Source organism: Capsicum annuum, chromosome 6 (assembly GCF_002878395.1).
Source record: "Capsicum annuum cultivar UCD-10X-F1 chromosome 6, UCD10Xv1.1, whole genome shotgun sequence".
NCBI classification, from domain to species: Eukaryota; Viridiplantae; Streptophyta; class Magnoliopsida; order Solanales; family Solanaceae; genus Capsicum; species Capsicum annuum.
Window position 1 is genome coordinate 2550175 of NC_061116.1, and position 72089 is coordinate 2622263.

General features: G+C 35.3%; 7 protein-coding genes across 11 annotated transcripts; 3 read left to right on the top strand and 4 right to left on the bottom strand.

Moving 5' to 3' along the window:
- The first annotated feature begins 6392 nt into the window (after nt 1-6392).
- LOC107873639 (pentatricopeptide repeat-containing protein At1g09900) lies at nt 6393-9153 on the top strand. The gene has a single exon (XM_016720564.2). It carries the CDS (start codon nt 6625-6627, stop codon nt 9019-9021), a length of 2397 nt encoding a protein of 798 aa, XP_016576050.2. The 5' UTR covers nt 6393-6624; the 3' UTR covers nt 9022-9153.
- Nucleotides 9154-11131: 1978 nt separating this feature from the next.
- On the bottom strand, nt 11132-16032 carry LOC107873638 (60S ribosomal protein L23). The gene is made up of 4 exons (XM_016720563.2): nt 15836-16032; nt 12887-13171; nt 12731-12772; nt 11132-11374 (listed from the first exon to the last, which is right to left on the bottom strand). The coding sequence occupies exons 1-4, from the start codon at nt 15846-15848 to the stop codon at nt 11292-11294; spliced, it is 423 nt and encodes a 140-aa protein (XP_016576049.1). The 5' UTR covers nt 15849-16032; the 3' UTR covers nt 11132-11291.
- Nucleotides 16033-21185: 5153 nt separating this feature from the next.
- LOC107873637 (protein FLUORESCENT IN BLUE LIGHT, chloroplastic) lies at nt 21186-27028 on the top strand. 2 transcript variants are annotated; one of them, XM_047413434.1, is made up of 5 exons: nt 21187-21479; nt 23669-23843; nt 24880-25200; nt 25292-25334; nt 26415-27028. In XM_047413434.1, exons 1-5 carry the CDS (start codon nt 21300-21302, stop codon nt 26455-26457), a joined length of 762 nt encoding a protein of 253 aa, XP_047269390.1. In that variant the 5' UTR covers nt 21187-21299; the 3' UTR covers nt 26458-27028. The 2 variants fall into 2 exon arrangements, with proteins under 2 accessions (XP_016576048.2, XP_047269390.1); XM_016720562.2 differs by lacking the exon at nt 25292-25334 and having other exon boundaries at nt 21186-21479.
- A 1102-nt stretch (nt 27029-28130) lies between these two features.
- Nucleotides 28131-34457, bottom strand: LOC107873636. Its single transcript, XM_016720561.2, has 5 exons — nt 33914-34457; nt 29827-30642; nt 29149-29418; nt 28954-29064; nt 28131-28835 (listed from the first exon to the last, which is right to left on the bottom strand). The coding sequence occupies exons 1-5, from the start codon at nt 34202-34204 to the stop codon at nt 28398-28400; spliced, it is 1926 nt and encodes a 641-aa protein (XP_016576047.2). The 5' UTR covers nt 34205-34457; the 3' UTR covers nt 28131-28397.
- A 4204-nt stretch (nt 34458-38661) lies between these two features.
- On the bottom strand, nt 38662-46406 carry LOC107873635 (probable inactive histone-lysine N-methyltransferase SUVR2). 4 transcript variants are annotated; one of them, XM_016720558.2, is made up of 6 exons: nt 46163-46406; nt 44260-44409; nt 42302-42530; nt 41971-42000; nt 41439-41847; nt 38662-39320 (listed from the first exon to the last, which is right to left on the bottom strand). In XM_016720558.2, the coding sequence occupies exons 3-6, from the start codon at nt 42482-42484 to the stop codon at nt 38899-38901; spliced, it is 1044 nt and encodes a 347-aa protein (XP_016576044.2). In that variant the 5' UTR covers nt 42485-42530; nt 44260-44409; nt 46163-46406; the 3' UTR covers nt 38662-38898. The 4 variants fall into 4 exon arrangements, with proteins under 4 accessions (XP_016576044.2, XP_016576042.2, XP_016576046.2 ...); XM_016720556.2 differs by having other exon boundaries at nt 41965-42000; nt 46163-46334; XM_016720560.2 differs by lacking the exon at nt 44260-44409 and having other exon boundaries at nt 46163-46371.
- A 13528-nt stretch (nt 46407-59934) lies between these two features.
- LOC107875174 (mitochondrial import receptor subunit TOM9-2) lies at nt 59935-60492 on the bottom strand. The gene has a single exon (XM_016721782.2). It carries the CDS (start codon nt 60400-60402, stop codon nt 60091-60093), a length of 312 nt encoding a protein of 103 aa, XP_016577268.1. The 5' UTR covers nt 60403-60492; the 3' UTR covers nt 59935-60090.
- Nucleotides 60493-61909: 1417 nt separating this feature from the next.
- On the top strand, nt 61910-68952 carry LOC107873634 (WD repeat-containing protein 70). Its single transcript, XM_016720555.2, has 8 exons — nt 61910-62817; nt 65009-65221; nt 65309-65509; nt 66135-66242; nt 66343-66480; nt 66570-66821; nt 67123-67443; nt 68580-68952. The coding sequence occupies exons 1-8, from the start codon at nt 62167-62169 to the stop codon at nt 68748-68750; spliced, it is 2055 nt and encodes a 684-aa protein (XP_016576041.1). The 5' UTR covers nt 61910-62166; the 3' UTR covers nt 68751-68952.
- Nucleotides 68953-72089: the final 3137 nt, after the last annotated feature.

A 72089-nucleotide genomic window follows, 5' to 3' on the forward strand; every position in this document is an offset into this window, starting at 1 on the left:
TAATTTATACAAAGTAAACTTCAATTTTTTCTTCACATTTACAAATGTCATGCAAAAGACTAATTTATAAATCAAGCAAAGAACAAAATAAAATCATGTACCCATTTTCTTAAACCAAGAAAACTAATATGCTGCCAATAACAAAGAAATGCCACCATGAAATTCAACATTTTGTTCGTTCGGATTTGATTGTGTCGTAGCTCTATAATTCGAATGTTGTTTATCGTTGGATGAACTGCTGATATTGAATTAAGGATGGCTTGGGCGCCTCTGGAATTATGAAATCCTCTTCTAGGCATGTTCCCGATACTATACTAGTGAAAGAAGTTCCTTGCCTTTTGTTTTGCTAGTGGGCTGGTGCAGGGTGCAGTGGATGGGACTGCTCCACCCTTAACCAGAGGTGCCCCATCTTTTGGGCCAATAACAAAACTCTTTTAGGCCGCTACCATCTTAATGTGTCCTGCAACACGCGACCCAGATTAGTCGGGGCTTCAATACGAACACCGAACAGGGAAAAAAAATTGTCATTAAGATTAGAAGTTGAGGATATATGAGTAAGATAAAGAGAAAAAAACAAAAATTCTGAGGTTTGGTGAGGAACTTTTTTTTTTCTTCCTTTTTTAATCTTTAAAATTAATTTTACTTGGAATGAATTATTAGAGTGAGGATATCTTTTAAACTAATGGGCAATGACCCTTTAATATTCTTAAATACTTGGGGTTTTTAATTGAGCAATAATGTGGATAATTAAAGAGTAACTGAAAAAGTAATTTTAATTTGTAGCAAAATATTTTGGGGAGACTATAAGAGAAAAAAATCTCAAAAAATTGATAAAAAGGATAAATAAATTTCCTTGCATTTAAGAGGTACCACATCAGCAGGTGTCTAATTCTCTTTTATATAGAGAGAGAGATTTTAAAACAAAACAAAAAATTCCTTTATTAAAGAATTGGACTATAATAACAAATTAAAAACTACGGGAGCTATTTACAAATATACTTAAAACATAAACCATAACTCATTTTTTCAATTTCAAATTACTTTTTCCCCTCTCTCTCCAACTTTTTTCTCCTCCATTCTTACTAAAAATTCATTGTTTCTTTCAGAGGCGGATCTAGAATTTTGAGGTTGCGGGTGCCATGTCACTTTTAACGTTAAAGCTACTACTCAAAAAGGATAATTTTTATGGGCTTCCCACTAAAATTTGGCTTGTTAATAAGAGATTTTTGAAGAAAAATTTCATTGAAACATTATCGAAGAACCTAATTTTTACGAATTCAGCTGGAAATCAGTTAATTTTTTACTTTATGTTTTGCTATTTACACTGCCCCAAATAAGATAAATATTTTGTCGATTTTGTAGACTTTGGGTTTTGATTTGATTATTTGTTTTTTCAATTTGTATAGACAAATAGATCAAATAATAAAAATGTGATTATTATTATAAATACTACCGAAAACAACCTTTCTACTTCTCCGGAGGTAGTGTATGGACTACATACATTTTACCCTCATCAGACCCCACTACGTGGGAATACACTGGGTTGGTTGTTGTTGTCGTTGTTGTTGTTATTACTATAAATTGTGTAAACAAGAGTTAAATTCAACTTATCAGTCAACGTGAAAGTACAAAATAATTGCCAACATACGATGGATATTTCCAATTCTATTGTTAAGAAATTATAACATCAAGCCAAGCATCATTATTATGTTCTACAAGTTAAAAATTCTTAAATAAAGATTACCCAAAAAAAAGGAGTCAAACAAAGATTAAGTCAAGAGAAAAAAAACCTTATAGAAAATAGAATAACAAACAAAAAGTAACCAAATACTACTGGCATCTAAACTTAACTCTAGTATACTACGTGAAATTTCAGCGTGTTTGCTACTGGCATGACTTCCTCAACTGCTGCACCGGGTGGCACTTAAATAATATACCAATTTTATTCAATATATATATTGATACGGGACAGCCCAAGAAACTCACGAAATGGGGTCAAAAACAGTCCAAACACACTCCAAAACAGTCCACTAATCTTAAGGATTCTAGGACCAAGATGGACACCACTCTCGGATTCGCTACTACAACACAATAATGAGATAAAGAGCTGTGTTTTCAACACCAAATTAGCAGCAACACAAAAAGAACAAGGTGAACACAATGACTACAAGGTTCAGATTCAACAACAAGAAAAAGAACACAAGATTACAGAACAAACTCTAAACAAGATTACAATGAAAGTAAAAGGATAGATAGATTGACCACATAAAGGAATAATCTTAAGAACCCAAGAATGGACAATCTTGGACCCTTAAGGCTACCCACAACAATAAACCTATCTCTTACAAAGATACAAGTTCGGATTCCACCTCCCAAGCATCAATGTTTCCAAGCAAATACAACATACAAGTGATTCCACCCTTATATAGTGCCCTAGTTTCGGTTTGGTCACTCCTCCATCTAGAGAAAGCTTGTTAAAAGTTTTGTATACTCACAAATATCATCAAAATTTGTTGAATGGAACCCTAACATGTTCCTTAAATAGCTATTACAAAATGGAAGTTAAATGACCAAAAGGCCCTTCAATGAATGGGCTCTCATCAAGTTTAAGTTATGGGCTGAATTTGGTGTTTTTAAGTCCTTCTTTATACTCATTTGTCACACCAAGTCTTGGGCCCAACTTACACACTCATAATTAAATATCCATAATTATTCTCGTATCATCCTCTTCATCTTGAGAGGAATTTGCCCACAAATTCACGGCTTCACCTCGTTCAATTGGTCACTTCAAAGAGTCCACTAAAAAATAGCCCGCAAAAACATAAAGAGCCCAAGAGCTCAATAACAACAAGGAACATATCAAAAATAATTCCAAAAATAGTCCACCAACAAGATGGACCCGAGAGCAACACAAACACAATTCGCGGCTAACATCTTCATTTTGAACCTCGGTTTCCTCTCCATCTTGAGTTTCAGCTTCAATCTTATCCGAATCAAGTTTTCCTCCATCATATAAGCATTGTCGTAGGCTCCATATACTTCATGTCTCTCTCTACCATGTTCCTCTTCTTGGATGTGTAGGCTTTGGTAAAGTGGAGTTTCGATTGAGAGGATTGATTTGGTAAAGTGGATTGTTTTGGTAATGTGGAGCTTCGGTTGTGGAGCTTGGATGGGAGGAAATTGGCTTACAAGTCCTTCTTGTTGGACTTGATCAATTAGCGGGGGAAGGGGTCTACCTTGTTCTCAGTTTTATGGGTAATTTGTAGCTTGGCTTATGGCATTTTGTGGTGAACTTGGAGGATTGGCTTTTGTAGGTAATGTTTCGGGAGTAAAAGCACGAGAGTTCCTTCGTCTCTCCATTCGATCCAACCTCTCACCCATAGTTACCACATCCGAGTAAATATTTTCAAGACCCACATTTGCCCTAGCAAGGTCTCTGGACATAGCATCTACGAGGGCCAAAATGGTGTTCATTATGGCAAAGAAGTTACCTATAAAAACAGAAAACACATTAGTTGTACAAAAACATCCCCACTCTCTCTTTTTATTTATTGACTCTTGGATCCTCACACTCAATCTCACAAGTGTTGCAAGTTTGCTTGTACTCCGAGTGGTGTTGAGAGTTGAATCTAACGTTGACAAGGACTCCAAGGAGTAAGGAAAACACAAAGACGTATTACAATGACTCAAAGAATTAAAACACACAAAGGAAAGTTAACACGAAGAACGGTTTCAAAACTAACTCACAATCTAGTACTAGCTTGTAAATTAGATTTGGAATCAAAAAACGAAACTAAAGACACAAAATGAAACTAAAAGATCAAAAATTGAGCTTAAATTTATTGGTGAACAGTAATTTGTGACGTGGCAGTCCGTGATTTTCCTCGGTTCTCAACAATTTTATTTTCCAAATTGTAAAGTCTTGATCAATTTTTACAATTTTGACTTTGGTGTAACTTGTTCAATAAAGGGAAACACAAACTAGTCTTTGGAGTTTCTTTTTCAATTCAAATTTCAAGACTCAAAAGTCTTGGACTAGACTTGTACTCCTCCTTAAAACATGGATCCTTGTTTTATGGGAAAGTGGTTGAAATGTGATTGATTAATTGGTGAGTGATGGCAAGTCTTTCAAGACTAACAAAGTTGTCACACTTTTCCTTCACCTTTTGGGATCTAACTTTCACTTTATTTTAACAAGTTATGAAGGTTTGGAAGAACATCAAGAACACTTCAAGAGTCACTAAGAAAATCAACAACAATATCCCAAGAACAACAACAATTCCACAACAACAAGGTCAACTATAAACTTCCAACAAACGGCCAAGTACTTTAGTGTGCTGTTTTGGTCTTAACAAGGGGTGAAGATTGTGATGAACAATAAGAATACAACAACTTTTCAAGAACAATAACAACACCAACAATGTCCTGCACAAGTCCACAAGAAAGGTCACCACACGGCCAAGAACAACAACATCAATACATGGCCAATAACTTGTTCACAACAACAACTTTCAACAAGTTTAAGCTCAAGTTTAGATCTAGACACAAAAGTGTTAGTGAACAAGAAGACTAACACTAGAAATAACAAAACACACAAGAACACTACTAGATCTAGACACACAACAAACAAATCTTGGCCAAGACAACAAGATCACAATTTTTGGCCAAGAAACAAAAATGGACAGATTTCAACTTTTCTGGAATTTTTTTTTCAGTTTTTGATTTTCTAAGTAACAAACTCAAGATTGACTTCGTAGGAACGAAATCAAACTCGGCTTTGATACCAAATGATACTAAACAGCCCAAGAAACTCATGAAATGGAAACAAAAATAGTCCAAACACACTCCAAAACAGTCCACTAATCTTAAGGATTCGAGGACCAAGATGGACACCACTCTCGGATTCGCTACTACAACACAATAATGAGATAAAGAGTTGTGTTTTCAACACCAAATTAGCAGCAACACAAAAAGAACAAGGTGAACACAATGACTACAAGATTCATATTCAACAACAAGAAGAAGGACACAAGATTACAACACAAACTCTAAACAAGATTACAATGAAAGTAAAAGGATAGATAGATTGACCACATAAAGGAATAATCTTAAGAACCCAAGAATGGACAATCTTGGACCCTTAAGGCTACCCACAACAATAAACCTATCTCTTATAAAGATACAAGTTTGGATTCCACCTTCCAAGCATCAATGTTTCCAAGCAAATACAACATACAAGTGATTCCACCCTTGTATAGTGCCCTAGTTTCGGTTTGGTCACTCCTCCATTTAGAGAGAGCTTGTTAAAAGTGTTCTACACTCACAAATATCATCAAAATCTGCTGAATGGAACCCTAACATGTTCCTTAAATAGCTATTACAAAATGGAAGTTAAATGACCAAAAGGCCCTTCAATGAATGGGCTCTCATCAAGTTTAAGTCATGGGCTGATTTTGGTGTTTTTAAGTCCTTCTTTATACTTCATTTGCCACACCAAGTCTTGGGCCCAACTTACACACTCATAAGTCCATATCCATAATTATTCTCTTATCATATATATATATATACATACACCGTTATCCGATCGAAGTTTGCCGGTGATATGCCACCCGTGAACCCCCTATAGATCCGCCCCTGATTTCTTCAAATTTCTTCTTTTTGAAGCTAGTATTTTATTCTTAAAATGTTCTATCTCCTCCTCAATTTGTAAGTTTTCTACTCTCCATTAATTTTAGTCCATTTTTTTCCAAAAAGAAAAAGGTTTGTGGGTATATATGTAATCAGTCGGATTAATAATCGATTTGTGCGTATATCGGTTGGATCCATAATCAATCCATCCATATGTCGTTCAGATCAATAATCGATCTGTCTATATATCGTTCGAATTGATAATAGATTTGTCTGATCAATAATCGATCTGTCCATTGTAAATCAGGTTTTGAATTAATTTGTAAAAAAAATTTAAAAAATTGATGGGGGGAGTTTTGTTTAAATTTTGTAAGTTCCTGATCTGTGGACTAATTTGAAACTTTTAAAACTTGTTACAACAACAACAAACCCAGTGTATTCACACAAAGTGCGTTTTGAGAGGGTAAAATGTAAGTGGTCCATACCACTACCTCTGAAAAAGTAGAGAGGTTGTTTCCGATAGTAAGTCATTTTAAATTATAAATTTAAATATAAAAAAGTGAGTTATTTCCCTAACAAAAAAAGGCTATAGTCTATTTAATTAAAAAAATAGACTTGAAAAGACCATTTATTAAAGAATCCCGAATTAGAGACAATCCTTGCAAAAACTTCAAAAAAATCATGAAAATCAATATGGGCCCAATGGCCCAAAAGAACTCCTAAGAGGATAAGAAAGAAAAAGATTTTTTAAAAAAAAATAAAATAAAATAAAATAGCAGCAGCTTTGTCACTTTCTTCTTCTTCTTAGCCATAAAGAAAAACTCTCCAAGTATCAGCTTCCTTTTTTTTCTGTTTAATCCTTTATTTCTAGCAAAATAAAACAACACCATAAAGAAAAAAAGAATTTTTGTTAACCCCATATAGTTGAAATATGAGCAATCTTTAGTGAATACTGATTCTTGATTGTGTTGTTGTTGTTGTTGTAAACTTGTTGTAATGGAGTTAATGGTCCCAACTAAGCAAACCCATGAAGGTTTTTGCTCATTTCAGTCTAGTTTTAAGGAAATCAGTGTTGGTGGTTGTAGTAATAATAGGAGGTTCAACAACAGTAGTTTACTTGTGTGTCAGTTGAGTAAACATAGACAAGATAAGGTTTTTGCTATTTCAAGAATTGAGAAAAGGGCAGATTTTGATGGATTTGTGAGTAGTAATAGGAAGTTTAAGAACAGTTTGCTTGAGGGGCAGTTGAGTAAACACAGACAAAATGAGGTTTTTGCTGTTTCAAGAATTGAGAAAAGGACAGATTTTGATGGATTTGGGAGTAGTAATAGGAGGTTTAAGAGTAGTTTGATTGAGGGGCAGTTGAGTAAACATAGACAAGATAAGGTTTTTGCTATTTCAAGAATTGAGAAAACGAGAAATCTTGATGGATTTGAGAGTTGTCATAGGAGTTTGAAGAGTAGTTTGCTTGAGGGGCAGTTGAGGAAAGACAGACAAAGTAAGGTTTTTGCTGTTTCAAGAGGTGTTGAGAAAAGGGGTTGTGTTAAAGGGAGCAATATATTTGAAAATCTTGAAGAATTTGAGGGTAATGATAGGTGGTTTAAGAGTGGTTTGGTTGTGGGGCAGTTGAGGAAGGACAGAGGTAATAAGGTTTTTGCTAGTTCAAGAAGTGAGATTTTAGGGGCGACGAATGGTAGGTTGTCGAGTGTGGAGAAAAGGGGGTTTGTTGAAGGGAACAATGTATCTGAAAATATTGAAGAATTTGAGAGTGATGATAGGAGGTCTAAGAGCAGTTTTGGTATTTCAAGAAGTGAGACTTTAGGGACGACGAATGGTAGGTTGTCGAGTGTTGAGAAAAGGGAGCATCTTGAAGGGAGCAACGTATCTCAAAGTCTTGAAGAATTTGAGAGTAATAATTATCTTCGTCGGTTGGTTAGAAATGGGGAATTGGAAGAAAGTTTTAAGCATCTTGAGAGTATGGTGTATCGGGGGGATACACCTGATATTATTCCGTGTACGAGTTTGATTCGTGGTTTTTGTAGATTTGGGCAAACGAAGAAGGCTACGAGGGTGTTGGAGATTCTTGAGGATTCTGGGGCTGTTCCTGATGTTATTACTTACAATGTGTTGATTAGTGGTTATTGTAAGTCGGGAGAAATTGATAATGCATTGAAGGTCTTGGATCGAATGAGTGTTGCACCTGATGTTGTCACGTACAATACTATTTTGCGTAGCTTATGTGATAGTGGGAAATTGAAACAAGCTATGCTTGTTCTTGACCGTATGTTGCAGAGAGAGTGTTACCCCGATGTGATTACCTACACGATTTTAATCGAAGCAACGTGTAAGGAAAGTGGCGTGGGGCAAGCAATGAAGCTGTTGGATGAAATGAAGAGTAAAGGATGTGTACCTGATGTGGTCACGTACAATGTTCTTATAAATGGGATTTGTAAAGAAGGGAGATTGAATGAAGCAATCAAGTTTCTGAATAATATGCCATCTTACGGTTGCCATCCTAATGTGATTACCCACAATATAATTTTGCGTAGTATGTGTAGTACAGGTAGGTGGATGGATGCCGAGAAACTGTTGGCTGATATGGTTAGAAAAGGATGTTCTCCTAGCGTTGTCACGTTTAACATCTTGATCAATTTTCTATGTCGGAAGGGACTGTTGGGACGGGCTATTGATTTATTGGACAAGATGCCTAAGTATGGTTGTACTCCAAACTCGTTGAGTTATAATCCATTGCTTCATGCATTCTGCAAAGAGAAGAAAATGGATAGAGCGATCGAGTATTTGGAAGTTATGGTGAGTAGAGGTTGTTACCCTGATATTGTGACGTATAACACATTGCTCACGGCTTTATGCAAAGATGGTAAGGTTGATGTTGCAGTTGAAATCCTCAATCAACTAAGCAACAAAGGTTGTTCTCCGGTTCTAATCACTTACAATACAGTGATCGACGGACTATCCAAAGTTGGGAAAACTGAACTTGCGATTGAACTGCTGAACGAAATGCGAGAGAAAGGTCTCCAACCTGATATAATTACCTATTCCTCGCTTGTATCAGGTCTAAGTAGGGAAGGAAAAGTCGACGAAGCCATTAAGTTCTTTCATGACTTAGAAGGATTGGATGTCAGACCCAATGCTATAACCTACAATGCCATTCTGTTGGGACTGTGTAAAGGTCGCCAAACAGATCGTGCAATTGACTTCTTGGCTTATATGATTTCAAAGGGATGTAAACCTACCGAGTCTACGTACACTATTCTAATCGAAGGCATTGCTTATGAAGGCTTCGCCGAGGAGGCTTTGGAGTTATTGAACGAGTTGTGCGCTAGAGGAGTCGTGAGGAAGAGTTCTGCTGCACAGGTGGTAGTTAAGATGTAGTTTTTAAGCATACTTTTTTTATGTTTACTGTTAATTTCGCATCGATATGTAAACAATTTTTTTCTCTGTTGGCTAGAAATATCAAGTGGAAGTTAATTTTGTTTGATATAATGATCATAATCCTTTGTTTCAGCTACTGTACTTCTTCTAGCTCATGCTGTTAATGCATATATCTTTAATTCATTCTTTAGGGGAAGCTTAGGTAATAATCACACACTTAATATCTTTATGCTTATTGATCATAAAGGTATAAAGTGTGTATAGGATGATAGTTTAAAAGACCTACAATTGAGTTTTCGTGTATGTTTCTTTGAGCCGTTTGAGTTTTCATCATACAATGTTCAGAGTTAGCTATGTCAATTGTTGGACCATTGCCTGGCCCCGCGCATATTACTGTTACAAATAGAGATTTTCCTCGGAAAAGTTGTTCTTGAAATGTCTGTCCACACCGCATCTGTTGTTGCAAATATCGGAGGAACTACCAAAACACGTGGTACGTCAAGAACTGTGCTGTTCGCTGATTGCTCCCTCCTTTACCAGCATGTGTTGGCACTGGAACTCCCAGCTTCTGCATTAGTTACCTGCACTCGAGGCATGTGGATAGCTTCAGTTGAGTCGATGTTAATTTCCAGCAGTAATAACTTGTGTTGTGCTGCTAGTTGGGGAGGCCCTGCTTAGGTGCATGGACCTCAGCGAAGATGTTTGTGATGTGATGAATGCACTTTATGTAGCGTAATACCCAGTCGCTGCCTCTATGGTTCCTAAAGACCCCTCCCAACCATCCTACTCCAGGGTTGCATTTTGCGGATCCTTAAGTGTTGAGTTTGTCCTGAGCTGAGGGTCTAGCGGAAACGACATCTCTACTTCATCTCAGGTAGTGGTATGGACTGCATACACTTTGCAGATCCATACGTGTTGGGAGTTTGTACTCATCTGTCTTTCAAGAAGATGTAATCCCTCTCTCGCTGATGCAACCACCTCGGATTTGGTTCCTTGATCAACAGAGATGGCATAACCACTCTTTAAGTTTGGAAAATTTGATCGGATTGAAACTAAGGATTCTTTTACCTGTATGTCTCGACATACATTTTCAGAATCCTTAGCTAGTTTGAAAAGGAAATGGGCTCCGTTAGTAGTTGCTAGCACGTGATTGCTACTAACGGTGTCCATTCTGAGTTCATGTAATCGAGCACTATGATTCTTAGCAGCCTTAGAGTTCAACTGAGCTCATGATGAATCTTGAAGGACTTACAAGAAGCAATGCAGCAATCAATCTCCAGGTAGTACTTTGCATTTCAATCTGCTTTCGTAGACCGGTTTTGAACTGTGAAAATAAATTACAATCAAATCTTTATATCACAAGGTGAATTGTGCCCCTTTTTCTCTGCTTACACTTTACGCTCTCCGGATCCCACCTTGTGGGAATATACTGGGTATGTTGTTGAATCGTGCCTCTTTTTCCCTTCATAGATCATATGTATGGATTACTTCTTTTTCTGGACCTTCTTTTGTCTCGACTAGAGGGTCCATCAGGAACAACCTCTCTACCTCAAGTCCTCCTTAACCTCTGAGGTAGAGATAAAGTCCGAATACAATCTACCTTAGACCCCATTTCGTGGGACTATATTAGGTATCCTGTCGTTGAGATGATATGTATGCAACCATAGGAAGAATTATGTATCCTTTCCTCTCAGTATCCAACTTTAGATGCTGTTCAAGTGTAGCAGTAGTCTATTCTACTTGAACGACAGGTTTAATACTGTGATGCCAGCGAAAATGTTACTTCAAGTTACTTTATTCAAGTTTGTGAAATCGAAAGTTGTAAAAGCAGAGATGGAAAGTTACAAGTATCGAGTCTAAAAGTTACAAGTAACTCTGTCGACAACAACATACCCAGTGAATTCCCACCTGATGGGGTCCGGAGAGGGTAAAATGTACGCTATCCATACCATATCGAGTAACTCTATCGCAATCTAAAAATGGTTTCTGGGAACTGTACAACATTGCTAGAAAATGGTAATAGAGGTTCAAATCCCGCGATATGATGTCTGTGTTAGGACATTGTAAGAAGATAATTCAGATTTGCAACAACTGACATGAACACCATGAAGAAACTGAAATAGTAATGCACTTCTACATAGATGAAAAACTTTGCAGTACAGCACAATTCTCATAGCCAGATGCAGTAATAGTTCCTACCAAGACAAAGGTAACTCAGAGATCCAAAAAATTCAAAACGAAAACTATCAGCAAAACACAAATTTAAAAACTTAGACGATGGCGTTGGCAGCACTTGCAATCCTGGGCCATAGATCAGCACACTCTTTTCCAATAGGACCAGTAATGGCAGAACCTACACAACAGAAAACAGAATGGACATGGTCAGAGTAAGAGTGACTAATGACTAGCATGAAACACGCAGATTCTGCTAGGCATTAAGGGGTCGTTTGGTTGGGAAAGAATTGTCCCGGGATAATTACTCTCGGGATTAGTTATCCCACCATATATATGAGATAACTTATCCCATCACTATGGTGTAAATGGTGGGATAAATAATGCCGGTAGTAACTAATACCTCACACCAAACATGGGATAAAATAGTGCTTCATTTTATCGCGGGACCATTTATCCCTTATACCTCATCACACCAAACGACCCCTAATAGTCAAAAAGAATTGGAATGGTGGAATTGATAGATGACAGATGATGAATCAATTACTTTTATGTATTTCTACTTTATCGTTGTTAGTTGTATGCATGATTACTTACAGACTTGCTAAACACAATTACATTGATTGTCAAGTTATGAGAAAATTTATTGTACGAATGGTGAAACAACAACGACAACTCTGGGGTAGGTGGGGTGTACGCAGCCTTACCCCTCCTTATGAGGTAAGCGAGGTTGTTTATGGATGATTGCATGAATGGTCAAACAACGACAACAACTCTGGGGTAGGTGGGGTGTACGCAGCCTTACCCCTCCTTATGAGGTAGCAAGGTTGTTTATGGATGATTGTATGAATGGTCACAAACAACAACGACAACTCTGAGGTAGGTGGAGTGTACGCAGCCTTACCCCTCTCCTTATGAGGTAGCGAGGATGTTTATGGTTGATTGTATGAATGGTCAAACAACAACGACAACTCAGGTAGGTGGGGTGTACGGCTGTACGCAACCTTACACCTCCTTATAAGGTAGAGGGTTGTTTTTTGATAGATATTCAGCTCAAGTAAAGCGTAACAAAACAGAAGTAACAGGAACCAGAGATGCAAAAGTGAAACAACAACGAACTTGAATGATTAGATGTATGCATGATTACTCATACAGACTTGCTTAACACAATTACATTTGATTGTCAAGTTATGAGAAAAACTTATCATAGAAGTAATGGTTGATCGTATGAATGGTCACACAACGACGACAACTCTGGGGCAGGTGGGGTGTACGCAGCCTCACCCCTCATTATGAGGTAGCGAGGTTGTTTCCGATAGATGCTCAGCTCAAGAAAAGCATAACAAAACAAAAGTAACAAGAACCAAAGATTGTATGAATGGTCAAACAATGACAACTCTGGGGTAGGTGGGGTGTACGCAGCCTTACCCCTTCTTATGAGGTACAGAGGTTGTATTCAAAAGATCCTCAGCTCAAGTAACGCAGGAACCAAAGATACAAAGTAAAACTGAAAGAACTCGACTGTAAAATAACATACCCTTCATTTCACCCTTGGGGTTCACAATTACACCAGCATTATCTGCAAAAACAAAATGGAAAGAAAAGTAAGGTCAAAGAAAGCAACTGGCAAACTCATAATATGAAAACCAAAGCAATTTCACAACAAAAACAACTTAAGGGTGTCTAAATATACCTTCAAAGTACATGAAAACACCATCCTTTCGCCGCCACGGCTTGCGCTGACGAACAATGACAGCAGGCATAACCTTCTTCCTGAGATCAGGCTTACCCTTCTTGACAGTAGCCATGACCATATCACCCACACAAGCTGAAGGCAACCTGTTAAGCCTTGCCCCAATACCCTTCACTGAAATGATGTACAGGTTCTTCGCACCAGTGTTGTCCGCACAGTTAACAGTTGCTGCCACCGGCAGACCCAACGACATCCTGAACTTGTTCCCGGCGGAACCTCCACGTCCTTAAATTACATATAGACATAATTAGATATTCAATCAATCATCTATGTTGCTCGGACTCTTCAAAAAAGTCGGCGGGCGAGTCCCGGATTCTCCAAAAGCAGTGTATTCTTGGAGAATCCGACAAGGGTGCAGCATCAAATGTGAAGAGTCCATGCAACTTAGGCTTCAACTATATGAAATATCTAACACGTTTCACTGTATTTGGTTAATATAAGTATAGCACAATTAACAAATGAGGTTTCAATTCCAAACAAGGTCGACTATATGAAACAAATGTGTGACACTTCTATTAGGCTCATTTCCTTCTGATATCGATAAAAATAGTTCTAAGGTTATATTAATTAGAAGTTGCTTAAATCTCATACCTATGCTTCTTCAAATGTAACATTTTTTTCAACTATTTCCAAAGTACATGAGATCAAACACTAAGAACAAAGATGAAATTTCTATAGAACAAGTAGAGATTGAATTGTATCTATGTATCCATAAATTAAATCTTAAAACAGCGAATTAATCAATCAAGTTTCAATCTCAAACTAGTTCGAGGTCAACTAAATGAAACATCCTCACATCTTCCACACTAGCTAACATGCTATATCTGGGCGAATTAGAGAAATGAAGGAAATTATCAAAGGTTGTACATGTGGCAGCTGTAGAAGTAACCATGTGACTTAAATAAAATGAGCGGCTCAGATTTAAAGCTCAAGCGGTTACGATATTAACGGTGGAGATGAAGTTGGGTTGTTATTAATCACCCAACTGAAAGAGAGAAGAGGAGTTAATGACTTGGTATTATTCCCTTCCTAAAATTCTCTCTTCCTAATTCTTCTTCTTCCTCATCTCTTCTTCTGCCCCATCTGAACCTTCTTCTCCATTGCATCTTCTCCCTTGCAGGTCAAAGCTCGAAGCTATGGAGTTTTTATCTTTTTGAATTGTACAATCTTTCGAGTGTAACCATTCAGCTCATTAATAAAATTCCCAAATTAGTTCCAATTTGTGCGAATTCTGCAATTACTTTCGTATACTGTCCGTCTAGACTCTAGAGTATTAGATAACAGCCCACCAGGCACTACAGCATTCATTTCAGTATAATACAGTCACCTAAGTTGCAATCCTAAACTAGCTGAAACTCAAGACTAACTACATGAAACATTTGAACAAAGTCTACTCTATTAGGCCGATATATAATTTGTTTCCTAAGGTAAACAAGGCGTTCTATGACTTAAAAGGTTCTTCAAGTACCAAGTTTATGTTATATTTTCAAAAACTGGAAAAAATAAATGAGAGCAAACAATACATATATGCATACATGTTCTACCCTATTAGGTTAGTTTCAGCATACTACGATAACTAACCAATCAAGTAATCAACAAAGCTACAACCAGACCAAACTAGCCGAGATCAATTCAAGAAAAAACATTTGAACAAGTTCTAGCTATATTTAGCTTCTCATTTCATTCTAATAAGGATAAACCTGTTATCTCAAGTAAATTAGGAGTTAATATGACATAAATGTTCTCTACCTCTCAAATTTTAAGTTACATTTCCAACAACAACAACATACCCCGTGTATTCCCACAAAGTGGGATCAAGGAGGGGTGGGAGGGGTAAGTGTACACAGTCCATACCACTACCTCAGATGAAGTAGAAAGATTGTTTTCGATAGACCCCCAACTCAAGACAGATAACAGTATAACAACAAAAAACATAAAAATAAACAACAAAATGAGACAACACAACGCTATATAATAAATGAAACAACACACCCACAGAGTAATACTATAAACTATCTATTCGAGATCACAAACATCCTCAGAACACTACGAACAAGATAAACAAGATACTACAGGCACAGATAAAAACAAAGCACTCCTCCCACTAACCCTCTACTCCTCCCACACCTTCCTATCAATGGTCATGTTCTACGTATTTCCAAAAGTTGAAAAGATGCATGTGATCAAACAATAAATAAGCACACATGTATAACACGATCAACCAAACAATCAACTAAATCACACTACAAATTAGTCAAGATCAACTACATATGAAACAAAGAAACAAGTTCTAGCTATATCCAAATTATCATTTCATTCAAATAATGATAAATAACTTGTTTATCTCAAGTAAATTGGAAGTTAAATGACTTAAAAGTTCTCTAACTAACTCTCAAAGTTTTAAGTTACATTTCCGAAAATTGAAAAAAATGCATGCGATCAAACAATAAATGAGCACACATGTATACTACGATTAACCAAGCAATCAACTGAGTTACAATACAAATAAGGAGTTGTATTACTTGGAAATTTCTCAAAATCTCACACTTAGATTACATTTTTCAAAAATTGAAAAAATACACAACATCAAACAATAAAAACACATTAAAACAAGTTGTAATAACGATTAATAATTTGATTTTTATGGTAAATTAAGCTCTATTTGATTAAAAAATTCACTAAACTTCACATAAATTTGTCTAAATCTCACATTTAAATTACATTTTTCAAAAATTGAAAAATACACAACATCAAACAATAAAAATACATTTGAACAAGTTGTAATAACGATTAATAATTTTATTTTTATGGTAAATTAAGCGCTATATAATTAAAAAATCCACTACATTTCACATTTAAAGTTACATTTCGATATTTAATTTATTATACCTCGCTTCGACATTGTTGGACGACGTAGTTCTTCTCACTGTGAATAATAATACTGAAAGACTAGGGTTTTTATTATATATATGGAGAGACTAGGGTTTTGTTGTAAGAGTTGTGGGCTATTGGGCCAGATTTAGTACTGGGCTCGTTTGGCCCATTGCTATTTAAATATGAGTAGAGCCGTCAATGTGGGCCAAATCCATTTGATCGGTCCGACCGATCCAGCCTATAATTTGATGGAGTTGGGCTTCAATTTTTACAGAGCATTTAAGAATAGGGCATTTTAGCCCGGCTTGGATAAGCTCGTGGCCCGTGGGGCTTGAGCAATGTGGGTTGGGCTAGCCCATAGGCCGGCCCGTAAGTCAAATACATGCAACTATTTGGATTGCTTATTAGTATTTTTATTTGGTTCGTCAGATATCATGCCAAAAGTTATTTAATTTCTCCATTAGGAGTATCTTTTGAGGTGTTGGAGACTTGATTAACAAGTATTAACACTATGTAATATTGTTTGATAATACTTATGTTTATTAATATTCTAAAATTAAATTATAAAATATTATTTTCTTGAAAGTGGATTGACCCGTGAGGCCTGCAGCCCACAGAGTAATAGTGTGGGCTTGGTGTTTTTTGATGGGCCAGTCTGATCTGGCCCGTCAAACTCAAAACCACTGTGGGCTAGCCTGGATGGGCTGGGCCAACCCATATTGACAGTTCTAAATATGAGTCATGTTGACTAGCCAATGTATGACTATTTAAGGAAAAACTATGCAACTTGACAAATATTTAGAGACAAACAACATAAATCCTGATAGGTTGGAGCTTAATTATATATTTTGCATAATTACTGAAAAATTTAATTTTGCATCCGGCGAGATACATTATTAGCTCCCGATGTATCTAACGAAGATACGTTTTTTTCTTTATAAAGATACATAATTAGCTTTCGATATAATTTTTTCGATTTTGGATCTATCGAGATACATATTACAGACGAAGATACATTTTTTCCTCTTTCAATACGTTTTTTTCATTTTGGGGTCTATCGACATACATTATTAGCTCTCGATACATCCAACAAAGATACATAATCAGTTGAGATTTTTGTAATTACTTTATAAGGGTGTGAATTTGTGTAAATATGATAAGTTAAGGTGTGTGTTTATGTTGATTTTTCAATATTCGGACTGTATATACTATACAGCAACATATCCAGTAAAATTCCACAAGTGAAGTTTGGAGAGGGTAAAGTGTACACGGACCTAATCGCTACCTCGGGGAGGTCGAAAGGCTATTTTCGAAAGACCCAGTAAAATATTTTAGACTGTATAATATTAAATATAACTACTTTTTCTAAATTCATTAAACGTAGCTACGTTTTGAGTTGCATAGTAGCTACACAATACACGCGCTGATACAGTTTATCATGCGTTGTTTAGTTGATGCAATTTGATATCCTGCATAAATACCATCCTTTCATTGATACAACTGATATATGTGTGATACAATTGTTTCACTGATACAATTGATACATGTCTGATATAGTAATGGGGAAAGGACAAGAATAACCACTCGGCTAAAATAATTGCCGCCGATTGACCATCGATTTTTAAATTTCAAAATATAGTCATTTAGGCCTTTTTTTTTTGCTACTATCCTTAGAGTTTTTTTTTTCTGCAAATATCACAATCCAGTGATTCCGTTTTTAGCTATCCTCTTGTTTATCTATAACGCCATTACTCAACGGTTGATTTGAATCATAAAGATTTTAAAGTTTGCTAACTTCAAAATAAGTTATGCAGTTTTAAGCTTAAAAAAAGAAGAAGTTATTCTTCTAATTGGTGTAGTTTTTCTAACAATCAAATATGATTTTATAACATTGTAATTGTTGCTCTTCTTTTTTATGAATCAAATACAATATTTGATATCAAATACATGAATCTTTGAAACCAAATACAAATATATATTTTATACAATAATTGTATAAAAGTGTATCAATGTGGTATCAAAGTGTATCAATGTAGTATAAAAGCGTATTAATATAGTATAAAAGTGTATCAATTGAGTATAGAGACTACATGCGACCGATAGACCAAATGGCTAAAAATCGAAATTAAATTGGGTCGACTGGCTCCAATTGTCCAACTTTTACATGGGCTGCCCATTTCTTTTCAAAATGGCCAGCCCATGTCCTTTTTCCTATAGTAATTGTACCTACGCTTCGTGAATACACAAATTATAGTTATTTTACATAATTAATACGCTATAAACTATACCTATTAATGAAATTTCTCTACAATTTAAGGTAATTAATCGAAATGTTCTTTAATTAGTTATTCGTAGTTTCGTATTTTATCTTATCTTTATTTCTTAAAAATAATTTTACCTTTGTATCCTATTAAAATAATTAATATATGTCATTATATAATGAGGAAAATAATATAATATATGATAATGCATTTACTAACAACTATTCAAATAAAACAAGCTATTTAACCAACTAACACCGTGAAAGAATGTGGTACAACGAATGAGGCTTCTCTGTCCTTAATCAAATGTCTCGATTTCAAGCGTGAATATAGCTGAGGCGTGCAAAACTAACTCGAATACCGAAGTTATCAATAAAAAAAATGAATTAATTAGACCATATTATGAATATCGAATATCGGAATGAAAACTAAAAAGAAAAATAACATAAATATACACCTCAACTAATCATATTTACACAAATCCCTATCCTTACAAAGTAATTACAAAAATCTCAACTAATTATGCATCTTTGTTGGATATATCAGGGAGCTAATTATATATCTCGACATATTCAAAATAAAAAAATGTGTTGGAAGTTAATTATGTATATTTACACGAAAAAATATATTTTCATTTGATATATTTTGTATCTCGACAGATCCAAAATCGAAAAAAATATATCAGAAATGAATTATGTATCGTAACAAAAGAAAAAAAAGTATCTTCTTTAGATGTATCAGGGAGCTAATTATATATCTCGACAGATAAAAAAATAAAAAAAAATATCGGAGGCTAATTATGTATATTTCCACGAAAAAACTGTATCTTTATTGGATGTATTTTATATCTCGACAGATCCAAAATAAAAAAAGATATATCAAAAACCAATTATGTATTGTTACAAAAGAAAAAAACGTATCTTATTTAGATGTACCAAGGAGCTAATTATATATCTCGACAAATCAAAAAATCAGAAAAAGGCATCGGGATCTAATTATGTATCTTTATACGAAAAAAATATATCTTTATTGGATGTATTATGTATCTCGACAGATTCAAAATCGCAAAAATGTATCAGGAACTAACTAATTATGTATCTTTACAAAGAAAAAATTGTATCTTCTTTGGATGTATAAGGGAGCTAATTATATATCTTGACAGATCAAAAAATAAAAAAAAATGTATCTGGAGCTAATTATATATCTTTATACGAAAAAAATATATCTTTATTGGATGTATTATGTATCTCGACAGATTCAAAATCGCAAAAATGTATCAAGAACTAACTAATTATGTATCTTTACAAAGGAAAAAATATATCTTCTTTGGATGTATAAGGGAGCTAATTATATATTTCGACAGATCAAAAAACCCCAAAAAATGTATCAGGAGCTAATTATGTATCTTTACACGAAAAAATATACCTTTATTGGATGTATTATGTATCTCGACAAATTCAAAATCGAAAAAACATATCAAGAACTAACTAATTATCTATCTTTACAAAGAAAACAATGTATCTTCTTTGGATGTATAAGGGAGATAATTATATTATCTCGACAGATTAAAAAATAAATAAAAAAAGTATTGGGAGCTAATTATGTATCTTTACATGAAAAAATGTATCAAGAACTAACTAATTATGTATCTTTACAAAGGAAAAAATGTATCTTCCTTGAATGTTTCGAGAGCTATTTATGTATCTCGACAGACCAAAAATCAAAATTTTCAATAATTATACAAAACATAAAAAAAATTCAACTGTTGGAATTTATGTTGTTTGTCCAAACTAAAAAATATCCAACCAAGATATATATTCCAAATTAGAAGCTTCTAAGCCATTCACTTACCAATAGTTACATAACTTATCATAGCAAAAGTAGAGAAAACCAAAAACAGAAGAAAAAAAAACAAAGAACAATGTTATCTTGATTATATATCTCGACATATTTAAAATCGAAAAAAAATATATCTTCATTTGATATATTATGTATCTCGACAAATTTAAAATTGAAACAAATATATCAGAAACTAATTATGTATCGTTACAAAGGAAAAAAAAAGTCTCTTCTTTAGATGTATCAGGGAGCTAATTATATATCTCGATGGATTAAAAAATAAAAAAATATATATCTCGACATATTTAAAATCGAAAAAAAATATATCTTCATTTGATATATTATGTATCTCGACAGATTTAAAATCAAAAAAATATATCAGAAACTAATTATTTATCGTTACAAAGGAAAAAAAAATGTCTTTTCTTTAGATGTATCAGGGAGCTAATTATATATCTCGATGGAGTAAAAAATCAAAAAAATGTGTCGGGAGCTAATTATGTATCTTTACACGAAAAAATGTATTTTTATTGAATGCATTATGTATCTCGACAAATCCAAATTAAAAAAATACGTATCAAGTGTTAATTATGTATCTCTACGAAGAAAAAAAAGGTATCTTCTTTGGATGTATCAGGGAGCTAATTATATATCTCGGCGGATTAAAAAATAAAAAAAATATGCCGGGAGCTAATTATGTATCTTTATATGAAAAGATGTACCTTCATTGAATGTATTATGTATCTTGACATATTCAAAATAAAAAAAATATATCAAGAACTAACTAATTATGTATCTTTACAAAGAAAAAAACATATCTCATTGGATATATCAGAAAACAACTAATTATAAAAAATATATCTATTAGATATATGAGAAACCAAATATGTATCTTAACAGATTCAAATTCAAAATTTCCAGTAACTATATAAAATGTCGAGATATACAATAATTATTACAAGATATATATATATATATATATATATCAAAATATCCAGCGAACCAGAGGCGGAGCCAGGCTTCTGTTCGGGGGTTCGGTCGAACCCTCTTTGATGAAAAAATATACTATTTATACATGATTAAAATTATTTTTTATGTGGTTATAGTAAGTGTTGAACCCTTCGACTAAGTTTTCTTTGAATATGGAAACCCCTTAGTTGAAATTTTAAGTATTCTTTGAATATGAACCCTGTTCGTTGGAATTCTGACTCCGCCTCTAGAGCGAACCTATATATACTCCAAATTATTACAAGCTTTATCCTAGCAAAAGTACAGACCTCCACCCCCCCCCCCCCCCACCAAAAAAAAAAAAAAGAACAATGTTATCTTGAATTCTTCAAGAACCAAAAAGAGAACATTATACAAAGTGAGGAAGAAAAATGGCAATGATGATGAAGCAAGGGCTTCTTATAGGAAGTTCTTGTCCTCATTTTCTCTCACCCAAAATTCCCTCTTTCAAACAACCCATTTTTCACCTTACCAACAAATGTAGAGAAGAAGAAAAAGAAGTTCTCTTTGTTCAGAAAAAAATCAAGAAATTTTTGGCTATTGATTTTAAGGTAAAATTTTTAACTTTTTTTGCTTATGGGGTTTGCTTATTTCTTGTTTTTGCTTGTTGGGGTTGCTGCAAAAATTGCTCCTTTTTAGTTCTGATTTTGTTGGTAAGCAATGTCAATGAAGTTTTTAGAGATAAAGCATTCAGTATTCCCCAATTATGATCGAAGTTGCGACGATACTTTCCAACTTCATAGGGTCCTATCACCCGTGAAGTTAATTTTAGCGTATTTTTATCACCCTTTTTGTGTTAATGCGGCGGTCAAAGGTGTCACGTCAGCTAAAAAAGTGCCACATCAGCAAAATAGATGGACTAAATATGCTAAAATTTAGTTCAGTGATAACAGGAAGCACGTGAAGTTTGAATGTGTCGTAGCAACTTTAAACTTTTTTGGCTTATGGGGTTTGCTTATTTCTTGTTTTTGCTGCAAAATTGCACCTTTTTAGTTCTGTTAATGTTGGTGAGCAATGTCAATGAACTTATGATCATGGCCATTTTAGTTTCTTGCATTAGGAGCCAGTTTATGAAGTTGAAAATTGAAAAAAATGAGTTTTTGAAGTAATTCTTGGAATTTAAAGTTGTGTTTGGAGGTGAGTTTTGGCGTAACTGGTAAAGTTGTTATGTGACCAGGGTCTCGGGTTCAAGCTGTGGAAATAGCCTCCTGCAAAAATGCAGGGTAAGGCTGGCATCAAATAGTAGACCATTATGGTCTGTCCCTTTCGCGGACCCATATAAATAGTAAGAGCTTTAGTGCACCGAGTTGTCCTGTGAAAAAAGAACAATGTTATCTTGAATTCTTCGAGACAAAAAAAATTGAACTTTTTTGGCTTATGGGTTATGTTTATTTCTAGTTTTTGCTTATTGGGTTTGCTGCAAGATTCCTGCTTTTTCTTTTCTTGATGCCTGTTGTGTCCCTGTCAGTTTGTGGGCAGCTTGACTAATTTCACGCGATACCGTTCTAGTTTTTGGTTATTGGGTTTGCTGCAAAATTGCTGCTTTTTTCGATAACTGTTGTGTTCCCGTCTTGTGGGCAGCTCGACCAATTCCATGCGATACCTGTCATCTTCCACCAATAATATGTATCAAGTGACTTTGTCCATCATGATTAGGAAGTGTTTTTATCTCTGCTGAGAGTTGAACCCGACACCTCGTGGTTATTAATCCACTTCATTGATCATTATGTCATACCCTTAGGATGCAATATTGCTAGCATTTCTTTTTTTTTGATAATTGTGGTGTTTGGATCAACTTGCATGCACCTCTATTAATTTTACACGATACCTGCCACCTCCTATTAGCAATGTGTATCACGTAATTCTGTCCATCAAGGCTAGGACTAGGACTGATTAGAAGAAATCACTAGTGTTTTTTTCTCCATTGAGATTTGAACCTTTCACCCCTCGCAGTTTTCAACTCATTTTATTGACCCCTAGGCCACACCCTTGGATGCAAAATTATTGTTTTGTTTTTTTTACTTCTAGTAATTTTGTCGGAGTGCCATGTCATGATCATGGCCTTTTACGTTTTGTTTCTTGCACTGTTCCTTAATGTTATTTCTAGTTTTTACTCATTGGATCTGCTGCAAAATTGCTGTTTTTTTTTTTGGTACTAATTTCGTAGGAGAGCACTCGGTAAGATTTGCTTACATCTTACCTTCCCCGGACCCTAGTAGGATGGTATGTTGTTGTTTAACTTCATAGGAGAGCAATGTCATGATCAAGGCCTTCTTTTTGTTTCCTTCTTTTTCTGATAACCGTGGTGTCTGGGTCAGCTTGGTGCTCCTCGACTAATTTCACGGGACTACATCCACGGCACCAGATAACTGTGTCCATCAAGACTAGGATATATGGAAAACAAATACCTAGTATTTTTCCCTCCAATAGGTTTTGAACCTGAAACCTCATGGTTCTCCTCCTACATCATTCACCACTAAGCCACACTCTTGGGTGCGCCTCTTTTTCTTTTTCTTTCCTGCTCTGTTCCTATCATTTTCGTCCTATATTTCATCTATCGGAAACAACCTGTCTACCTCCCGAGGTAGGGGTGAGTTTTGTATGAACCCTACCCTTAATATACTTTTGTAATTTTGCATCTTATGGATGCCAGTAATGAAACTATTTACTTCATCAAAAGGAAAAAAACAAACAGATCCTGGCTCCACTTCTTCTTGAATTTCAATTATGTGTATGACAGGAAGTCTTGCAGTTTAGGCATTCCGCGGCAACAGTAATCATGGCTAATGCATTGATGATGACTTCGCCTTTAGATGCTTTAGCTGAAACTTGTGAAGCTGATAACTCACCCTTGAACATGCTCTTCAACATGCCGTTACTGCTGTTTGTTGCGCTTATTGGGGCTACCGTTGGAGGTAAGTTGCTTAAATTATGTATATTGTTCGTGAGCCCATCATTTTCTTCCTTTGCAGCCTGTCAACTTCGAATAGAAATATAAGTCGTAGACCCCAGTAAATTGTAATGTACATATGAATATAAATGATTTTTTTGAGCCGAGGGTCTTTCGAAAACAACTTGTCTACCCCGACAAAGGCAGGGGTAAGGTCTGTGTATATTCTACCCTCCCTAGACCCCACTTGTGGAACTATACTGGGTACTGGGTATGTTGTTGTCGTTGTTGTATACATGAGCATATGTTGCATAGGATGTACAAACTACTCTACCCAAAAAAAGGCATTCGTAAGATTGCACGATGATTCAAAATTCAGAATTAAGAAGTTAAACGCTTTTCATGTACAGAATTATGCATTTTGGATATCTGTTTAGAGCCCTGGAGTTCACCCGACCACTTCATTCATCACTCACTGCCGAAACACTTGATGAACTTTCTGTTTACGAGTAGTTTTAATGAGATTTATGAGATACTACTGTGGTCAAATTTTTTTGTATCTGTTCATGCAATGGCCTCCGAAGATAAATTATGCAGAAGCTCGTGCCTCCGCATACCCTCATTGTTGAGGAATACAACTTTACCTTTGTCAAAAAACTTCAAAAAAAAAAGGTGAGATAAAATAATCTCGTGGGATATTCTTGCTTGACCCATCCACGTACCAAACACACCCCAATGACTCGAGCCTGCAAAATAAACTAGAATTTGGTAAATGAACTTGTGGATGGACAGCAGCGACTTTCTGTCCATGACAAAAGAGTTACCTGAGTATTTTCCCTGAAGCTCTCTTTGCAGGTTCTATTGCGGAAACCAAGCCTTAACAGTGTATTTTCAACGTTTTCCCCGTGTCATTTGGTTCGAAGTTTCAGACCTCAAATGTATGCTAACATCCCGTCTTAGCCAGAGCATGATTTTCCTTGTTCCTATTTTGTGATTCCCTGGTTTCAGATTGTTGTTAGTTATCTGCGTATTTCACTTCTTTTCTGCATTTGAACATGCAGGATTAGTAGCACGTCAGCGAAAAGCAGAATTGCAGCGGTTGAATGAACAGCTCCGCCAGATCAATGCTGCTTTACGAAGGCAAGCCAAGATTGAGTCTTATGCACCTAACTTAAGTTACGCGCCTGCCGGTGGTAGAGTTGTGGAATCTGAAGTAATTGTTGATCCAAAGAAGGAGGAATTAGTATCTCGCTTGAAAAACGGGAAGAAATTTCTTAGAAACCAAGCGCCAGAAAAGGCGCAGTTGGAGTTTAAAATTGCTCTTGACCTTGCACAAAATTTAAACGAACCTTTAAGGGAAAAGAAAGCAGCTCGGGGCTTAGGTATGTCCATCTTCTTATTCTGTTTAATCCTTATATTACTTGATTGCACTTGGCCATGGAGTAACCCGTAAAGTTGCTGCCATGTGACCAGGAGGTTATGGGTTCAAGCCTTGGAAACAGCCTCTTTCTGCCAGGTAAGGTTGCGTACAATATACTCTTGTGGTGGGGCCCTTCCCCGAACCCTGCGCATAGCGGGAGCTTTAGTGGCCATGGAGAGTTCTAGAAATCAAGTACAACGACAACATAACCATGTAATTCCACTGGTCAGGTTTGGGGAGGGTCGATGTACACAGACATTACCCGTACCTTTGTGGGGTAGAGAGACTGTTTCCAATCGACCCTCGGCTCAAAAGAACTGTAATCAAACTCGATAGTATATAGCAATAAAATGGAAGAATAAGATGCTATGTATGGCTAGAAATCAATTACTGCATAGTATATTTGTAACTAGTATACGATAGAAATCAACACATCCAAAATATCATATACAAGATACACTAAGTAATACAACAAATGCTACAACATCCTAAACTAATACTAACCTTCTACTCTAATCCGCCTCCCCAGACTCCCCTTGGTGGGAATATACTGGGTATGTTGTTGTTGTCAGTATGTTAGCATTTAACCTTGGAGTAACTGGTAAAGTTGCTGCCATGTGATCAGGAGGTCATGGGTTCAAGCCTTGGAAACAGCCTCTTACAGAAATGTAAGGTGAAGCTGCGTACAATAGATCCTTGTGATCGGGCCCTTCCCCGTACCCTGCGCATAGCAGGAGCTTATTGCACCGGGCTGCCCTTTTAGCCATGAAACCATTTCTCTTCCGTACAATCACTAGATCTTACTCCTTCCGTGCTATTTTACTTGTCCGCTATGCCAAAATAAATTTTCACGTTTACTTGTCTACTTCAGCGTATCAAGAGAAAAACAACTTTCTTTCCTGTTTTACCCTATTAACTACTGATTCCGCAAACCATTTCCCAAAACTTTCTGAAAATGCTAATAATACGAGTATTATGGTAAAATATGCACTTCATTTATTATTTCTAACGAGTGTAAAGTCTACTGGACTAGTAAAAGTGAACAGAGGGAGCAGTGAAATGATTAATATAGTTACCCTTCAGTCCCAATTTATCGATACACACATCCACAATGCTGTTCATTCCCTTGTGTAACGCGATATAAACCTGTTAAAAGTTTCATGTTTGATTTTCCAGGGGCGTCTTTACAACGGCAGGGCAAGTACCGGGAAGCTATTAAGTATCACTCGTTGGTTCTTGAATTATCGGCAAGACATGGCGAGGACTCGGGTAGCACAGAAGCTTATGGAGCAATAGCTGATTGTTACACTGAGCTTGGAGATTTGGAACAAGCTGCAAAGTACTATGATCTGTATATTGCTAGATTAGAAACTGATTGAGTTGCTACTGTGAGGATTTTTTGTACCTATAAGTTATGTATTATGACCAGGACGTCATGGGTTCAAGCCTTGGAAACAGCCTCTGGCAGAAATGCAAGGTAAGACTGCACACAATACATAACATCCTTGTGGTGGGGCCCTTCCCCCGGACCATGCGCATAGCGGGAGCTTTAGTGCATCGGGCTGACCTTTTATAAGTTATGTATTATGAAGTCGATCTTAGGGAAGACCAAGACCATTCGTATGGTTGAATTGATGAATTCGCTTCCATCTCTTCGACTGAACCTAAAATATTTTGTTTATATTTATGCATTCAAAGTAGAATGCTCAGAGCTTGAGGCTACCCATTGTTTCTCAGGAGAGCCTTTTTTTGTATCACCATACTTTATAAAGTTGTCCTTTCCATTTTTACTTTTGGATTATGCTTTTCTAATATTGCTCTGAGCTCGTGTCATAGATTTTGGAGGTCAATGGAAGCCAGTGGCGGAGCTAGAATTTTAACTAAGGGGATTTAAAATCGAAAGAAATAAGCACACGCCCAAACCGAAGGGGTTCAATGTCAATTATATATACATAAAAAGTAATTTTAATCATGTATAGATAGTATAATTTTTCATCGAAAGGGGTTCGGATGAACTCTCTAGCCATAAGGTGGCTCCGCCCCTGATGGAAGCAACATTTAGCATTGATGGAGTTTGCACATAATAATAGCTACCATTCGAGTATTGAGCTAGCACCATCTAGAAAAAGGTACTTTTGCTCGATGTTTACATCAAACTACATTGGTTTACCATGATTAGCACAATAATGATACGAGAACAACTGTTTATGTAAAGACACGTGTCATATATTCATTATGACAACTAGGTGTACGTGACTAACTATGTATAAGGAGATGATATATATATATTAACTTATTTACGTAATGGGTTTTTAAAGGCGATGGATCTGGCTAATTCTATATACAACTATCTAATGTTTTGTTATCATATATAAAGGTGTAAGCGTGAAGCCCTGCTTAGCGTCTTTCCAAAGGTAACCGGCTAGGCTTGACTTTGGAAAGGCTATTAATGACCGGTTGAGGAATGAAAAGCGTCCGTTAAAGCCCATGGGGTAAGGTTTGCAGATGAACCTCCTCGATTTGCGAGATACATGGCACCGGAAAGCAATAAAGGCATTAAAGAAAACAAAGATTCAACAACATACCGAGTGTAGTCCCCCAAGTAAGATCTGAAAAGGATAAGATATACGCAAACCTTAACTCCTGCTCTTGAGGGATAAAGAGGTTGTTTCCAACCGATAGAAAGTAAACAAAGATTTCCCAAAGCAAATTACCCCAACGACGACAACAACATACCCAGTGGGGTCTAAGGAGGGGAAAATATACGCAGTCCATACCACTACCTCCGAAGAAGTAGAGAGGTTATTTCCGATAGACCCCCGGCTCAGGACTCTCCCAAAGCAAATTACAATTATGCAGAGAACAGTAAGAAAAACTAAAGCTGCAAGAACCTTTGTAAAGGAGGGAAATGTTAGCTCTACTATTATGTCAAAGACCAGATTATCAACACAAGTTCATCGACATAATACACTTTTTCCGACCTTTTTCTTCCTGCGATAAAGCAAAGGATGTTCTTAACCCGCACTAGAAGTAATAAAACGATGCATAAATGAAAGCACAATAGAAGAAAAGCAACCGCAGAATGTCGTTTGCTCAAAATGTAAAACTGCTAAATGAACCAGTCTAATACCTCCCTCAATGCTTCCTAAACAGTTACCTTTACTTGCTTTGTTTCTTCATCCCTTCGTCAACCCACTTGTCAAACTCGGTCAACAAACTATAATCAACATTATCAACGTCGCTCGACTTCTTGGATGAACCTTCAATGCCAGCGTCATCTTGGTTCACCTGTGGCGACTCAGGAACTGGTGCGAGATCGCTTGGTTTTGTTAACTGTTCCGGTGTGAAGTGATCTGACACCTCACAAGTATCTGGAAGAATCTGAGCCTCGGATATGTCCATCCTTTCAACCTCCTTCACGGGATCTCCAAGTTTATCCTCGCCCTCGGCATCACCCGTAGCAGCTTCATTAGCTTTCTCATTGTTGTCCTTGTCACCGCCCTGCTCTTGCCCTTCACTACCGTTGTCGTCACTATTACTAAACTCACTAGAATTGCTTTCGCCATGTCTGTCGTGGGGGTCATTTGCTCCATCAAGCTGTTCAAAATGAAAACAAAAAAACATCGTTAATTTCAAGTATATGTTGAAAAACAGCACGTAATATAGGTGCAGTCCAGTGAAAAATAAAAGAATTCTTCTCCACTTCGCCCATTACCTCGGAAGCAGTCTTTTCTCCTTGTTTCTTCGATAGAGACTCAATGGCTTTAAAAACATTTGCGAAGGATGTCCTCATGCAGTCGTTGAGCGATGCTAACTCATTGTTGAACTAGAGAACCGTTAAAACAAGGTTAGATAACTGTTGTGTATGAAATATTCAAACGTTAAACTAAAATAACTCAAGTGTCCGTACCATCTGAATCTCACTCTTCAACTCCGACTGTCCGTCAGACAGTCTTTTCAACTCGGTGCTCCAGTCATCGTCATTGTTCAAGGCGGGGTTACGTTTGGTTTTAAGCTGCTTCCTACTTGCTCGAGGAGGTGGACTACTAAAGTCTTGAGCAATATGGACTTCAGCAATATCTCGGGATGCCACCTCGTTAACCCTTTCATCGTCAATTGATTCAGGCAAATCAAGTGTTGCTTTCTCAAATTCTGTCGGAGATATATTCCTCAGCTTTAACTACATAAAAAATGTCAACATCAGTGGAGAATAAATGTACACCGATTCATAATGAACAATGTGTAATAAACTTTGAATACACCACAGATATACCTGTCTAAGATCGTATAAAATATATTACATGTATAACAAAATGCTATAATATTATATACTAGAAAAATAACCTCAAAAAATTAGCTCGAGTAGAGAACAAAATGATTCATAGCTAACTTGTTTACTGAACTTCAAATTCACCATAGATATACCGTTCTAAGCTGGTATATTACATGTATAAACATTATGACATACTAGAAATATATGATTCGTATATATTTTAAAACTGAAAAGATACGCTGCATTAGTGAGTACATGAATGGTATATCATATGTAACGTGCAAACGAAAATAAATGATTGTAGTTTCCGATTACCTGATCCTGCTTCTGCCTGAAAATCACATCCCACAATTCCTTAAAAGTTGGCTGCTTTGTAACTTTCCAACTAAGTATGCGGGGCACTTTGTCATCAACTCGGAAAGCAATCTTATTATTAACATAAGGACAACACTCATAAAACCAACACTGGAATGCCAACGGTAATCCACCAAGCCTGTAAAATGAAGGCTTCCCCTGCAACTTACCCTTCATAGCCTTCATAATGGCTTTAAAGACAGCTTTCCCCCAAGGATACGTTTCGTATTCACCGCTCTCAACGAGCTCAAAATCATCCCTTGTAATATGTTTGCGTTTCACAGTGGAGAACAAAAATGTGTGAATGAAATATAGGACAGCGAGCTTGACAGCATCCTCATCGGATTTAAATCTCTTATCATTGATGCAGTCGATTAAGGATTGCTTAGCCACCCTGGATTGTTCAGAAGGAAAGTAAGTATTGATTAACTGACCCATTCCATCAGAATCACAGCACTTGTAAGCGTCGCCAGTACACTTTAACCCGGTGATAATCCCAAATTCGACAAGTCCAAAACGCAGCTTGACATCTTTCACTGATATCCACAATGCATCGTCTTTCTCCTCAACCACCTCCCTCAACAATAGGGAGTGTGCCAACTGATGCTGAACCACTACAGGGGGCAAATCAAGAAAACGCCCAAAACAAGTTTCCCTGAACATCTGAATCTGCTTAGCATCCAACTTCTCTTTCAACATGTTAACAGCCTCAACATTGGTTTGTGCGCCAACCCTTGGGCGGTAACGCTTTTTCGGTCGAACAATAGAACTCCCAATCTACATGACAAAATAAACAAAAATATGATATTACACAAGAAAGTCATAAAACAACCAATAGTACAGTATACGGTTTTGAATCCCAATTGTACACCGTATGCTATATAGACTAAGTCAAAAGCAGCCCAATAAACTTGTCGCCGTCTTTCATTTCCACACTAGAATAAATCAACAACAACATATCCAGTGGACCCCACAAGCAGGGGTCTTTGTGGGGCAGGGAGACTATTTCAGATAGGCCATAAGCTCAAAAAAGCAAAAAAAGAGAAAACAGAATAACAATGCTCAAAACAAGCGTAGCAACAAATATTAAAAATCATATACACAATTACGCACACACACAATGCTTATACATATATCCGGTTTTGTATCCCATCTGCATACTGTATATTATATAGGCTAAAGTCATAAGCAGCCAACTAGGTGTTTGGATTGGTTTTTTTTTTTAAAATAACATATAAGCTAAAAGCTAGAAGCTAGAAGGTATTTAAAAAAAAATCATATACACAAATACACACACAAATATACACACACATCATAGACTCAAACACACACATCATATACACATATACACACACATCATAAACTCAAATACACAAACATCATATATAGAAATACACACACAATCATATACACATACACAAATCATATACACATATCATATACATTTAACTGTATACACATAATATACAACAAGAAAAATGGAAAATACCTCCAAATCCTTATCGTTCTCTTCTTCATCACCATTCACTTTTCTCCTTTTATGAAAATCAATGACACCCACATTCCCATTCTTCGACCGCTTTCTCTTATTTCGATTTTTTCACCTGATTTTTCCCATAAAATCTCGACTTCTTACTAACAAAATTTAGAGTTTTCTTTGGACGAACTTCTACGGCTTTCACAACACACTCATTGAGATCAGGTTCTTCTTCTACTGCTAGAAATTTGCCCCTTTTCCCATTCTTCAATCTCTTCCTTCTCTTCGACTCCTTCACAAGATTTTTCCCTTACACCCTCAATTTCTTACTCATATACACACAATAATATACACAAATATATACACCCATCATATGTACACAAATCATATACATTAATTATACACATGATATACAATCAAGAAAATGGAAATTACCTAAAAATCATCGCGCGAAATTTTCCCCTTATCACCATCATCATCACTCACTTTCCTCCTAGCAAAACCAACAACACCCATATTCCCATCCTTCAATCTCTTCCTTTTCTTTGACTTCTTCACATGATTTTCCCATAAACCCTCGATTTCGCTTCCTTAACTACCAAAATTTTGACCCTTTTTCTTAAATACACACACATCATATACACAATTGTACACACATCCTACACACAAATACATATACAAATACCCACACATCGACAACAAAACCCATTGTAGCAACAAATATTATAAATCATACACACAAATACACACACATCATATACACAAATTGTATACACATATCATACACATTAATTGTATACACATAATATACAATCAAAAAAATGAAAATCACCTCCGAATCGTCGCGCGAATCACCACCATCTTCACTCACTCTCCTCCTTTTAGGAAAACCAACAACACCCACATTCCCATCCTTCAATCTCTTCTTTTTCTTCGACTCTTCACATGATTCTTCCCATAAACCCTAGATTTTTTACCAACAAAATTCAAACTTTTCTTCGTCCCAACTTCATCCGCTTCCTTAATAACAGCTAACCCGTTTGCGATCGGGTCCGTCTACTACTACCCGAATTTTGACCCTTTTTCTTAAATACACACACATCATATCCACAATTGTACACACATCCTACACACAAATACATATACAAATACCCACACATCAACAACAAAACCCATTGCAGCAACAGATACTAAATCATACACAAACATACACACATCATATACACAAATTGTATATACATCACATATACATTAATTGCATACACATAATATACAATCAAAAAAATGGAAATTACGTCCAAATCATCGCGCGAATCACCATCAACAACACAACTCAGTGTAGTGCACACAAATACACAAATATCATATACACTAATTGTATACACATAATATACAATCAAGAAAATGGAAATTACCTCCAAATCATCGCGCGAATCACCATCATCACCATTAACAACATAACCATAACCCAGTGTAGTGCACACAAATACACACACATCATATACGCATATCATATACATTAATTGTATACACATAATATACAATCAAGAAAATGGAAATTACCTCAAACTCATCGCGCAGCGAAATTTTCCCCTTTTCTTCACCATCATCTTCACTCACTTTCCTCCTTTTAGGAAAACCAACAACACCCACATTCCCATTCTTCAATCTCTTCCTTTTCTTTGACTTCTTCACATGATTCATCCCATAAACCATAGATTTTTTACCAACAAAATTCAAACTTTTCTTCGGCCCACTTTCTTCCCCTTCCTTAACAACAACTAGACCCGTTTGTGATCGGGTCCTTCTACTACTACCCGAATTTTGACCCTTTTTCCCAAATGCACACATCATATACACAAGTACACACACATCACACACACAAGTACACACACATCATATACGCATATTGTATACGCATAATGTATACAGCTAATATACAATCAATAAAATGGAAATTACCTCCAAATTGCATGATTTTTTCGCCTTATCTTCACCATCATCATCATTCACTTTCCTCCTTTTAGGAAAACCAACAACACCCACATTCACGTTCTTCAATCTCTTCCTTTTCTTTGACTTCTTCACATGATTCTTCCCATAAACCCTAGATTTTTTACCAACAAAATTCAAACTTTTCTTCGGCCCAACTTCTTCCCCTTCCTTAACAACAACTAAACCCGTTTGTGATCGGTTCCTTCTACTACTACCCGAATTTTGACCCTTTTTCTCAACACACACATCCTATACACAATTGTACACACATCCGACACACAAATACATATAAAAATACACACACATCAACAACAAATCCCATTGTAGCAACAGATATTAGAAATCATACACACATATATTCACACACTTCATATACACAAATTGTATACACATATTTGTATACACATAATATACAATCAAAAAATGGAAATTACCTCCAAATCATCACGCGAATCACCATCATCACCATTAACAACATAACCCAGTGTAGTACACACAAATACAAACACACCATATACACATATCATATACATTAATTGTATACAGATAATATACAATCAAGAAAATGGAAATTACCTCCAAATCGCCCGATTTTTTCGCCTTGCCTTCACCATCATCATCATTCACTTTCCTCCTTTTAGGAAAACCAACAACACCCACATTCACATTCTTCAATCTCTTCCTTTTCTTCGAATCCTTCACATGATTTTTCCCATAAACCCTAGATTTTTTACCAACAAAATTCAAACTTTTCTTCCGCCCAACTTCTTCCCCTTCCTTAACAACAACTAAACCCGTTTGCGATCGGGTTCTTCTACTACTACCCGAATTTTGACCCGATTCTTGACCCGAATTCGAATTGTCCATTTCTTGAAAACTCAATAGAGTCAATACTGCTGTATCAAACCCTTGACTAGCCACCTTTTCTTCTTTAATTTCACTACTCACTGATTATTTTTTTTTCTGTTTTTCTGGTTTTTTTTGCTAATTTTTGAAAATTTAATGAAAAATGAATTTATTTTTTGTTGAGAATTTTGAGTTAAAAAAAAAAAAATTGGGGAAGAAGATTGCAGAAGATTTAACAATGGAGGGAGAAAGGGACAGTAAGGGTTTGTATTGGGGGAAAACTTTATTTTTGAAGAATATATATAAAAGGATTTAGGAAAAAATATTTTTCCAAAAAATTAGCTGATGAAAATATAACTGTTATTGGAAAGAAAAAATATAGTTCAATAAATTTCTTTACAAAATTAGCCCATAAAAATATGATTGAAACTGAAAAATAAATTTGTTTATAAAATTAGCCCATGAAAATATGATTGTTACTGGAAAAAAGTATAATCTAATAAATTTATTTATAAAATTAGTCCATGAAAATATAATTGTTACGAAAAAATATATAGTCTGATAAATTTGTTTAGAAAATTAGCCCATGAAAATATGATTGTTATTGGAAAAAAAGAATAGTTTAATAAATTTGTTTATAAAATTGGCCCATAAGTAAATGCAATTACATATAGAGACTTGTTTAAGTGGTTTGAGCATTTTCATCGTGAATTAGTATGTTGAGGATTTGAATTACGGTAAAAAAAAATAAGTGGGAATATTATTGATCCTTACTTTCTGTATATATTATAAAACAAAATTAAATTAATGTTCATAGTGAAATCAAAAAAGAAAAAGGGGCAGGTCAGGTATTTAATTCAGCAGTGTTGACTCTTTTGAGTTTTCAAGAAATGAATAATTTAAAATCTGAGTCAAAATTCGAATCAAAATTTTGATAATAGGAGAAGAACCCGATCGCAAATGAGTCTTCTTGTTGTTAAGGGATGCACCGAAGAAGTTGGACCGAAGAAAATTTTGAATTTTGTTAGTAAAAAATCGAGGGTATATAGTAAAAACTAAGCAAAAAAAATTGAAAAAAACTAAATCCTTGTCGTTTGATCCTTTTTCAGGGCGCATCAGCCTGCCTGGTGAAATTTGGAAGTGAATGAAGGTTGTCGATCAACAATGCCGATTATCAACAACATAGATAGAATTGTCTACGACAGCGATAATTGAGAATAGAAAAGGAATGAAAGGAAGGGAATAGGGCTTCGGCACCGGCTAAATGATACTTTCTCCTTCTCAATTTATAGAATGCGCTTTCCTCTTTAATCGGTCCATAAAGAATGTTACATTTCAAAAATTGATATCTTGATCTATTTATTGTTTAACTAATTTTGATATGTCTAAATCAATTCATTTATAAAGTGGACTAATTTGTTTAAATAAATAAGTCTTTGTTGATCCCCATGATCTTGTTAAATACTTTTAGAATGATACTTAATATGCTATACATAGTCATAATTAAAAAGAATATTGCTAATTTTATTTAGTAATACACAAATTAGAAGAAAATAAGTAAAAAAATAAAATGAATAGTCATATAAATACTTCTTTTGTCCTATTTTCTAATTATAACTAGGGATGACAAATGAATAACTCGAATCGAATATGAACGGATCGAAAATAACTTAGATAAAATCAAATATGATATGGTAAAAAGCAAGTTAACCAAAAGGACAATATGAATATCTATATTATCAATAGAAATAAATAAATTTATTTAAAATATAACAATAATATTCCATTGTTACAATATTAAATTGACAAAATATGAATAATTTTATTTTTTAGAGGTTCATTCAATACGCAGACAAAGATATTTCAAAATTATAATCCTTAAATTATAATCATAGAACTAATTCATCTCACCTTGGTGGTAGATAAAATAACACCAAATTTGAGGTATAAATTTTTTTGACACTAATTATACCTTTAATCAAATAAAATATAAATTTAATCTCAAATTTAATTCTGAGATGTCCAGCTTTATTCATTCACAAATGAATATAGTTGTAAAGAAAATCCTATTGAAAGCGCCATCTACAAAAATAGACTCTACAATGCGTGAATTTGAATTAGTCAGACACCAAATGGAAAACAAAATCGAAAAAAGAAAAAGAACAACTACCCCCCCCCCCCCCCAACTGTAATCAAACGTTTCAAATTTGAACCTTGAAAATGAAGAAAGGGGGTTCCCACAAAAATGAGCTATGCGTGAATCAAAATTAGTTGGACTCCGGTGTGAATACTAGACATTGAATGGAAAACAAAATAAAAAAAAGAAAGATTATCTACCCTCCTATTTTAATCAAAGATTTCAAATTTGAACCTTGAAAATGGAGAATATCCTGTTGAAAGCGCCACCCACAAAAATGGGCCCTATAATGCATGAATATAAAATTAATCGGATTCCAATGCAGATATCAGACACTGAATGAAAAACAAAATTGAAAAAAAAAATATCTATCCCTCAACTTTAATCAAAGGTATCAAATTTGAACCTTGAAAATGGAGAAAATCTTGCCCAAAAAATGAACCCTACGATACGTGAATCCGAATTAGTCAGACTCCAATGTGGATATCAGACACTGAATGAAAAACAAAATCGAAAAAAGAAAAAGAATATCTATCCCTCCGCTTTTAATCAAAGGTTTCAAATTTGAACCTTGAAAATAGAGAAAATCCTGTTGAAAGCGCCACCCACAAAAATAGGCTCCACAATGCGTGAATCTAAATTAGTCGAACTCCAATGTGATGCTAAACACCGAAAGGAAAACAAAACCGAAAAAAGAAGAAGAATGTCTATCCCTCCACCTTCAAAGGTTTCAAATTTGAACCTTGAAAATGGAGGAAATCCTGCTGAAACTTGAAAGTGCCGCCCACAAAAATGGGTCCTATAATGCGTGAATCTGAATTAGTCGGACTCCAATATGGATGCTAGACACTGCATGAAAAATAAAATCGAAAAAAAAAGAAAAGATTATCTATCCCTCCACCTTTGATTTTGAACCTTGAAAATGAAAGAAAATCCTACTGAAAGCGCCACCCACAAAAATGAGCTCTACAACCTATTGAAAGCGCCACCCACAAAAATGAGCCCTATAATGTGTAAATCCGAATTAGTTAAACTATAATGCAGATACTAGACACCGAATGAAAAACAAAACCAAAAAAAGAAAAAGATTATCTATCCCTCCACCTTTGATTTTGAACCTTGAAAATGAAAGAAAATCCTATTGAAAGCGCCACCCACAAAAATGAGCTCTACAACCTATTGAAAGCGCCGCCACAAAAATGAGCCCTACAATGCGTAAATCCAAATTAGTTAAACTCCAATGCAGATATTAGACACAGAATGAAAAACAAATTCAAAAAAAGAAAAAGAATATTCATCTCTCCACCTTTAATCAAAGGTTTCATATTTGAACCCTGGAAATGGAAAAATGGAAAAAAAACCATGTTGAAAGCGTCGCTCACAAAAATGGACCCTACGATGCATGAATCCGAATTAGTTGAATTCCAATGTGGATGCTAGACACTGAATGAAAAACAAAACCGAAAAAAAAAAAAAAAGAATATCTACCCTCCACCTTTAATCAAAGGTTTCAAATTTGAACCTTGAAAATGGAGAAAATCCTATTGAAAGCGCCGCCCACAAAAATAAGTCTTACAATGCGTGAATTCGAACTAGTCGAACTTCAATGCAGATACCAAACATCGAATGAAAAACAAAATCGAAAAAAGAAAAAGAATATCTATCCCTCCACCTTTAATCAAAGGTTTCAAATCTGAAGCTTGAAAAAGGAGAAAATCCTGATGAAAGCGCTGCCCGCAAAATGGTCCCTACAATGCGTGAATCCGAATTAGTCGAACTCCAATATGGATGCTAGACACCGCATGAAACAAAACCAAAAAAAGAAAAAGATTATCTACCCTCCACCTTTAATCAAAGGTTTTAAATTTGAACCTTGAACATGAAGAAAATCCTATTAAAAGCGCCACCCAAAAAAATGGGTCCTACAATGAGTAAATCCGAATTAGTCGAACCCCAATGTACATGCTACACCGAACGAAGAACAAAACCGGAAGAAGAAGAATATCTATTCCTCCACCTTTAATCAAAGGTTTAAAATTTGAACTTTGAAAATGGAGAAAATCCTGTTGAAAGTGCCGCCACAAAAAAGAACCCTACAATGCGTGAATCCGAACTAGTTGAACTCCAATGCGGATACCAAACATCGAATGAAAAACAAAATATAAAAAAGAAAAAGAGTATCTATCCCTCCACCTTTAATCAAAGGTTTCAAATTTGAACAAAATGGAGAAAATCCTGTTGAAAGTGCCGCCCACAAAAATGGACCCTACAATGCGTGAATCCGAATTAATCGAACTTCAGTGCAGATACCAGACACCGAATGGAAAACAAAGCCTTATAGTTGGAAGAACCTTTTGTCTTCATTTTCAAGAACACAGGTTCACAAACACATTAGACTTTATCAGTTCATAACTACATAAAAGAACACAGAAAAGAGAAACAAACAGAATTTTGGGAAGAGTTGTTATTAAGCTCAATTTAAGCTTAACACAAAATGTTGTTAGCTCAATCTAAAGTCTTGCTAAGTTAATCCGTCTTCGTTCCTCCCTCGCTTCGTGCTTCATACGACACATTTCGCTCATTTCGCAGATGATTTATTTGTCGATTCGCTGCCCATCTCCCAGAAGCACTGACAAACATCTGTCATGACTTTCATCACAGAAAAAGTAGGATCGAGTTCTTTGTACCCTTTGAGACATTTATCCTCCATTAACTTCACCACGGCATCAAGAGTAGGCATGTGAAAATCTGATTTACCAAGAACTGAGCCATAGTTCAAGACAATTTTCACCTCTCCGGATTGTGAGGAAGCTATCTCCAAGGTGGAAGGAGATGATTTCATCGTGTTTGTTTCAGCGTTGCTGTTAGCTGCTCCAACTGGAGAAGGTGGATTTCCATCGTTTGTATCTGATTCAACTACAGTTGCCGATGTGTTATAATCATCCTGTCTACCTTTTGACGAACCACTTGCAACTGGAGATTTTCCTTTACTCGATGAACCTGCAAATGCAGTTCACATTCTCTCAAAGAAGCAAAAGACGGCAACAACAACATACCGAGTGTATACCCACAAAGTGGAGTCTGGGGTGGGGAGGTTAAAGTGTACGCAGTCCATACCACTACCTCAGATGAAGTAGAGAGGTTGTTTCCGATAGACCCCCGGCTCATGATAGATAACAGTATAACAAACAACAAATATAAAAGCACACAACAAAATGGGATACAAAGAAGCAGAAGACACCACATAATCGTTGTATCAAAGTTAAAAAACAAGCAAAAAGTATTCCTCCCACCATTTCAAGTGGTGTTTTTACCTTTTCATTTTGGTATAATACATAAACCTGCCCTTTAACTCGGCCTTAGTTCACATCTATGACCTCCGACTTTGGATGTACACGAGTAGACAATTAAACTTATAAAAACTTGAACAAGTAGACACATGCGTCCCATGTGGCATAATGTACGTAGGGTGTCCTGCTAGGACACGAATTACCATGTAAGACACCACATATGATATGGGTGTCTACTTGTTCAACTTTATGCAAGTTTCAGTGCCTACTTGTGCACAACCAAAGTTGGAGGCATAAATGTAAGTTGAAGCCAAGTTGAAAGGCTCATTTATGTATTATGCCTTTCATTTTGTTTCAAAATAAGCGGTGTTTCATATAATTAAGGATGCATTAAATGATGTTCTTCCAATATTATCCTTATTTAAACAGTGTTTTCCATAACCAAGAAACTACTAAAGAGCTACATCATTTTGAAGATATTTATTAAGGGTAAGGGATTGAGTATTTCCCTAAAGAGGCATGCTGAAACTAAAACACACTTGTTTTGAAACAGAAGGAGTACTGGTAGTGATCAAGGACACAAAGTTCATAATGTCCTTGGGGCACATCTAGGAGTGGCAAAATTAGCATATGAAAACATAACCGGCCTAAGTTTGTTAGATCAACCCATTTTAGCCCAACCCATTTCAGCCATCTAAAAATTGGGTTGATATGTACGCCGTACGCAAAACTGACCCATGAGAGACCTTGTCAAAATATTTTTTTGTTTAATATGTTATATAGACATAGTACAAAGAAAAATAGTTTTATAAGGTATTTTGAATATTATAAAAGAACAAACAAAGAAGCTAAAACTTAGTAAGAACTCGGGTTGGACTTGGGTTAAGACCCGCGTTTTTAGCTCATTTTAGCTGCCAGAAAAGATAAGCATGGCCCTTATGCAAGGGTACAACAATATGCCCAGTGTAACGTGGGGTCTGGGGAGGGTACGATGTACCCTTGTGCATGTATGACATGCGCAAAAAGGATACTGCCTTCATCAATCACAAATAGCAACTTCATGTTTCTTTAACATTCATTCCTATATAGCTTGGAATACTTTCTGTACAGCGCCAAGAACAAATGGAAATGGATAATCCAACCAATTCTTGAAGTTGGATAGACAAACATGAAATTTGAAATTGGAAAATGTTTTCCAAATTTCTTTCTCATGTTCGATTGGTCAAAATTTTTTGGAAAACATTTTCTCTAGGAAAATAAGTTCCATAAAAATAAGGAAAATAACTTCCCTAATGAAAGGATGAAAACAAGTTTCACAAGTGGTATTCCACATTGATTGTGTCCTACCCGCTGTCCATCACATCTCATCTTCACCTCTACCCAAACAGCCTCCATATCCCACACCCCAACTCCTCACACACCAAAACCCTCCATAGTATTTGTCTAGATCATATACAAATGCTTTTAGGATAACTTTTTTTTGCTCCCAACACAAGAAATAAGTAAGACAACTTAGGAATTTTGGAACACACCCTCAGTGGAAAACTTAGGAATTTTGGAAACACACACAGGGCTTAGGAGCTGTTCAGATTGAAATTCTGCTTCGTTAAAGTCAATTTGACTTTAAGGGCATCATATAGTATTAAGTTGGTGTGTTGAAAGCAAAATCTGCAGAGCAAAGCAATCTTGTTCTAGAAGAAGGTACCATTCCATCTTCAGAACTTCGCCAACCAGAAGAGCACACATAAAACGAAAGAGTCCCTCCTTCCAACGCTTCTTCTACTATCACAAAATTGAATCATAAGAATGGAAATGAGATAATCTCTACCTGGGCGGGTGACGGCAAGAGGAACTTCAAGATGTGGCAGGTCATCAGTGACTGGCTCATCCTTAGGTTTGATAAAAGTGTGATTAGCAATAACATTCTTAGTAGGTGACACTGGGATGGCAGAACCAGAAGTAGATCCAGCTCTCCTAGGAACCGAAAGGCTCTTGTCCACGCCAGAAGGCTGAGATGAAGGAAATCCTTCCTGTGCTGCTAATGAGTTGGACAAAATGGGCTGCTTTCCTTTGTTTCTACCAAGTGATTCGTTGCCGATGGCCTGAGGGGAATCAAAAACACCCAGTGACTGGTTTTGCAAATGAGATTCAACAGACTCATTTGGTTGACTTGATTGATTTTTTAACCGCTGCCTCTTCAAAAGTGGTTCAGGCTCATCTTGCACCAGCGCCTCTTGCTGAAAGAAACCGAAAAATGAAACGACGGTAAAGGAGAGTGAGTAAAGAGATTTGAGAAAAAATGATATATCAGGAAATACAGTAGCCACAAAGCGAAAATAAAATTAGTCCAGTACTCCCACATTCTCAGTTGGCTTTGTACTTTCAGAATCCTGAAACGAAAAAGCATATGTCAGCAAAATAAGCTCCCACGAAGGAGACGGCAGACAACTGAAAACAAAGTACTCCTTCTGTTACATTTTATGTAAGTTTCTCCTTTTTAGCGTGTTCCAAATAAAATGATTTTGTAGCCACGGAAACGTCATGCCATGTTTAAGACCGCAAATTCAAAAAGTCATCTTTCCTTTCTTTAATTCCACGCCTAATCAAACACCCCGACATAAAATGAACCGGAGGGAGCACTCACTTAAAAGAAAGAGAAACAGAAGTGTACTAAATGAAAGAAACTAGCACCTTTGCTTCATCAGATTCGAATATTGCATCTGCAAGGGCCCTATAGTTCTCTGCTTCTATAAGGTCCCAATTTTTGTTATACAATCTTAGAAGATTCTTCAGAACTGGTTTCACCTTATCTCCAGGAATCCCGAGAGTTTTCATAGCACGGAAGGCACGATCAACCCTAGGGTTTGGAGGCATTGCTAATCACTGATTTAGATAGCAGATTTCGAATTAGTCACTGAGCCTGCATTGACACCATCTGCTTCAGAAGGGTACAAGAATACAAAATGCAAGATAGCCAACACAATTACACAACTGTAACGCCAACGACACATAAATGAGGCCATGAATACCAGATACCCCAAATATAATCTAAATCAAACATTCAAACCATAATTTTGATAGAAACTTAAATTACTTCCTCGGGTAAGTCGGTAAGAAAGTCACACAAAGCTAATGGGGATGTTTCCTCCATCAGATGGCTTTTGAAAATTCAACACTAGGACCACAAGAGTATTTAAAAGCTGAATTAGTCCAAGACCTGTAGTAGGTATAGTATCGAAGTAAGTCCTACAAGAGATAACACTGAATAATACATATACATTTGAAAGCAAAACTTCAAACATGACACATTACAACTTTAAAGGAACTTCATTAAGCAGGAAACTTTTACATCATCCAGTGCACTAGGTAGATTGCTTCCAGACAGCTGACGAATCTTCAACAATTACAATAGTAACAACTACGCCTCAATCTTAAGCTCATCCCAACCCAACATATACAAATAAGAAAAAGAAAAACAAGAAGTACTAGAAGTTGTCTATGCTTTCTAGGTTGGGAGAGTTTAAGGCCGGTTGGTTAATACTGGCTTTGGGGTGACACTCCGCTTCTTATACTCTTAGGAGGCGAGAAACGGGTTCATATAAAGACGGCTGAAGATTCTAGTCTATGAAATAATACTGCAAGCTTCATTTACCTTCTTAAGAAATTGTTATGAGCACAAGCAGGCAATCACAAAATCCAAACAAAGTTATTATCTAGTTTCATTCTCTTCTAACAATGTTGAACCCGGTCTAAACTATATTCATCCAATGAGCAGTCTATACACGTCAAAGGACAGGTACTTGTAAAGAAGTTTCGGGTTGTTCTTCAGTTACTGACAAATATCCCTCTGCATTCTAGATATCTTTGCTCCTCCGTTAGCGAAAAGCTCATTCTGAATTGTCAACTAACTTGAAGTTCAAACAAAATGTTCGAGTATCGATAAACATGTTTGAAAGTCACTCAAATACTCAAGCTCTCATATAGCTTTCATGTGGCAATTATGTTACATGTAATTGCCATTGCCGTTTACAATGAAAATACCATGTCTGTCAAGGGTAGCAAGATCCCCTGAGTTTAGCCAAGCCTGGTATAACACTAGGGCTTTGCTACTGGGGAGTTTTATTATGCACATAGAACCTAACCATGATTGACGATATCGTTCAGCTAAATGGTTCTTTTTTAAAAACCAGGTTTCCCAGTAAGTCCCACCAACGATTGCAGGCACTTTAGTTATGAAAAGAGGATGAAAACAAGTATGCAAGTCACTAGATTCGTAGCTTTAAGAAGAGTACAGAGTTACAACCACAGCATATACGAATTCTCAATTCATTGTAACGGAGAGTTACAAAAATTTATGATGAAACTACCAACTAACACCACTGTAATATCACTAAATCGCTATTAAAGCTAAATACTAATATGCTCTGAATCTAACATGTTACCAACATGGAAGACGATAACTAATATCTTTACGAGAATCTCTCATAACTAAAACTAAAATTTCATCCACACACAGCAAAAAGCAACTTGAAGGAATTTGACTCTAAATTTTATAAGAATAATCGAATTGCCATTAACTGCAAATATACTGCACAGTAGTAAATAAGAATCACACAGTGGCCTAGTGATCTAAGAGCTAGAGTAGCCACCTCGATAGCACGAATCCCGGTAGAGTCGGGATGAATTCCTTAGATCTGCGTAAGTCTTGGCAAGCAAGGTTACCTTTACCTCTCTTGACGGGAGGCAGCGGGTAACCCGTGGGATTAGCCGAGGTTCACACAAGTTGGCTCCAACATCACCTTTATTTGACCAAAAAAAAAAAAAAGATAAATTATGCACAACAATACTCCTAAAGCATCACGGCAGAGAGAAACACAATGCTGCCACAAAATCACTTAATACTTCGGAAATTAAAATTCAAAGCTGTTCTTATACTTGTTAACTGGCAAATTTTACCCAAACTGTAAAACCTTAGAGGCATTGAAGAATAGCACGTAAGCGAAATTCATTTCTACCTAAATAAATGATGAAAGTACTATCAAAGGAGCATGAAAACATGGAGTTCATGCAAAAGAATACTACAAAAGCACCACATAAGATACCCGTTTGAATACTCCAAAAGCACCACATAAGATACCCGTTTGACCATAAAAATTATTCACTTTTTTCCGGAATAATTTTTCGCTTCGCTTGAAAATTAGTGCTTGGCCATGCAAATTCGATATACAACTTGAAGTTATATATCGAATTTGGAAAGCAGGTTATAAGTTGTTTTCCAACTCATTTTTCACTTCTGAAGTTGTATTAAAGTACATTCAAGCACAAATACTATTCCAAATATTCTTAAGACATAGCATAATCAAACACAATTCCGACTCCATAAATTCCAAATAAAGTGAAAAATATTTGGAAAGCTGTAACCGAGAAAATTCACCCAAACTAGAAGCCCATTGGGGAGGGGGGCAGCATAGCAACCTAACCGCAATTTGAAATGATTTTTCACTTTATTTGAAAATCAACACTTGGTCGTCATGAACATTCTAAATTGAACTTGAAGTTATATCTGAGTACATTCAAGCATGAAAAAAAAAAAAACATTATTTCAAATATTCTTTGCAAAAAGCTAAGTTGCTCGAACTCTCCAAAAATGTTGTCGCACACGTGTTTGTCCTCCAAAATTACACCACTTTGAAGGATCCGACACGCACCCGGTAACATTTTTTGAAGAGCTCAAGCAACATAGGCAATACAACCAAACACTTACTCACAAAATTTCATATAGTCAACCAACTGATCTACTATTAAAATTTCTCACAAAAACATAAATAAACAAATTATGATTCAATTTTCAAAACGCACATTTCAGGTAGTCAACCAACTGAGCTACTAATAAAATTTCTCATATAAACTTAAATAAACAAATTATGATTCAATTTTCAAAACCCACAAACTAATCTGAACCTGCTAATTCAGATAGTCATTTCTCACATAACATAAATAAACAAATTATGATTCAATTTTCAAAATGCACAAACTAATCCTATTAATATTTCAGATAGTCAACCAACTAACTGAGCAACAATTAAAATTTCTCGCATAACTTAAATAAACAAATTATTATTCAATTTTCAAAATGCACTTGCTAATATTTCAGATAGTGAACCAACAGAGCTACTATTAAAATTTCTCACAAAAACATAAATAAACCAGATAGTCAACCAACTGAGCTACTATTAAAATTTCTCACAAAAACATAAATAAACAAATTATGATTCAATTTTCAAAACCCACAAACTAATCAGAACCTGCTAATATTTCAAATAGTCAACCAACTGAGCTACAATTAAAAATTTCTCACATAACATAAATAAACAAATTATTATTCAATTTTCAAAATGCACCTGCTAATATTTCAGATGGTCAACCAACTGAGCTATTATTAAAATTTCTCACATAAACATAAATAAGCAGATTATGATTCAATATTCAAAACGGACAAGCTAAAAAGTTCTACACAGATAATGTATGTAAATTTTGAGAATGAGTATCTACCATGGAAAATGAGATTAAATGGTGAATGGGAACTGGAGAATTAGCAGAGAAAATGAAGGCACCACGGCGGAGAATTTTATTATTGTATGAACAAAGGAGAAGGAGAACACGAGAGAAATACTTATTTTTGGGAATCGACGCGTGCACTTTGGTGTATTTACTTTTTTTTTTTTTTTTTTCTTTTTCTTTCAAATGGTCCTTGCAAATCTACTTTATTTATTTTTAATATGTTATTTTCGTCCTTATTTATTTTTATAGTCCCTTTACAGTTCATTTATTAAGAGAAAAAAAGTTTAAAATATATCTAAATTTTGATGAAAATGCACTATTTTCATCCTAAACTATACATGAAATTGCTGAGATACATCCGAACTTAAGAAGAAATGGACTAATTAAAATCGTATTTTTGACAACCTTAGTGTCTACGTGGCACATACGTGGACTTTCAGTGTGTTGATTCATTGATGTGCCACGTAAGCACTAAGATTGTTAAAAATATGATTTTAATTAGCTTAGGGGTGATAGGACCCTCCTAAAATTCGAATGTGTCTTAGCAATTTCATGTATAGTTCAGAATGAAAACTGACCATTTTCTGTAAAAATTATTATTTGTTTCTATGTAGTGTATTTACTTTTTTATTTTTGTGCTTTCAAATGGTCCTTGAAGTTGGGTGGCAAATCTACACTTATTTCATTTTTATGCTATTTTTGTCCAATTTATTTGTCTTATTTATTTTTATAGTCCCTTACAAATAAGGATAGGCATAAAATATCGAAAATCGAATCACCGAATCAAATTAAAAAAATTGGTAATTGGCATTTGGTAATTCTGTACTTGATATGGTATTTGGGAATAAATACTTTATATTTTGGTATTTGGGATTGGATTTGGTACAAGATATTAATACCGTTTGGTATTCGGTATTTACCGAATACCGATATATATATATATATATATATATACACATACGATATGTCTAACCAACCCAATAAATAATAGTATTAGTCATCTCAAAGAATCTCTTAGACCTTGGTAATATATTCGTAAAAAGCAACAAAAATAATGTTAAATAGGGTTTCTTTTAAATATACTCTTTGAAGTTTAAACATACATTTGAACATTTTTAATTTTAATATGGTATTACCAAATACCGTATCGAATCGAAATTTAACTTACCGATTACCGGACCGATATTTATAAGTATGGTATATGGTATCTACGTTCAAATACCGATTACCGAATCCAAAATTTGAAAATACCGAACCAAATACCGAACGCCCAACCCTATTTACAAATATTCCTTTCATTTCATTTTACTCAATTGACATTTGATCATGAGAAAAATCACTTTTTAAAGAAAATTATTTTATTTTAATAAAAAATTGAGGAGGATATATTTATTTGTATATTTTTTTTACATTGAATTAAGCAAATTAGATCAGGGTGTGATTTATTTAAAAAAATTAGGTAATTTAACACTGATTTAGATTTTTTGTAAAAGGGGTACAAGTGAGAAAAAATTTAACAATGAGGGTAAATATGACCACAAAGTATGAAATTAAGGGTAAATTTGATCCTAAAATATGACGAAGCATATATTTAGTCAATTTTTTAAAGTAGAGAGATAAATTTAACCTCAAAATATGATAAGGACTAAGGAGGGTAAAATTAACCCTAAAATATGACGAATGATACATTTAATTAATTTTTTTAAAATAGAGGGATAAAGTTAGGATAAATTACTTATAACCACACCTTAAGTTTCTGTTATTACTTAAAATCCCATCCAACCAAACTAATTACAAAAATCCCTTTTTACTCAAAACAGTTACCTATTTTCTAATACATCTAAAAACCCTACCCACAACCCCTTATTGTGCCACAAATCAAGCCCAAAAATCAGAAAATATATCCCACAATTTTATCAACTCACATATTTTGAATTTCCACCATGTTCTCATCTTCATCTTCTACTTCAATATTCATGTTACAATTTTCATTAACTTTCTTTTGAATTTTCACCATGTTCTCATCTGCTAAATTAAATTTAACAACTCCATCTTTTTACCATTAACTTTCTTTTTTAATTTTCACAATTTCATTATCATGTTGAGTGAAGTAGTTGTTGGAAATGGTAACACCGGTAGTCCATGAATAACGTCAATAAGTCCATCGGTGCAACGTGCAAGATAGCAATGGTCGATCCAAATATTCGACGATGCAAATATATCAACCATTAATTTTCTTTTTAAATTTTCACCATTTCATCATGATATGAAAGACATTAATTTTCGTGAAAATCGATTGAAATATCAAAATGACCCCGCTATGATGAAGAAGTTATTGATTATTGCATTTGTAAAGAGGAAGAAATTAGTTACAAAAAATCAATTTTCGTGACAATGCATGCGTTCTAATATATCATAACTTTTTACTTGTGATTTTTGATTCTTTATAGATATGATACATTCAATATACTGCATCTAATACATTTAATATACCACATCTGATACATAGATTCAAGGCTAATGCTTTACGATACATAATGCAGCATATATGTGATTATGGTTCAGTTTGATACTTGATACATGTAATATACTTATTATGATACATAGAGCTAATTTTGTCGAGATTTTAGATTTATATGATACATTCTGAAAATTGTACGAGAGTTTTAGTTTGTTTCACACTTGATACATTAAACATTATGAGTATGATACATAAGTATGAGATATATCATTACTTCTCATACATAGTAAATGTTGAAGTTGATTTGTATTGTTTTTTTCATTCTATACATTCAACTTTATTTGAACTTTATTTATGTCCCAAAAATAATATCAGATGTTTTAACTGAAGTTTCTGCAATGGAAGACATCTCCAACAAATTAACAAAGTTCAATCAATTTATTGTTGCTTTAGAAGAAGAACTCAGAAAAATCAAAACTTTCAAACGTGAACTGCCCTTTTGTATGGTTCTCCTAAAGGATGGTCAGTTTTTTTCTTTTGTTTTTTCAATTCTCAGAATTATTTTAGGAATTTAATTATTTAGTTATTGTTTTTAATTATTGTTACAGCTATTGAAAGATTAAAGGAGGAAGCTTTGCAGTATAAAGGGAAAGATAAAAGGCTTGAGATGGAAGAATTAAAAAGATATAATTGCTCAATTAGAATCGCATTAATTGCTCCATTATTTACTCTTTTATTGTTATTTTCCTTTTTTATAGTCAATTAGTTTGGTAGTTATGTATCTGTAGGTTATGTATCAGGACCAAACTTATGTATCATATCCGAAATATTAAGTAATTAATATAAAAATTGGGAAAGAAAGTAATTAGATAGCAAAGTGTTGAGATTTATGTTGTTTACCCATAAAGTTAACCTTTTTCCTTTTCCTTTTCTTTCAAATGGTCCTGTGTATTTACTTTTTTCTTTTCCCTTTCAAATGGTGCTTGGAAGTTTGGGTGCAAATCTACCTTTTTTTTCTTTTATGCTATTTTCGTCCAAGTTAGGTCTAAAGAGGTTAAAATATAAACAGAACTTATGGCTACCTCAAGGAGATAGAAAGGCTAATTATAAAAATCATCTGCTCAAGTGTAACATATACAGGTACAATTATATTCAAATGGTTATATAAAAAATTACGTATATAGTTTATATTATTTTGAATCTATTTCAAGAGTTTGCTATGATTTTTTCAGGTTCAATTTATATTACAACTCTTTTTGTTTAGTGTAGTTTTAATTTTGCGATTCTTTTGGAGTTTTGACGAAAACTTTTTATATTTGTACAATTAAAAATAAATTTAACAATTAAAGTTTGATAAATGTCCAATAGAGATCAAAAATATTTATTTTCAACAAACTTAAAGAATCAAAACTGCGTAGTTAATACTTAAGGGACCATCTCAAACCTACTATCAAAGAGAATGGACCATTTTTGTCAATTTCTCAAGCAAATCCACAATATTAACCTACTCTTTCCGTTTCATTTTACTTGATTCAGGTTGACTTGATACAATTTTAATTTTTTTGGTTAAGAGTATATTTTATTAAGATAGCATTATTAATAATGCTTTGAAAATTAAAATTTGACTAATTCCACGTTATATACTTCCTTCGTTTCTAAATAATTAGTCTTTTTTTAACTTGGCGTTGCTCTTAAAAAAATATTTATTAGTGGTTTATTTTATTAAATTAGCCTTATTAATTATGTTTTGCAAATATAAATTTGAATAAATATACTTTATTTAGTCATATAATGTTGAGGGTAATATTGAAAGAACGACTGAGTACATCTTACCCCCCAGACTTCACTGTGTGGAAATACACTGAGATTGTTGTTGTTGTTGTTGTTGGTAATATTGAAAGAGCATACTCCCTCCGTCCCAAATTGAGATGACACATTGATTAAGAAAAACAATTAATAACATGCCTAGTTTACCATAATACCCCTATTAAATGATAATTACAATTTAATTTGAAGAAAAAGTAATTAATGCAAAGGGTAAAATATGAAAAAAAAAAATTGTCTTGTCTTGATTAATAAAAAAAGACAAGTAAAATGGAAAATCAAATTAGAAAATTTGGGACGAGTAATTTGGGATGGAGGGAGTAATAAAACCATCTTGATTTCATCAAATAGATAACTAAATTAAAATAAATATTAAAAAAAAAAGAGGACCAACTAAAACGAAATAGAGGAAGTAGTTATTTAATACTAACGACAGTATAGAAAAAAGTAATAAAATCTTTTAATTTGCTGCCACTTTGTAAAATTGAAGTTTGGTCTGCGTATAGTTTATCCTTTATATTATTGTTGTTGCAATTTTAAAATGGCAAAATAATTGGATGGTCATTTGTACTATGTCCGTTTTGTAATGTGAATACTCATACTTACATATTTGTTATCTGGACCCTTGAACCCACTAAAAAACAATATTTTAAACCCTTTGACCGCTAATCAAACCTATGTGGCTTTAAAATGGTTGATTAGGACAAGGCGCGTGTAGGCACGTGCCTAAGGTGCGAGTGGGGGTCAATTTTTGGTTATATTTATATTTAAAAAATTAAAAAAAAATCCTCCAACTACAACTTTTTAAATTTTAATATATTTTTAAAAGTTAAAAAACAGTAAATTTTCAAAAAAAAAAAAAAGACCCCTCCCCCAACCCCTCCCCGTCCAGCACCCCGCACCCCGCACCCCATCCCATCGTTGTCCACCAGTCCCCACCCCCACCGACTGTCATGACCATTGTAAAATCACAATTGCAATGGCAAAGTGCAACTTCTCAAGCCTAAAATACAACAATTCACAATATAAAAACAAACAAATCAACACAATCGAATAGAACTTGAGCAATTTTTTTTCAAACAAATCAATACAAACCAACAAGAATCAGAAGATGAAGATGAAGAATCAACAAGAAACAAACAAATAAATGACGTGATTTTCTTTCTTGTTCGATTCACTTCTCAATTTTTCCAAACAAACAACAAGAATCTAATAACATAGACTTCAACCAATACTGCATACTCTAGCATTGTGATCTCAATATACTTCTCTATAGCTTAACCTCCAACTACTCCCCATAAAACATAACTGAACGAAAGCTTGGATGTCCTACTTAGATGAGTTCTCATAATCACCAACTGTTGTAAATTGAGTAATCCTAAGATCTGCACACAGTTGTGAAAAAGATGATGGTTGTCTTAAATTTTAGGTGCAAAATCGGATAGAGCAGTGTCTTCGGTAATACATGAGTTAGAAAGAAGTTGTGAACACTCTCTTAATCCAGGTCAAAATCAACGCAATCAACTTTTTCGATTCGCATTTCTCAAATTTTTCAAACAAACAACAAGAATCAACAAGAAACAAATAAATCAACTTCTTCGATTCTCACTTCTCAATTTTTTTAAAGAGCAAAAAGAATAAGAAGATGAAGATGATGAAGGAAAAGAAGAATCAGAATTGGAGGGAGAAGTAAAAGAAAAAGAAGAAGAAGAAACGCAAGAAGAAAATCAGTAAAAAAAAAAAAGGGGGGGAAAAGAGAAAGGAAAAGAGGGGAGGGTTGATTTTTATTTATTTTAATATTTAATATTTTTTATACTTAAAAATGACGTGGAAGATGACGTGACAACTGACGTGGGGCGAGTGTATTATACTCACCGAAAAAAGGTTTAAAATGTTGTTTTTCAGTGGATTTAAGGGTCCAGATGACATACAAGTAAGTAGGAGTATCCATATTACAAAACGGACATAGTACAAGGGTCGATCGATCCATTTTATCTTTTAATAAATCAAGAGAATTTTATTATTTTTTATATTAAATAACTACATAAATTGTTATAATCAATTTTAGAGTTAGAAAACTACTCCCTTCATTTAAAAAATAATGACATACTTTTCTTTTTAATCTGTTTTAAAAAAAAATGATTTTTTTTCTTTTTTTTGGCAATATTTTAATTCTAACTTTCCATGTCACATGTTTAGGACCACGAGATTAAAGAATATTTTGATATATTTGAGATCTGACACAACTTTAATTTTAAACCACAAAATTTAAAAGTTTTCTTTATTTTCTTGAATTTTGTATCAAGTCAAAGTATGTCATTCGTTTTTAAACGAAAGGAGTAATATATAACAAATGGAGTATAATTTATATATTAGTTTAGTATGAAATTTTTTAGATGTAGATTCCTCGAGGGAACAATTGTGTTGTGGACGTAAGTGTTTTTATAACAAAATTAACAGTCACTTCATTTTCAATTATATCTTACTGAGGACACATAGGGTCGTTTGGTTGAAAAATAACTTATCCCTAAATTAGCTATCGAAATCTTTCGACATAATTTATAGCATCGAAATTGGAGGAAAGACGAAACCTATGAAGAAAATTTCTACCGGGGTTGTTTTTTTACCTCTATTACCGAGGGACTTTTGAAGACAGTCTCTCTACCTCCCTGTAGTAAAGTCTTTGCATATACTTTACCCTCCCACAGACGCCACACGTGAAATTTTACTGGGTATATTGTTATTTTTTCCTCTATACAAGTAGAAATGCACAACAACAACAACAACAACAACATATCAAGTGTGTTTCCACAATGTGTTCAACAACAACAACACGAGTAGTGTAATTCAATAAGTGGGGTTTGAGGAGTGTATTGTGATCAGAGTTTACCCACCTACCTTTTGAAGGTAGAGAGGCACCCGAATTCAAACTTACCCCTACCTTCTGAAGATAGAGACGTCGTTTTTTCCTCGGTCCAAAACGCACATAGAAATGATATATAGAGATATAACAAACAAACAACAGAACATCAAAAAAAAAAGATTATTCATATATTAGAAACAACTTATTCTTCTCACACCCAAGAGTGGGGCCTAGTGGCCAATGAAAAGGGTTAAGAACCGGAGGTTTTAGGTTCGAATTTCACTAGAGACAAAAAAATACTAGGCGATTCTTTCCATCTGTTCTACTCTTGATGGACAGAATTAACTGATATATCTATTGCTGCTGGTGGGAGGTGACAGGTATCCCGTGAATCTAGTCGAGTGCACGAAAGCTGACCCGAACACTGCGGTTATCCAAAAATGATGGTTAGGAAAAGGATTCAGTCCATGAACTCTTCTAAGCAGTGCAATCCAACAAGTGGGGTTTGTGGAGGATAGGATGTACGAAGAAGACCTTATCCCTACCTTTAGTGGGGTAGAGAGATTATTTTCGACAGTTAACTCATTAACCTCACAATAATCAAAAAATTGAGCACTTGCCCATGACAAAGGAGTAAATCTATCCATAAATAACACACACACAATGAATCAATCAACGAAATCAGAATTCCAAATTAATTGGGGTAAGTCATATGAATCCTGTTATCCTTTCCATTCTATTCACACAATATGAAAAAATATGAAGTAACCATAACTCTGTAACTCACAAAAAGTTTCTATTTGCTGTATTTCACAAAATTCTTACTTCTTAAGCACCAGATAGTGAAATTAACTTCATCTAACACAAATATCTAGCATATCAGTGTAACGAACCCAAATTCTCAACTCAACAATCAATACACAAAGTGAACAAAACTAATCAATGTTGATTAATACAGAAAGGAGAAATTACAGTACGAAGAAGGGGAATAATAGTAGAAGGGGATGAGTGGCCTAGAGAGAATTGGGGATGAGAAGCATAGTCTTTGCCTAAACAATTATTACAATTTGCATAAGTCTATTCTTCTTAGAATGTATACTATTTAATAATCCGTATCCCACACATAACCACTTAATGTGGTATTAGACTACTTCGATCCATTCATAACGTCAATCTATGAAAAAAAACAGACAACTTTAGGTATCTAGAGACGCCCAATCTCAATCCAACATTCCCTGGGTTTACTCATGACTTATGTTGCTCGGACTCTTCAAAAATGTCTGCAGGTGCATATCAAATCCTCTAAAAATAGCTATGTTGCTCGGACTCTTCAATAATTTCAACGGATGCGTGTCGGATCCGTCAAATCTAGTGTATTTTAGGAGAATCCGACAAGATGCGGCATTGAGTGAAGAGTCCGAGGAACATAGAAAAAATAGTATATTTTTTAAAGATTCAACATAGGTGCGACAACATATTTGAAGAATCTGAGCAACTGAACTCATGGCACATCAAATGAATTGGATGCAAAATACTACATCCGAACATCCCATTAGCATCATATAATTGCAAAGTCCCCAAAACGCTAAAAATATGTTGTTTTTTATAATCGTAGTATCTGGGCAATGCTATTTTATATTACAACTCTTTTTATTTAGTGTAGTTTTAATTTTGCGATTCTTTTGGAGTTTTGAAGAAAATTTTTTATATTTGTACAATTAAAATTAAATTTAACAATCAAAGTCTGATAAATATTCAATAGAGAATACAAATATTTATTTTCACCAAACTTAAAAGAATCAAAACTGCTTAGTTAATACTTAAGGGACTATCTAGAACCTACTATGAAAGAAAATGGACCATTTTTGTCAATTTTTCAAGCAGATCTACGTTTCAATCTACTCTTTCTGTTTCATTTTACTTGATTCATGTTGACTTAACACAATTCTTAATTTTTTTTTAAATTAAAAAATATTTCATTAAGCTATCATTATTTATAATGCTTTAAAAATCTAAATTTAACTAATTAAGTTATGTAATTATTTAATAAAGTCTTTTAATTTGCTACCACTTTGTGGAATTGAGATTTAATATGTGTATACTTTATTCTTTTCAAACTTTACTTTATGAGATACACTAGGTATATTATTATTGTTGTAATTTTAGCAAATCAAGAGAATTTTATTATTTTTATCCTACATTATTCTTTATTCTAAGTATTAAATAACTGCATAAAATTGTATAATCAAATTTAGAGCTTCAAAAGCTATCATTAATAAAATCTTAGTAAAAATATGCCTTTGATCAAATTTTCTTAAAAAATGTGTCAGGTCAATAAGAAGTCAAGAAATATACAACAAATGGAGTATAATTTATATATTAATTCAGTATGAAAAATCTTTTAGACGTACAGATTTCTCGAGGGAACGATTGTGTTCTTTACGACACAATTAACAATTCACTTCATTTTCAATTATACCTTACCTTAAATTCTTTAATTATAAAAATTCATAAACTTCTAATTCTAAATTTAATTTACGACATAGAGAAGTCATTTGATTGAAAATAATAAGTTATTCTGAAATTACTAATTCCCGAATTAGCTATCAAAGTCTTTCTACATAATTTATAGCATCGAAATTGGAGGAAAGATGAAACTTGAGAAGAAAATTTCAATAGGGGTTATTTTTCCCTTTACTGCCGAGGGTCTTTTGGAGACCACCTCTCTACCTCCCCGAAGTAGTGGTAAAATCTCTACATATACTTTACCCTCTACAAACCCCACGCGTGAAATTTTACTGGATATGTTGTTTTTTCCTCTATACACGTGGAAATGCACAACAACAACATACTCGGTGTATTTCCACAAAGTGTTCAACAACCAACAACATGAGTAGTGTAATTCAATAAGGGGGTTTAAGGAGTGTGCTGGTGATCAGACCTTACCCCCTACCTTTTGAAGGCAAAGAGACACCCGAACTTAAAAGCGCACTTGCCAAAAATTAAACTTCATTTTGCCTTATGACATAACAACATACCCAACATAGTTCGTCCCACAAGTAAGGTCTGAAGAGGGTAGCATGTAGTGCAGCCTTACCCCTATCTTGTGAAGGTAAAGAGGTGGTTGCCTCCTCGACCCAAAACGCACATAGAAATGATATATGAAGATACAACAAACAAACAGCAGAACATCACATTAACAAACATTTCACCCAGGGAAAAAAGATTATTCATATATTAGAAACAACTGATTCTTCTAGAACCCAAGAGTGTGACCTAGAGGTCAATGAAGTGGATTGAGAACCTGAAATCTCATGTTCGAATCCCAGTTAGAGGCAGGTGATTCTTCTCATCTGTCCTAGCCTTGGTGGATAGAGTTAACTAGTATCTGTTGCCGGTGGGAGTAACAGATCTCCCGTGAATTTAGTCAAGATATCCAAAAGCTGGCCCGAACACCACGGTTATCAAAAAAGAAACACCTGTCACTAACTTTGAAGCCTACCAACTTTTTTATCTAGAAGTATAACCTACCAAATCTAGTCAACATGTCCTCTTGTTTTTCCTAGATATGCACAGAAGATTATATTCAACTGAAAGTTGCATTCACCGACAATTGACAGTTAGGAAAAGATTCAGTCCATGAACTCTTCTAACAACTCAACATATCTAAAAAAGCTTAGCAAGTGCCGCAAATTATTGTCCACTGAAGACTACTATATGCAATCAGCTCCAGCAGCTGCCGGGGGTCTATTGGAAGCAACCTCTCGACTTCTCGGGAGTAGTGGTATGGACTGCGTACATTTTACCCTCTCCAAACCCCACTATGTGGGAATATACTGGGTTTGTTGTTGTTGTACAAACCCAGCATCTGAAGAAAAAGGAACCGTGGCTGCACTGATTGATCAGTGACAGTGCGACTAGGAAAAGTAAAACTATTGAAGAAAACCTCATCATCGTCTTTATGACCTGACTTTCTCTAGGCATTTGGGCAAAAGCATAAAAGCTGAGATACGCTGTTACCACATTACAACAATAACAACGACAACATAACCATATGAAGATCTTATCCCTACCTCTTGTGAGGTAGAGAGACTTTTTCCGACAGACCCTTGACTCATTAACCTCACAATAATCAAACAAGAAGATAGATGACCTGAGTAACCAACTTCTAGGAAATTTATCCATAGTCTATCTTCCAATGGGTACTTGAGATTCATCTCAATCTCACCTTTTACGTCTTCATTAAACGAAGAGCATCCACAGATACCTCTACGGCCATTTATACTGATATTAATATGAGAAAAAACGAATCCAATCCATTGAATGACTCATATCTTTCTTGAAAAAAGAAACTCTCAAAAGCTAAAAAATGGCAGCTTAGTGCACTAAAGCTCCCGCTATGCGCAGGGTCTGGGGAAGGGCCTCACCACAAGGGTGTATTGTATGCAGCCTTACCTTGTATTTCTGCAAGAGGCCGTTTCCAAGACTTGAACCCGTGACCTCCTAGTCACATGACAACAACTTTACTGGTTACTCCAAGGCTCCCCTTCAAACTCTCAATAGCCATAGTAGCAAATTCCTCCTAAACTTCTAACATAGAAATTTATGAAAGATTTTCCAAAAGAAATAAACAATGCTGATGCATGAAACTATATTTACACAAAGAATAATCAGGAACTAGCACTTCTACAGGATTGAATAAAGTTACAAACACCATTTTGAGGTTAGTAAAAATAATCATGATGAAATTCATGAGCGCCTGCCATCATGATGAATTTCATAGACTGATATGCTAAGATATTTGTGTTAGATGAAGTTAATTGCACTATCTGGTGCTGCTTAAAAGACTAAGAATTTTGTTAAATACAGCAAATAGAAACTTTTTGTGAGTTAACAGAGTTAAACGAATTCATAGATATTACAAGAGTAATAGAGAAAGTAATTATCAAAATTAATATCCATTACACAACAAAAAATCAAAAATATCAACAACAACATACCCAGTGAAATCCCGCAATGTAGGTTCTGGGATGATGGAGCGTACGTAAACCTCATCCCTACTTCGTGGAGGTAGACAGTTCGTACCTCGTGGAGGTAGACAGTTCGCTTCCAATGTGATAACATAGTACTAATAGAGAAATTAATTGCCAAAAAATAATATCCATTACACAACAAAAATCGAAAATATCAAATCCAACATATCAAACGAATTGAGCTTCAAAACGCTAGATTATTGCGAAGTTACCTAAGACTCTAAAAAAGTAAATTCTCACTTTGGTCCAGTGGGAGGAGGAGCAGGACCACTTCCTAACAAGCTAGCTTTTTTGCATCTCAAACTCAGTAAGCTAAGCATCTCAATAACATAGTAATACAACAACAACAACATAATAATAATAATAATCAACAACATACCCAGTGAAATCCCGCAAAGTGGGTTCTTTGAGGATAGAGTACATAAACACTATTTGCTTCCGATACGATAACATAGTAGTAATAGAGAAAGTAATTGCCGTAAATAGGATCCATTACAAAACGAAGATCAAAAAAATCAAATCCAGCACATTAAACGAATCGAGTATCAAAACCCTAAATAGCATCATGTTATTGCAAGTTGCATGAGACACTAAAAAGTCAATTCATATCCATCAATTCTCTCATCTAAAGACAAAATTAAAACTCTCACTTTGTTCCAGCAGCAGGAGGAGGAGCAGGACCACTTCCCAACAAGCTAGCTTGTTGCATCTCAAGCTCTTTAAGCTATGCATCACTATCCATCTCGATAACATAGTAATACAACAACATACCCAGTGAGATCACACAAAGTGAGTCCCGGGTACCCAAACCTTATCCCCACCTAAAAAGTAGTGGTGTTGTTCCGATACAATAACATAGTAATAGAGAAATTAATTGCCAAAAATAATATCCATTACACAACCAAAATCGAAAACATCAAACCAACACACATCAAATCATTGCAAAGTTCCCTAAGACACTAAAAAAAGTGATTTAATCTCGACAAAAATAATCGAAATCAAAATTCTCACTTTGGTGGTCTAGCGGGAGGAGGAGCACCCAACAAGCTAGCTTGTTGCATTTCAAGTTAAGTAAGTTGAGCATCACTATCCATATAGATAACATTATACAACAACAACATACCAACACACCCAATGAGATCAGTCTGGAGTACCCAGACCTTATCCCTACCTCAGAAGTACATAGTAATAGAGAAATTAATTGCCAAAAATAATATCCATTACACAGCAAAAATCAAAAATACCAAATCCTCAAGCTTCAAATCCCTAAAAGTCAATAATTCCAAAGCATTATATTATTGCAAAGTTCCCTAAGACACTAAAAAAAAAGTAATTTAATCTCAACATTAAAATTCTCACTTTGGTCCCGTGGAAAGAGGACCAGGACCACTTCCAAACAAGCTAGCTTGTTGCATCTCAAGCTCACTAAACTAAGCATCTCAATAACATAGTAATACAACAACAACATAATAATAATAATAATCAACAACAACATACCCACTGAAATCCCGCAAGCATAGAGAGTACGCAAACCTTATTCCTGCCTCATAGAGGCAGACAGGTTGCTTCCGATACGATAACAAAGTAGTAATAGAGAATGTAATTGCCAAAAATATAATCCATTACACAGCAAAAATCGAAAATATCAAATACTTAGAGCTTCAAAACCCTAGATTTTAAAAATTCCATAGCATCAAATTATTGCAAAGTTCCCTAAGACTCTACAAAAAGTAAATTCTCACTTTGTTCCAGCTGGAGGAGCAGGGCCACTTCCCAACAAGCTAGCTTGTTGCATCTCAAATTCACTGAGCTGCGCATCTCGATCCATCTCGATAATCAACGGAACAACGAGTATGAGAAAAGTAGTTCCAGCAATCCACGCAGCTCTTCCGGTACTCTTGAGAAGCTTCTTCGCTACGAAGGCGGCGTCGGAAGCGGCACGTCTACCTTGATAAACGATTGGTGATTCGGTAATAGATGACGTAACCCTAGAGAGAATTCCATCGCCGGCGCCTGCCGGAATTGAACCAACGCCTCTGTTGAAAAACATAGGGTTATGAGGAGGAGGAAGGAGGATTTGGGGATTTTTTGGGGGGGTGGAGGGGGGGAGAGATATTTGAGATGGATGTATAATTAGTTTTATTTATAGTTTTTCATTTGGTGTTCGGTATTCATACTGTATTCTGTATTTATGTGGAAAAGGGATTAAATTTACTTTAATATTTTAAAAAATAAATTAATTAAATATATTATATATCATACTTTGCATATTATATTTTAGGGTTAAATTTATCTTTATACTTAAAAAAAAATGACTGATTATATTCTTTATTGTATTTTTGAGCTAAATTTATCTCGATATCATATATCGTGGTTAAATTTACTCTAATATTTTTAAAAAATGGATTAAATATATTATTTATTATATTTTTGGCTAAATTTATCCTTGTTGTCAATACCAAGGCTAAAATGATTTTGTTTATAGTTTCTCGTTCTTCGTATTCGATATTCGAAGCACCCGTTCATTAAATGTTGGTTGCTCAAAGCAAATGCAACACAAATAATTTACTTGCCCCCATAAAGTTGCATTTATTATTAGTTTGCATAATTAGTTCTGAATCTTGTCTGAGCAACTTATTGGCCAAATATTTATCACAAGAGGTGAAGGTTGTAATTTATATTGCTAATCTTAGTGCTATGCAGCTACTTTTGATATTTTGATTGCTCATTGTAACACATAACGAAAAGTTAGCAAATAAGTACTAAATATAACATTTTTTTGCATTGTTTAAGTGATATAGGACTATGGATATGTGTTCCAAATTGAATTTGCAAAACTCTCGAGTCATTTCGATCTAGTGCAGTTAATAAGCTTTGTGTAATATTACAGTGAAAGAAAAATACAAATAGTAGTTGGCATTTGTTTATGATTGTTGGTTGTGGATATGTGCAATTAATAAAGGCTTTGTGTAATATTAAAAAAAAAAAAAAACAGGTTTATATGCAATAATAATAAAAATTGGAATTAGAATGAAAAAAAGTGAAAACAACAAAAATTTGTTTTTACTTTTTAGAAAACAATTTTGGAATATCTACGACCAAACACCACAAATTCTATAAAGTGAAAAAAAAATCCAAAAAAAAAGTGAATAATTTCTATGGCCAAAAAACATCTTATACTCTATGTCATACTATGAAATCAAATTTATCCTCAATGCTAAGAATTTTTTCACATGCAACTTTCTTTTCCCCTCCATTTTGCAAATCTCTTACTCTTTTTTACTCTTCTTTTCTTAAATGGAGCTCAAATCCGCAGAGGATTAGTCCTTAATCTGTCGGGTTAGGGGATACCTTGGGAAATACAAATGTACAATAGAATGTATCTTACCAAATATTGGGTTACAGATACATAAGAAAGATGTCTTCTGTTAAAAATCTGATAAAAAATAAGTATCAGAATATTTTTTTTGTGTTGCTAATACAAACGATTTCTACGATATTAACACATAAGAATTATTTATCAGATTATGCAATATCGGTGTCTAACTTATGTATTGCGAGAATCTAAAATTCGGAAACTTTTGTAAATATAAAACAATTGGGATTTTTTGTATTACGGCATCAAACAGTAGAAATTTATGAAAATTTGCCGTAAAAATTATTAGATTTCATATGCATTAGACGGATCAATCGGGTCGGATCCAACAGAACCCGGAATGGGTCCATTTTCATCTAACAACACTCTAATGGCGGCAAACAAATCCCCCAAATCTCTATAAATTCACTCCAAATCAAAAACTAATCAGATCAAAAAATGGCGGATGATGAAGCAGAGATGTACGATGGAGTTAGGGCACAGTTCCCATTATCCTTTGGTAAACAGCCTCAAGCTCATAAATCCCTCCAACTCATTCACAATTCCACTCGCCGGACCACCAACTCCTCCGCCGTCATCACCACCACATCCACCTCCGCCGCGGCCGGCAGTAAACTTGAGGCATCGCCTTTCCCTTCTCTATCTACTTCCTCTAAATCATGGCTTAATTCGCTCAAAAACCCTAATTATAAATCCAATATCATCGGCCCAACCCGTCCTAATACTGGACTGAGCTCGAGAAATGACAAGTCGGAAGAGGAGGAGGAGGATAGTGCTATTATTGGGCCACGTAGACCCGCAGTTGATGCGAAGACGGAGGATGATGAGGAAGGTGAAACGATTGGGCCGCCTAGGCCTGTAGTTGATGCGAAGACGGGGTATGAGGATGATGAGGAAGGTGAGATGATTGGACCGCCTAGGCCTGCAGTTGATGCAAAGGCGGGGGAGGATGAGGATGGGGAAATGATTGGGCCACCACGACCTCCGAGGCAAGATTCGGAGGATGAGATGGAAGAAGAAGAGGAAGAGGAACAGAATCGGTATAGGATACCTTTGAGTAATGAAATTGTACTCAAAGGACATACAAAGGTTCCATTTTTATTTGCGCTTTCCTAATTTATATGTATGGTTTCCCTTCAACTATTATTACATTCCCAGCTCATTCTACTTAGCTTGTGTGAATTAAGCATAGACAGTCCTTAACTCCAAAGTACTATACTCACTCTATTTCAGTTTGTTTGTCTGGTTCTTTGACTTAACATGAAGTTTAAGAAAGTAATTGACTTTGCACCCAAGGGTGTGGCCTAGTGGTTCAATGAAGTTGGGTTGAGCACCATGAGGTATTAGGTTCAATTCCCAATAGAGACAACATTAGGTGATTTTTTCCCATCTGTTCTAGCCTTGGTGGACGGGGTTACCTGTACCTGATACTGGTGGAGGTGGCCGGTATCTCGTGGAATTAGTCAAGGTGCGCGCAATCTGGCCTGGACACCATGGTTATCAAAAAAAAGTTGACTTTGAAATCTTGTTGTCTTAAATTAAAGATACGTAGAGTGTACCAAAATGCTCTTTGATCTTGTGGTCATAAAACATGTCACGTGGAATGTTTATGTTTGAGTTGAGTGTACCAAAGCTGGACTGAGAGAGTTGCCAACAAAATCAGTATCAGATATGTTTGCGTAATGTAGTAGCACTCAAAGGACATAACAAAGGTGCCATTTTTTTTGTTTGTTATTTCGTGCCTTCAACTATTATTACATTCTCAGCTCTTTCAACTTAGCTTGTGTGAGCTTAGCGTAGTCAATTTCAACTCCTAAACAACAACAACAACAGCAAACCCAGTGTAATACCACAGGTGGGGTCCGGAGACCTTACCCCTACCTTGAGCAGGTAGAGAGTCTGTTTCAAATAGATCCTCTGCTGAATGGACATTGAAAAAGAGATAACTGTAACACACCAAAATTACAGCAGGATATAGTTCAGTCCTGGTCCTGAGCCGGGGGTTTATTGGAAACAGCCTCTCTACTTCATCTGAGGTAGTGGTATAGACTGCGTACACTTTACACCCGACCCCAATTTGTGGGAATACACTAGTATGTTGTTGTATATAGTTCAGTCCTAACTCCTAAATACTGTATAATTTATGGACAAGTTAAAAATAGTGATAGTGTGATGAAGCCTCTAAACATTATTTTCAGTACTTGAATCCTACTTTAGGGTTGAGATAGAGTTGATTGGTTGTTCCCATTTTTTTAAAAAAAAACAAAATATACTCCCTCCGCCCCAAAATGAGTGTCACTCTAGCAAATGAAAGTTGTCCCAAAATAAGGGTCCTTTAGGAATTCAAGACAAAAAATTAGTAATTATATTCAACTATACCCTTATATTAAAGAACTTCTTCTTCTTCTTCTTAATAATAATGCTAATTCTCAAGAAACATCTAATAAATAAGGGTAACTTAGTAAACTATACCTTATACTTCATTTTTTTCTTAATGGGCGTGAAATGAGCTAAAATGATACTTATTTTTGGACGGAGGGAGTAGTTGATTGGTTGGTTATTTTTGTTTTGAACTCTTGATGTCTCTTCCTAAAAGCTTGATGTTCAGCCATCTTCTAGATTGAATTTAGTTTTCCAGTTCCATTTATACTTACTTGAATGATCCAGTTTGAATTTGATTATCTAATCAAAATGTTAATATGTTTATTGTTAATGAGTTTTGAACTGCTGGAATGATATGGAGCAGTTACATCTTACGGAGGACATGACCCTCGATAGAAAGGTGTGGAGAATGCGGATTAGGGTAGAGGGTTAGGGGGTGAGAGTGCGTTGGTAACAATAGGGGGAGTGTTCTTTATTTGTGTCTGAAGTTTCTTGTTCGTGGTGTTGAGTGATGTCTATGATTTCAGATAGATAGTTTTTAGTATTATCTTGTGGCTGTAGTATTATTTTGCAGATTGTACTAGTTTATATGCATATGTGTTTGTTATACTGCTATCGGTCCTAAGCCGGGGGTCTATCGGAAACAGCCTCTCTACTTCATCTGAGGTAGTGGTATGGTCTGCGTACACTCTACCCTCCTCAGACCCCACTATGTGGGAATACACTGGGTATGTTGTTGTGGTGGTTGTTGAGTTTTGAACTGCTGTGCTTCATCAAGTGAGATTTGTCTGCATGCAGTATAGAAATTAAGAGGGAATGTCTTGTCCTCATCTTAGATCTTCCTTTCTTTATCTTCCTAGAGGTTCTTTCTGAAAAAATGCTTTCTGTCTTTTGGCAGGTTGTTTCTGCTCTTACTGTGGATCATTCCGGATCAAGGGTTCTCTCTGGTAGCTATGACTATACTGTTCGTATGTATGACTTTCAAGGAATGAATGCTCGATTACAGTCGTTTAGACAGCTGGAACCATCTGAAGGGCATCAAGTTCGTAGTTTGAGCTGGAGTCCGACAGCAGACCGATTTTTATGTGTTACTGGGTCAGCCCAAGCAAAGGTGCTAGTCTAATCATGGTTCTGTACTCTCATTAACAGTCTATGCATGCGTGTGGTTTAACTTGATTTATCTCTTTCCATATTTCAGATCTATGATCGCGATGGACTTACACTTGGGGAATTTGTAAGGGGAGACATGTATATACGTGATCTTAAGAATACGAAAGGTCATATATCTGGATTGACATGTGGAGAATGGCACCCCAAAACAAAGGAGACAATTTTGACATCGTCGGAGGATGGTTCGTTGCGCCTGTGGGATGTCAATGACTTTAAGAGTCAAAAGCAGGTTTGTGTTGCGTAGTAAATAGACAGTATTGCATAGCATAGTGGACAAATGGATATCTTTTATAGATTGCTATACCATGTGCTGTTGACTAGAGAAAGGACTGTTTTTGGTTTTGTTCAGATAATATGACCTATAGTTTAATCCTTATCTCTACTGTAATACTGAGTAGAATAAAAGCAGCATATTCAGGTTGGACTCATTTCCTTTATTTGGGGTAATTGAGATATTCTTGTTTTTAGTTTTTCTTTATGGTGGAGGAATCTCTTCGAGTTGAGGCATTGGGGTCGGAGAGATTAGATGAACTGTTGAGCTGGATGATACAAAATATACCATTTGTTAATTCTCTTAATAAAATAGCTAAATATGGGTAATGCACTATGGCCTACAGAAAAGCAACAAGGTTGATATCTTACTGCCTCTAGAATGTGACACCATCTTTACCTCTATCGAGGTCATTTTACCTCCTGACTCCGTTTTCCCCTTTGGGGCCTGAAATAGATCTTTCTTGCACTTCATTGAACAAAATAACATTGATGTCCTTGTTGCTGTTATTGTAATTGCTTTGTTCACGCTAACAGTTTCCGGCCTGAACCTAAGCCTGATTGGGACGAGCTTCACTGTGTAGGTTATTAAACCAAAACTTGCTCGGCCTGGGAGAGTTCCAGTAACGACATGTGCTTGGGATCGGGAAGGAAAAAAAATTGCAGGTGGTGTAGGAGATGGTTCTATACAGGTATTTCTTCTACGGACCGAGTGTAAGAATGATCATATTTCAACTTTCTGTGTTTGTTTGTCTCAGCTCATCCGTGCTCATATGAACTTCTTTCTTAAAGATATGGAATCTTAAGCCTGGATGGGGAAGCAGGCCAGATATATATGTTGCAAATGCCCACTCAGATGATATTACAGGAGTGAAATTTTCAAGTGATGGTCGGATATTATTGTCAAGAAGTTTCGATGGTTCCTTAAAGGTATTAGTAAAATCTAAAGTGACCCTGGTTTTTAGTTTGTACACCTGCATTCATCTTCTCTGATGTATAATCTTGACTTGGCTTCATAGGTTTGGGATTTGCGCCAGATGAAAGAACCCTTGAAAGTGTTTGATGATCTCCCAAACAATTATGCTCAAACTAACATTGCATTTAGTCCTGATGAACTACTGTTCATTACTGGGACGTCTGTTGAAAAAGATGGGACTACTGGAGGAATGCTAAGCTTTTTTGATCGAGGAAAGCTAGAACTAGTGTCAAGAGTTGGAATATCTCCTACTTACAGTGTTGTGCAGTGTGCCTGGCACCCTAGGCTGAATCAGGTATTTTCTGATCACTCCTAATCTAGCAAATATTCCATCGTGTCACCTGATCACTATTCATGTTCTGTCTGTTCTGCATATCATGAAGTGGGAAATACATTTTTTATAAACATATTGTAATGTGTTTTCTTAAACCTGCTTCCCACAAAAATCTTCATCCTAGGATTGAAAGAATAGGTATATGCAGTTTTAGAAGATTGTTTCTCTGTGCCCCAGCTTCCCCTACTCGTATGTTTTTTATTTCCCATCTTAGCATGCATCAAGATTGAGTTTTGGTCTAAAAGTTTTCCCTTTATCTTAGATATTTGCAACAGTTGGGGATAAACATGAAGGTGGAACTCACATTTTATATGATCCAACACTGAGTGAAAGAGGAGCACTAGTTTGCGTTGCTCGTGCACCCAGGAAAAAGTCTGTGGATGATTTCCAGGCAGAGCCAGTTATTCATAATCCACATGCGTTACCCTTATTTAGAGATCAACCTAGCCGCAAGCGTCAGCGAGAGAGAGTATTGAAGGATCCACTGAAGTCTCATAAACCTGAGCTGCCAATAACAGGGCCAGGTTTTGGTGGTAGAGTTGGTTCAACCAAGGGAAGCTTGTTGACGCAATATCTTCTTAAGGTAATATCCTTATTAGCAATGGCTTATATCAGCTATAATTTGTTTGAATGAAGCGAAAAGAACCAGCATCTGTGATTGCAGACAGCTTGTCAACTTGTTGACGGCTTGTCAGCATAGTTGTCAACCTCTAGCTAGGTTTGGACATTTTCTGGTTAAGGTTGACGACTTAGTTGACCGCTTGTCAACTAGTTGATGGCTTGTCAACTTAGTCGTCACCTTCTCTAAATGATTTAAGGTCTTTTCTGGTTAAGGTTGACGACTAAGTTGACAGCTCTGGTCCTCCTTTTGTTCTTTATTTTATTTTCTTTTCTATGTACTCATGACCTTTAATTTCTGAAAGAGAAAAGGTGGAGTAACAGAGATCTGATCGTTCTTATTTCACAGCATGCCGACATGACTGTAGACAGTCAATGCCACCTCGCGTATTTTGAGACCTAAATTATCCATCTGTCAGTGATTGTATGCGTTATCTGAGATATATAATTAACCCACTACCTGTAAATCACTATAATGGAGAGAGTGTTCCTTTAATTCATATTGCTTCTTACTTGGATTTTAAATATGATCATGTAAGCAGCTTACTTCAGCATCATGTGGCTGCTTATTTTGTGACAAAGTAACAGCTCAATTGCCATGGTTTTCCCTTAAAACTGTAAGAACCCCATAAACTCTACCCCCAAAAAAAGTAAAAGAAAGGGAACGAGAGAGAGCCTCACGATCTTGAAAAATGCAACCGTTGTATCAAGCAAATAATAGTCAACATCACCTGGTGACATATAGGAAATGATCTGTATGCATGCTATTCACATCACGTATTGTCAGAGAGAGGGCTTCTGCATGTGTAGACCATTCATTTTTGCTTTAAGTTTGTGCGTCAGTAAAATTCTGTTTTTACCTGAACAGTGTATATGGATGCCCTTCGAGAATTATGTCTTGAGTCTTGTTTTTTTTTAACCCCTCCTAGGAGCTCCCACCTTTTTGCTCCCTTGGTGACTTGAACCTAGGTTGGAGATGGATGATGCTTACTATCTAAGCAATCCCCTCTTGTGTTGTTGTTACTCCTGATTTCGTTTTATCTTCTCTTGTGGACATATTAATGCGGGTTGAATTTACCGACGTTTTGCATGTTTTTGCAGCAAGGTGGCTTGATAAAGGAGACTTGGATGGAAGAAGATCCTAGAGAAGCAATCTTGAAGCATGCCGATGCAGCCGCAAAAGATCCAAAATTTATTGCTCCAGCATATGCTGATACACAGCCTGAACCACTTTTTGCCGAGCCAGATGCCGAAGATGAAGAAGATAAGTAATCTACATGTTTCCAAATGCCTTTCTGGATTTATGTTGCAATCTGTGTGCCAGTAATTTTTTCTGCTTGACTGCTTGTAGAATATATGTTGAGAGTAATCCTCATATGTAATCTTTCATTAAAATGACTCTCAACCTGGGTAAAGTACAATAACTGATTCATATCATAAAGTTATTTTTTGTTATTATAGTTTTACTTTGTCATCCGATTTATTGTTCAAGGCGTTCAATTGTTAGCTTCTGCGTATATTTCGATCCCAATATCAACTCCATTGTCAAGTTATCAAATAGAAATCCCAGAACTCTTTGCCCCATGACAGCTTCATCAAAGCTCTGATATTAGCAAAGCTACCTTTCACTGGACAAAATTGGTGCCATCTTTAGTTTGATCCCTCTATTGGTTGTTGCAACAAGGTTCCCCCATTCCGAAAGGTTACTAGGCTGGCCATTAGGTCCAAAGTTGTATAGCACTGCTATGGTGCAGATAGGTTCACTTCATTCAGTGCCATTTCCGGACTTGCAGGCTGAGCATCTCTTTCTCATCCCGTTCCACCCCGAGAAGAGAGATGTGGTACACATCCACGAGGATCCCCCATTCCGAAAGGCTAATACGCCAACCATTAGGTCCAAAGTTGTGTAGCACTGCTACGGTGCCGATAGATTGACTGTATGAGTGTATTCAGTGCCATTTTCGGACTTGCAGGCTGAGAATCTATTTCTCATCTCGTTCCACCCCGAGAAGAGGGATGTGGACACATCCACCAACAACAAGAAAGGAACCATAATCTCCTTTGTTGGGAGCATTTCGAGGTATAGGTCTAACCACCTCAATTCCCCCTTCTCTGGCATGTCATACTTATTAAAGTCTCTCAATGAGGGGAATGGAAGATTATTGGTTGGCTAGATGGCTCGTGGACCATATTCAACTTTAAGGTGTTCCGTGAAGAGGTGCACTTCGATATACCATATCCACCACCAACAAGAATGGAACCATAAGCTCCATTTTGGGAGCATTTCGAGGTATGGGTCTAACCACCTCAATTCCCCTTTTCTGGCATGTCATAGTTATTAAAGTCTCTCAACGGGGGAATGGAAGATTGTTCAGAGGTTAGATGCCTTGCGGAACATATTCAACTTTAACGTGTTTCGTTGCACTTTAATCACCCTCATGAAGAGGCGCACTTCGATACTACTGATTTAATAGCTTTTATAGTAATAGTTGGATTTACTACTACCTCGTCAATGAGACACACTCCGGCACCATTGATATCCAATAGCTTTAATAGTAATGGTTGGATTTTACTCTGATACCATGGATGTTCACAATAGCTTTATTGTACTGATCATATTTACTACTCCCTCAGTTTCACAATAAGTGAATTGTTGGGGTATTTATTGGTGTTTCAAAATAAGTGAACCGTTAAATTTATTTTCAATTTTACCCTCATGATTTTGACTACACACTTTTTTTTATGGTACTCTTAACTGCAGCCGCCTATTTCCTATGTGCCAAAATGTCTTTAACTTTTTCCTCTTATTAAGAGAGTGCCAACTTCCGCCTATTCCCTATGTGCCAAAATGTCAATTTTTTCCTCTTGATAAGAGAGCTGCCAACTCCCAGAGTACCGCTACTTCAACATTACTCCTCCATTAATTGCACACTATTCTATATATAATTTCACTTTTGCATGTCCATTCTACTTCATTGAGCTCAAAGAAAAAAGTTAAGAGTTACGCAAAAAAAAATTAGAGTATGAATTTTAATTTTGAAGACTCATTCTTGTGTAACAAAAGGAAACAATCCAATTTTACCGGAGAATATTTCTACTCCTTGTGCATCTAATCTAGGACGAGCTACAACAACTAAAAACATAACTTTATCGATGAAATTTTTGCTCTTGACAGTGCGGATTGGATCTTTTTCATCAGGCAGTAAATAATATATTTTATTTTTTTATGTCATATAAAACCACTTCCCATTGATATGAACTATATTGAACATGTTGATAAAAATTGGATCATGTGGTATTCTACCATGATCAAGCATAGACATGCAAAATTGCAACCGACTTATTTTGTTTTCCTCTTTCAAATAAGGCTTTATGGCATTAGAATGTCTTCGTATATGTCCCGACTTCAAAAGCCGAAACAAAGTGGTCGTACTCATATTCATGGAAGAAGATAATGATCGTAGAGTTGTCCGCTTCCAAAAAGGAATTGCACAAAAACGATTATGATCCATCTCAAATTTTTTTCGACCACAATTGTTCACTTTTCTTCCATATACACCACTAGAAGCCACATTCACCATAATTTGATAGTCTCCAAATGCGTTGAATTGTTTGAATGGAAGTCGAAAAATGTGACGCCACTATTTTCGTAACTCCTTTTTTTAGTTTACCATCAACACATTTTTGTTGCAACACTTCATATATTGCAACACGTGTTTCATTGTTCAAATTATTTTTTTTGCCGTTGTGATTGTGACAAATCTTCAATTGAATCTGTTTATTAAACAAAAAAAAAATAAGTAAATATAAATTCAAAACTTTTTTCAAAGGAATGAACATAACGAGCGATTATTTACCACAATTTAAGTTTGAATCTTCCGTCGATTCTTGTAATCTTTCATCAAATTGTATATCATCATTTTCATTTGGATTCAAATTCAAGTCGGGAATTGAATATTCATCGACATTATTCTCAAATGAAAATTTTAGATCTATTGATATTGAAGCCATGTTAAGAAACATATTGAATATAAATATATTTATAGACTAAATTGAGAGGGAAATGAAAATTTTTAACAATTTTACCTCCCAAAAAATTTACTAGGACTAGCAATTCTAAAATTTTAAAATTTGGAATGAACAAAAAATTTTGCCACCTTAAGATAAAACTTGCATGTAATGAAGTTATTTTGTCACCATAAGTTAAAGCATGCATGCACAAAATGTTGAAAAGGGTAAAAATGGAAATTTATGTGAAATACCTTTGATGCTTTTTCCTTAATATGTGTGTCAAAATTCAACAATTCACTTATTGTGAAACGGAGGGAGTACTATCTTACGTCATTCATATAGCACGCTAGAGCAAATGAAAGGGGGTGTAAATTGACTATATGATCTTATTTGATCTTGATTTTTTTTTTCAATTTATATGGGTCTAGTTGAAAAAAATGGTTAATTATCTTTCTTGAATTTTTGAACATATCAGCTATTTTGAGACAATTTGTTACTAGCAAACATGCAAAGTAATTTAAGACCAAGGGAGTATCAGTTGTCATGTTTCACTTTTTGAAACTCACCTCAATACTCTCTCTGTTACATAATAAATGGATT

Coding starts and splice junctions, on each gene's coding strand:
- LOC107873634 (XM_016720555.2), top strand. CDS start 62,167: ATGGCGGATGATGAAGCAGAGATGTACGATGGAGTTAGGGCACAGTTC. Junction 62,818..65,008: donor TACTCAAAGGACATACAAAG/GTTCCATTTTTA, acceptor GTCTTTTGGCAG/GTTGTTTCTGCTCTTACTGT. Junction 66,481..66,569: donor GTTTCGATGGTTCCTTAAAG/GTATTAGTAAAA, acceptor TTGGCTTCATAG/GTTTGGGATTTGCGCCAGAT.
- LOC107873636 (XM_016720561.2), bottom strand. CDS start 34,204: ATGGACAATTCGAATTCGGGTCAAGAATCGGGTCAAAATTCGGGTAGT. Junction 29,065..29,148: donor TGAAGAGTGAGATTCAGATG/GTACGGACACTT, acceptor ACGGTTCTCTAG/TTCAACAATGAGTTAGCATC. Junction 28,836..28,953: donor GAGAAAAGACTGCTTCCGAG/GTAATGGGCGAA, acceptor CATTTTGAACAG/CTTGATGGAGCAAATGACCC.
- LOC107875174 (XM_016721782.2), bottom strand. CDS start 60,402: ATGTTTTTCAACAGAGGCGTTGGTTCAATTCCGGCAGGCGCCGGCGAT.
- LOC107873639 (XM_016720564.2), top strand. CDS start 6,625: ATGGAGTTAATGGTCCCAACTAAGCAAACCCATGAAGGTTTTTGCTCA.
- LOC107873637 (XM_016720562.2), top strand. CDS start 21,300: ATGGCAATGATGATGAAGCAAGGGCTTCTTATAGGAAGTTCTTGTCCT. Junction 23,844..24,879: donor TATTGGGGCTACCGTTGGAG/GTAAGTTGCTTA, acceptor TTGAACATGCAG/GATTAGTAGCACGTCAGCGA. Junction 25,201..26,414: donor GAAAGCAGCTCGGGGCTTAG/GTATGTCCATCT, acceptor TTGATTTTCCAG/GGGCGTCTTTACAACGGCAG.
- LOC107873635 (XM_016720556.2), bottom strand. CDS start 42,484: ATGCCTCCAAACCCTAGGGTTGATCGTGCCTTCCGTGCTATGAAAACT. Junction 42,001..42,301: donor TCGAATCTGATGAAGCAAAG/GTGCTAGTTTCT, acceptor TTTTCGTTTCAG/GATTCTGAAAGTACAAAGCC. Junction 39,321..41,438: donor TCTTGCCGTCACCCGCCCAG/GTAGAGATTATC, acceptor CTGCATTTGCAG/GTTCATCGAGTAAAGGAAAA.
- LOC107873638 (XM_016720563.2), bottom strand. Junction 12,773..12,886: donor TGTTTTCATGTACTTTGAAG/GTATATTTAGAC, acceptor TTGTTTTTGCAG/ATAATGCTGGTGTAATTGTG. Junction 11,375..12,730: donor CCCCAAGGGTGAAATGAAGG/GTATGTTATTTT, acceptor TCTGTTGTGTAG/GTTCTGCCATTACTGGTCCT.